Below are 72,089 nucleotides of genomic sequence, written 5' to 3'. Positions count from 1 at the left end.
GAAAGGTGCTGAGAGAAAGTAAGCAGGCGTGAGCTGTGGGAATGACATCAGTCCCCGCAGACTGATTATAACAGTTGAAGGACTTTTACCTTCAGACCTTTCTCTAAGAATATAAACCTTCTACCTCTAGTTCTGTTTTGCCATATACAGTCCAGGGGAACATGGATTGAATGAACAGCAACTGAAACCACTAGCAGAAAGCTTTAAGAATCATGTGATCTGGTTTGGATCCTTACCTCAGCTGAGGTATTTATATTTTTTCTCATTACACTTATACATTTAGGCTTCAATGTATCAGAAGAGAAAAATGTCTTATCTGTAAAAATAATATTTGACAGGCAGCCACATTCATTTATTTCTAAGTCCGTACGACTAAAAGTAAACACACCCATGCATTAAACATATAAAAAGGAAAAGCTACCAAAAAAAAAAAAAGAATCGTCATGAGTGATATTCATGGTTATGCTTACTGCCATTGTTTGTAATATTAACAGCTTTATAAAGCTTAGAGGGGAAGGATTGAAATAGTTCAGAGGACTGTAAAAACAATTTACTTACTTAGTCACAAAGTGTTACACTTAGATCACCCTGACTCCAGACTGAGATGAAATTAGAAATGGATGTACAGCTACCTTGAGGGAAAATTCATGTGTTTCTGAAGTCCTCATGATCAAGCAGGTAAGGAAGAATAACAAAAAAAAAGATCTCATTACTGACATTGTTGCAGCAGGATTTTCCCTGTGATTGTCTTACCTCAAAGTCTTCAGAATAGTGGGCAGATTAAGCTGAAGGAACCCTCGACCCCATTTCTCGGGGCACAGCAGTCACCTCTAGGTGTGACCACGTGTGTAACCATGGAGCAAAGAAGATAGCCACCTCAGTAATGCTGGGACAGCCAGCTCCTTCCCTGTGGAGAGACAAGGGCTCAAATCAATCAGGGAATAGCACACCCCGCCACCGACTATCTAGTGTTTGTTTCTGAGCAACAAGAGGGCATATGCTGCAAACATGATTAACATTATAGTGGAGCTCCAGGAGCTGTCAATACTTCTGAGAGAGGTGTCCCAGAGTTACCCAGGACTGCAAAATGTGGCAACTAACTTGTTACTTGCCCTCTATTTTTGGCATTTTCTTGTCTGAAAACACATTCACGTATTTCTGCATGAATTAATTGAACCATACATGCCTCTTTTATGTAAAAGCCTCTTAACAAGTGTTTGGTATTGCAAAGGGTCTATATAAGAGAACAGACTGCAAGGACCATGCAGGCCTGGACAGGGTATTTTGTAACACTTTTGTACAAGGGGCTTCTGCATGAGTTAGAATCAGAGGAAAGAGCCTTTGACACACAAATCCTGCATGATGATCTCTTATACGTGTAAGATTATAAAGGCAAAAGGTCTATATATAACAGAGAGGCAGCTCTATCCTTTCGATCTTGAGTGTGGCATGCACTTGTACTGATCATTTCAAGTTTCACTCACTTTTCATCACGATTCTCTTGCTAACATGTTGCTTTCAGAGCTATGGCTTTTACCCCAGCAATTTTATTTTTTTTTTTAAACAGTGTTTATCACTAGGTTATTTTCCAGCCTGGTGAACAATTGTTCACAACATCCTTTCTTAATCTAGAGCACAGTAATTGTGCTCTTGGCTGCTCTGAGGGCACCTTGATGTTTCTTAAATCATAACCCGATTTTTGCCTCATTTAAGATAGAAATTATTATAATTTCCCCTTTGCAGATGTTTTTGTTTTCCACCAGATAACTCATGAGTGATACAGATAGAGGAGCATTTTGATCCAGTGTTTTAGAAATATCACAAAACAGTGAGCAAGAACCTGTGTTAATCACAACATGCAGACTGCCAATCCTCCCTTCTCATCTTCCAGGCTTTTCTTTTTTTCTTTCAGACACTTGATACCTATGTGTTTAACTGACATCAAATCTGAAAGGAAGATGGTGGACATGGCTGTATCAGGCAGTGACATATTCCTTAGCTGGCAGATGCTGCAGGTTGCTGACTACCAGAATTAGGCTCGGGTACCTTAGCACATTTCAAAAGAGGCAGCTTTACTGAAAGTGACATATAGCTTATGGACCCAGACTTGTAAGTGTAATTGCCTTTGCTGTGTACTTGTATGTGTGAATTGCTAGGCATTCGACGCACAAAGCTGAGCAGGACTTGCAATGTCTTTAATATGAGCTAAATTAAGGTAGATATTAAATATAGTACATGGATAATTAGTCATGTCTTCTTGACTGCTTTCAGATGTTATAATGTTACTCACAGTCATGACTAATATAGAGTCTGAAACCTGTACAGCCTTTCTTGGAAGTCTTACACCTAAACTTCAAAGTATTCTGCCTATGAGACACAAGGCCCTAATATTACTTCTTAATCCATGCCTAAGCCTCCCATTCTTAGACAGTTCCATTCATATAAGTATTCTTCAGAAGTCATGGATTATTTATTTAACCTCAGCCTCACTTTGTGGCCCTCCTTCCTTTTTTTTTTTCCCCCAGGAAGGAGTAAATAGTAGGTGGAAAAGTGAAATTCAGAAGTTAAGCTGGTTTTCTGAAGCCAGAGAAAATCTGCACTTCTTTTTTTGTTTAGTATCACAGTTTGCATTCTATATCCATACCTATGTACAACTAACCAGAACATTTTTAAAACCTTCAAGTAACCTACTCATAGAAAAAACAATCTTCATGTGAATTCACGAACAAAATTCACCATTACTATTATGCATGCAAATGAATCTATTGTGTAGAATGAGAACTGTTTCAAGATGTTCAGTAAAAGTATGATATAGGAAAGAAATTAATTTACCTATAGGATTGCATAGCTGAGAAAATGTAAGAATTTTTTTCAATGTAATAAATTCAGTCTTCTTCTTTTGACTTGAGCAATTGTAGCAGAAGAATTAAGGTTCCATTAAGACTGTTTTTAATCATGGAAAGGATTTTTTGCATGTTTTATTTCAAAGATATAGGTCATTACTCATGGACAACAAATATTTGCCTTCTGGCAACTGCAGACCGGGAGTGTACTAATACTACCGTGTTTCTTCTTTAAAACATGTTTGGAAATGGGAATGACTGGGCATGTGCAAAAGGACATGAAACTGAAGTAAAGCTAAATGAATTAGAAAAGAGAAAAAAATTATTAGGAAGAGATAAACAAATATATAGTGTTTCAAACAACATATATAATCCTACAGACTTAGCTGTTCTGTAGAATGTAAAGACAGTACACCTAATCCCAGCTTTTATACATTTTCCCTTTGTAAGATACTGTGTAAGTTAACATGTTTTGGGAAAATACATGTAGTAAATTATATAATTTCTTCTCTCCATTTTACAGGCTCATGGCCCCTATTTTTTTTCCCCCCTCCTTCACCAAATATAACCTAAAATATTCTAGGAAATCATTAAATTAGTGAAACTATGGGTGTAAGATGAAATAGTTAGCAGAAGACAAATGACAGCTTTTTAAGTATGGACATGCAGACAGTTTGTATTAAAGCACTGTATTTGTCCCACTTTTCACTATAATGCTGATATAAACAGGGCTTTTTGTTTGTTTGTTTCTGTGTTTTCCATGGCAGCAAAAAAGAATTCTGTTACTACCAGGTGCATGTGAAAATATTAGAGTGGTCTAGTAAAAATTTTTTTCTCTTTTTTTTAAAACTGTATCATTGCCACCATAGGATGTCTTCCAAAATAAACATTTTGCACCTATATTTTGTGATATTAGCAGTCTGCTCTGAAACGTAACCATGCCCACCCTGTGAAACAGGGCCAAGCAAAACCTACCCCAGATGCTGATGCTTGGAGGCTCGGCAAAAGCAAAGATACCGTCTGTAGGTTGTATAACAGCTGGAGAACTGCTCCTTCCAAGTGATTTTCCAAAGCCTATGAAGACAAGAGAAAGTACGTAAAAGTTTCATTAGCTCACCCTATAGATAAGTTCTTGAACATTACTATTAAACAGTTTGAAGAAAAGGGATCTGTGGGATCTTTTCTCACCCACAGTGAGCAGCAGTGCATGAGCACACATGAGGTTTGTATTTTTATTTCACTGAGTGCCTTAAAACTGCAGTCTTGCTCATTCTTTTGGTTTTTCATTCAAAGCATTTAAGCAAAAGTAAAACTTTCTGTCACTTATCTGCCAACACCAGCTTTGCTTTTCAATGAAAAGATGTGCTTATTACTGCTGCTTTTGCACTCATACATGCTGTTGTCAACCATGCACTGCCTGGGTAATAGTGCTGCCTAATCGCTACTACTAGAGCTGAATCTTTGCTGTAGAAAGCAAGTCCTTCCTCAGATGGCAGGAAAAGCAGCTGATTATTTACATTTGTCCACAAGGCATTTATTATGTGCAAGTCTTGGACACAGAAGCCTGGGCGAAATCAGTTTTATTTAATAATATAAACAGCAGTTTCATGCAATTTAGGAAGAATTTGTCTAGGCTTTTGGGTAGATATCAGATTGTGAATTCTCATCCGTACTCCTGTCTTCTTCCATGGCCTCTTACCTTGGATTATTTTTCTCCCAAAATAAACTGAGTGTTCTGTAAATTGTATTTGTTACGTATAGAAATATATAGAATATATATTAGAAATTTTCACACACCACAAGCTGAGTTTTCCCTTGCAAATAGAACATATTTGTTTGATGTGATGCATAATAGTAAGCATCTGGAATATGGAGACTAAAAATACTGCAGGAATTATATTGTGCTTGTGAAATGAAGGACAAACAACAATGCAAAAAAAGGTCTTTCTAATCTTTTAAATATCAAGGAGTCCCAGTTTTCTACATTAAAGGGACAGAATTTTTCAACTTTCATTGAAAGATGAGTGCACTCATTTGTGTATGTCCAATTTGCTTAGGTGTATTAAGATCTGCAGCTCTATGCAGATGCAAAGCATATGCACTTTTGTTCAGTCTGAAAAACCTGAGAACCTGTTAATTAATTTTTATGGATGGAAGACTTGTAGCAAACAAGCAATTATTGCACCAAATCTTGGTATCTAAACTCACCCTTTCTTGCAGTAACTTTCATCCGAGAAAAGCCCAAAAGAAACTTCAGCAAAGATTTAAAGATCTAACTCAGTGAATTGACAAGTATATGAAAAAAAAGTTTAAAAATAAAGGATTTGTCCTTCGGCAGCTTTTAAATATTTACTTGCTGAAATATTCGTCACAGAAACAAATTCAAAGTTTGTTCAATTTTCGAACTTAATTGTAGCTGTTAATGACTTAAGAAAAGATATTTTAGTAGAATTCTGTTATCAATTTTCCTGAAGTGTTGTAAGACCGGGAATACAAATATAGTTTTGTACTCATTATTACAATTATTACGACAGTAAATTATCTCAGCTGTGGTAAAATGGCTCTGCAGATCTTGTAGTTTAGACCCATATACTTCCAAACCTGAATAGTTTTCCTAGTACCTTTAAATCCAGTTAATTGTCTATGTTTCATGAACACAAGACCGTTACTATTTGGGGAGATATTTGTTACTAGGATCTCCCTGAGAAGTGCTCGATCTTTTTTGTTTCATTTTCTGAAATGTTGTTACAAAATACTTACATTGAGGTGAATTCAGAAACTACCAGTGGTTAGCACCGTTGGACTTGGAAACATTTGGAGCTCATGGCCGCAGCTATCTAAGAGACAAAAATTCATCAAGCTACTGCATGTTTGTGTCCCACCATCTTGGAAAATGTCCTGACTGGAAAGACAGGCTTAAGGCTTTCTGATTACTGTATTGCTGCTCCTGGTCTTACAAGCCCTCTTTACCAGCCAAGTGCTACAGCAGAGGTCAGACATTAGTCAGACAGAGATCTGGCTGCAACTTTTGTGGCGGGATCATGCAAAGACTTCCACAGTTGCTCAGCACTAAGGAGGCAACTAATCTAACAATGACGTATCACATCAAGTAATGTCTGCCTCGAGTCACTGAAAAGAGATTTAAGGGACCCAAAAAATCTCCTAATACTCCATGTCTGGATATTTATAGCCACATGAGTGACTTCTTTCCTCTCCCTGAAAGACTCAAAGACCCTTGGAGCTCAGTTATGGTCAGTACTTCATTACAGTTAATCTCATCCTGAGCAGGGAATAAATAAAACAGCATTTGATTAAGGAAACTGGTAATACAATATTAATAACAGCAAATCCCCACCACAAATAGAGTGCTTAGGGAGAGAATAAGATGCAATCTGAACGTAAAAAGTTGTTGTTTAAGGACGGACAGGAAACAAAGTTAAGAACTAAAACAATGATAGAGGATAGTTGTTTAATACAAATACCACTGCCAAATGTTTGCTTTTCTAAATCAATATTTAGACACTTCAGGATATTTCTGACTCTTTGTTTTTCAACAGTATTGAATTTCTAGCATTTTCCAAGGCCAAGTACAGGCCGTTTTATTGAGGGGGTTTTTTGCTTACCTGAGGTAAGACTTGGCCCTATGGTTACGCAAAACATTTACATTGATGCGGTCTTAGGAAAGGAGGGGACAGAAAGAGACTGACGCATGGTGCTCACATTCACTGAAACGAATATCATTAGCAGCAGCATACACAGGAGGGTGTTTCACTGCTGAAGTCTAGTGTTTCTCTGGCATACTTCAGATCCTTAATGTTTCTTTAAAGAAACACTCCACTGAGGTGTGGAGCATTGACATTTCATGGGCTGATCAACGATCACATATTAATAAAAGCAGGCCATATGCAGATTAAGAAGTAATGAAATTTAGTATTCAAGATGCACAGAGGGGATCTGATACTTCATAAGGTGAACTTAATCAGCAGGAGATTTACCTCACATATCAGCATTTTCGCACAGAAATTACAGACCCAGGAGGTAAAATTACTTTGTGCCTCCTGGCTGGTCTTCCTCAGCTGTGTGAGTTCATGTCAAAAGACAGAAGGTGAGTTTCAGTGCACAAGTACATCTAAGGAGCACTGCTGGGCATTACCTACTGTAATAGTGCTGGATACTGCTGAGGAGCAGAGGGGCTGTACATCCCTTAGCTGCAGATGTAATTTTGGCTTTCGCTGCGCAGCATCTCGCCTCTTCTCCTGCCACCTTGGATTTCTGGGTGAATGCTACGGGGCTGGCAATCAGATGCTGCATAGTAGTTTGATGAAGTTCATCTGTTCATTTTCTTGTCAGACACATCCTGGCACACAAGACAAATTGTGTAACAGTGTGTGTCTGTCAGGTGGAGGCTTGAACTTGACAGGCAGAGTGTCCAAGCAAAGCTATTGTTAGAAGCGCTTTCATGTGAATAAAAAGGCAAGCCTAAGATGGGTCATGAACTGTGACTCAGATAAACTGGTCTTGAACATCTGTCCCTACGAGGAAGGATGGGTAAATGTGTGTCTGGCATAGCAAAGGCTGCCTTTTCTATACTTTATAACAAGGGCAGGATGCTGTGTTCCTGTGAAGAGACCCTGAAGACTCTTAGCTAGGCAAATGGAGAAGCTTGAGCAGAAATCCTCTACTGAATAAACCAGTGCAAGTTATGCTTTTCAGTGCTAGCACTGCCACCAACTCAATGAAAGACCAACAGTTTTTTTAAAGACAAACTGCTGCAGTTGATGATGTTATGGGTCTTCACTGACTATTTAGTTCACAGAAAAATATTGTCCTTTTTTTAAAAAAAAACCACCCAACCTAAAAGTCAGCTCTTTCTTTGTCGAGTATGCTAGATGAAAAGAAAGTACTTGCCAAAGAGTAGATGTATGCTGGCCATTTGTGTTAGAATAGATCTACTAGTTACTGTGACTCCATTTAGAGTAACGCCTTGCTTAGCAAAATTGGTCTTCTGTCTCTTTTGGCATTCATAATATTCTTGAATTTTTCTTGGCTTCAGTTTGAAAATTGTTTGTAGATTCTTAATTGCAAACCCTACCAGAGGGAGAGATCAGAGGAACACAGGATTTGCCAAACATGATGAATGTCCTGCCTCAGGGAATGGCCAATACCTGATTCGTTAGAGGAAGGCCAAAATGCCTCAAAATACATTCAGCCAGTCATGTAGGAGATCCCAGCAGACGAATGCCTGGAAGCTTATTTCTAAGTACATGACCTTACTTGAGTACAATTCTACAAATGTTATCACATCCCTGCGCTCTCCTGTCATTCTTTTCCCACCAGTTAAATGTATTCTTTTCTGTGTAGCTGAGTGGGAAGTGTGAAGCTCAGACTTCATCCTACCTTAGGACCTGATCCAAATGTCACAGCAGAAGGGTAGGATTTCTCTTGCAGCAAATGAAGACGGATGTGCTCTGCTTTTGTTACTGAGCTGAGCAGAACTCCACTGAGGCATGAAGATCAGTCTGCTGTTGTGACTGTGCCCTCAGTCAAGGTGAGACAGCATTCTTTCCTTCAGCTCCTCACCTGAATCATTATTTATATTCACACAGTTGTACACAATTGCACAACCCACAGTGTACCATATTTCATACCAACCCCCCAAATATCTTGGCTGCTTACTATCAAATACCTCTACCTTTGCTATTGCTACAGACTGATGTCTTGCTGATGTATTAAAGGGCTGTCTGTTCCGTGACATGACTCAGTTCTTGATATTTTTCCTCCATCTGTAAAATGGAGCTAATAATACCTTCATCAACAGCTTGTTGTGCATTTTAATTGCTTAATGTCTAAGAAATGTACAACATTTCTGGAGTGCAAAATATAGGATAAATGTTATTTTATTTTTATGTTTTTGATGTGGATGTTTTCTTCAGTGACATCCCCCTGACTGGCTCAGTATTCTTAGTTTGGAAGCCAAACAACTAGAGTGCAAACCTGGAAAATCCCCTTTCCTAGTTGGTACACTGTTTATATAATGAGTAATAACTTCTGTGGCTTGGCTGGAAGAAATTAAGAAGGCAATAAAAATGTCAAACAAAATCGTAATGAATTTAGAAATAATTACTCATAATTTAGAGTTCATCATCCCAAAACATTATTTCATTTGATATGTTTAGGTCATTATAAAGAATGTGCCCCTTCTTGCATCTGAAACTACATAGAAAGGGACAGTAGTTTATGACAGCTATATACTTGATGGGATATTAAAATTTTGCAGTACAGCAGAAGATAAGCAGGGGGTGTGGGGGAGGGGCAACATTCATTTGAAGGTTGTATTTCCCCTGGGCTTTTGTGGTTTCTGTTCTAAGTAGGCATGAGTCTCCTGTTTCTTTTTTTTTTTTTTTTTTCCCTCTTTTTTTTTTTTTTTTATATAGCTTGTTTTATGTGTCTGTGTATACTTTGTACGTAATGAACTTGGACAATATTATGGAAGATGCAGTTAATTGTTTTTTAAACTTCAGTTCACATAGACCTCTGTGTAAAATGTTAAGGAAAGCGTTGCACTATGTATCTTTTCACAGTCATCTCTTGCCTATGTTTTCTTTTCCAAACAGCTAACAGACCAGTATCCAGTCTGCTAAACATACCTCCTTAGAAAATTCTTCACAATCTACTAAGATAATATTTACTACAAGAATAAAGCCTCCCAAAGTCAGACCTTCCCTTCTTTATCTTTCCCCTTTTCCCCTTCTTTTTCCTGTCTCCTCCCTGCCAAAGCAAAAGTGGAATAACCCTTTCCATTTTTCCCCTTCCCTTCCATGATTTTTTATCTTTGCTAATTCTGAACAGGCTGTGGACTTGTTTCAGCAGTTACAGGTTTTAAATATTGCAGTCAAACAGAACAAACCAAACTCTTCCGTCCCAGCAGGAAGCATGCTTTTCAGCTAATCATTCATTGTGAATGTCATTCAGGTGCTTCCATTAATGTGTAACTGCCGAGTGTGCTGCTTCGGTCACAATTACATAGGATAATAGTGTCAGAAAAGATCATTAAGTTTCTCTTAGTTTAAAATTTTCAGGGTTATGTTTTCTAAGTATTTTGTAACTTTAGAATTGAAGTATATATTTGAAATTAATTGGATTTTCCCTGCTGGAAAATAATGACGTACTCTTTATTTTTCAGTCACTGTATATCTGTGAGCTTTCTTTTCTTTTTCCCCTCAATGGTTCTTCCCCATTAGCTCTCTGTCACTGTCTCTTTAGGAAGCCTGTGAATTGATGCAAACTGTTGTTTTATGAAGACTTCACTAAGAAATTGAATTAAAGTCTTCAAAAATCTTCCTTTTAAACCACATGCAGAATCCTAGGACCAGGTTATGATTATGTTACGTTCTCTAGGACGAACGTCCAGAGACTCTTGGAAAAGCATTTTCCTTATTAAGGGTTTTGCATCAGTTCCCATGGGCAATCAGGTTCACTCCTTGAGCTTACATCAAGGGCTAATTATGAACTTGGGAAAGATTTATTTAAGTTTTGCTTTTGCAGACAAACTTCTGATTGTCCAGCATAATAAAATACAGGTGGACCTGTCAAAAAGTGTTCTCTTGCACCATTATCAGGTGCTGAAAAGACATCTGGTTCTTTTTTCATAAGGAAAAAAATAGCCCACAACTGATTTTCACAGTAGCCACAGATGGTCTTGGGTAAGCCCAGGGCTTGTGCTTCTACCAATCACATAGTTGCAGGGTTTTCATGACAGGGATCCCAGGAAATATTTTCTACAGATTGGGTGCCTGACTGTAATATCACTGCTTAAATCTGTAATTTATTTAATTTGTCCTCAGCCCAGTTATGAAGCACATTTTCTTTCAGAAGCTGGTCCAACATTTTCGTGTGGTTTACTGAAGCTTAACTGCTGTCAACATTAAAAAATGTAATTATTTTTCCCCTGTCAATGACAGCAATTTTACTTTTATGATCTTCCTAAATCCTGTCTCTAAACTTTAAGGAAGTCCAGGATGATGTTCTGCAATATGGGGAAAGCAAACTATGTCATTCTCACCTGTGGTTTTCCGTCAGCATCCTCTGCTTATCTGAACCTGTTTTTAAATCACTTACCACATCTTATCCTTACCCCATGCAAGCCACTACCACTACCTGATGATTTTCTTCTTGAAGGTTAGTCACTTTTTTTTTCCTACCCAGCAATGAGTCTCTGCTAGTAGGGACATTTTTGGCATAAGTCTACCAGGCTAAAAAAGCTCAGTGAAATACAGACTAGGCTTAACTCAGCTGGTTTCAGATGCCATCACAAATGTCTTCTCAGAGCATCTTCCCTGACATTCTGAAAAGGGTTTTTGTTCTGACACATCATCATCTTTGTGTTCAGCTGCATAGACGTTTTTGCTAAGTGTAGGCTGATGTGCTCATCATCAGTTTTCAACTTTTTTTATGTCAGCGCATCTTCTGGGGCTTCTTGGCACCTTCCTCTTCCTTCTTACTTCCCTTCACACACCTGTGTCTCAATCTCTGCTCAGCCTGTAAATAAAAAAAAAAATTGCTGTAAATTTTGCCTGCTTCCAATTGAGAATCCTTTCTCTACTGCCCAGATGGGCTCCAAACTTGATATGTCCCAAATTCCAACAAATACTGCAAATAAATGTTGGGGAGCCATTAACTTGAAAACCAAAGACAACAACAGAAAAGTCAATCAATTTTATTGAAGAAACTTTCCTTGGAGTTTGTGTTGTGCCCACAACAAAATTTTCAAACTTTGGGGACCAAAAAGTCCCATATCAGCTACTGCTGGTATGTAGAAATGGAAGATAGCCTTCTAGAAGTTTGCTTCCTGTAGGAGGAAGATGGACGATTATTAGAGGGAACAAGGGCATATAGAAAATTTGGAGTTTTATTATAAAAAGATCAAGTAAACTTGAGTTCCAGGCTCCAGTTTTATGCAGTATTGAGACTTAAATTTAATCTGAAAAGCTACGAGCTACTGCAAATTTTGTCTGTTTGTTAGATTACAAATCCCACAAGAACTGAGGAAAACAGCCTTTGCAGAGTACTGTTATGCTATCGAGAATCTTTTCTAAACATATCTTTTAAATTTATTTTCTTTTTTTATCTTATGACTGACTAAGTAGTGTTCCTCATTCAGCAGGGACATTACCTGTTAAAGTGACATCATTTGTTAGGAAGCTGATGAATCAACTCCAGAGATTCACACTTAGGTAAGTACTCACTGAACTCAGTAAAAAATGTAAGACATGAGGGCCTCTAAATGCTTTCTATTTTTTAGCGAATATACGTATCATTTCAATTCACTCTGAATGAATTTCAGGAAACTGTATAAAGTGTACATGGGTGCAAGTTAAAAAGAAATTTCATCACTGGGTAGTGTAAGTTAACATTGTCTGTATAGCAAAGTAATGAAATACTTGGGAAAAAATGTTTGGCAAAAATTATTATTTTTTCCTAATATTTCCTAATTAAATTTTTCTAATATTCCAAAAAAAATTGGGGCTCCAGTCACCCTCAGCACAATTAAGGATAAATTTTGGTAGTAAACTCTAGTTAAATGGAACTAACTAGAGAAATTAGTAATGCTTAAAATGCCTCCAAGAGGGTTTTAACTCACATTTAAGAGACATTTATTGTGAGTAATTATAAGTTAATTAAATATTGATTATTACAAGACTCTCTTTGATTTAAAAGGTAAAGCTGTAAGACAAACCTTGTTATTTTATTATTTAAAATTACAGTGGTAATAAATGTGCAGTTATAGTTTATTGTTATTAAGTAGGATTTGTCTCATTATTCAGCTCTAATTGGTATTAAACATCAAACAAGTTAGATATTGTTGTTAAGCACAGGAAAAAGTGTCCTAAATATATAATATAGTTAGCAATAGCAATCATCCTGAACATTCAGCACATTTCTTTCAAGTTTGATGATGGTGGGATGTTTGTTACCAACAGACTAATTACATCATATTAATAACCCTAACTTATTTTAGTTTTACACGCACCACAACTTGATTTTTCTTCAAAATTCCCACTGGGTCTTGAAGTCAGAGATTTTTTTCCCTAGAGATCAATCAATAGTAAATTATTATGTAGCAAGTAGAAATAGTTACTTTTCCATGCTATGAGTCAGTTTTTAGAGCCAGGGAGTGAATGGTAAATGTCCTACCATTCCTTCACCTTCCAGACAGGAGGAACATTTTTTAATATATAGATTAATCTACTGGGTAGTTTTGACAGTCTTTGTTTTGGTCAAGAGTCTAACATATATTTACAGTGAAAGATGATGAGAAATATCTGGTTTCCTTAAGTTTCTCTTGAAGCAATGTTCCACATCTTTGATTGTGCTATATACCTGTACGACTTCTTTCCCTATCTGGATCCATTTACCATCAATAAGTTCTAAAGTTAGTTTAAGGTAGTAAACTACATTTTTACACTGGTAAAATGGGCAAATCAATGCACAGGGAAATATGCAATCTCAAGTTATTAATAATTTTAGGAAGAGAATAAGAACTTACAGCTACAGACTCTGGATAAATTATATTGCCCTTTGTTTCTTTCTTAAAAAACAAGTGCAAAAGAAGCAAGAGACAGACAGAAGAAACTTAATCAAATGCAGCTTCCATAAGCAAGAAACTGCATGTAAGGACATAGTTGTATTTGCTTATAAATCACCTGATTGAAAGCTGTGTGAGAGCAGAGTTGGCTAGTTTGCTGTGAAATCTGAAGATAATTAGCCTTACATGTTACCAGTTATTTCTACTGTCAAGGGTATGAGAAGCACAAAGAAGACATTGAGAGGGGCATGAAAAGAGAGACAAATGTTTGCTTCACTCAAAACCAGGATGGATGTTTCTCAAGAATAACATTAGTTTTTTTTAAGTTTCAGGTACGGAAATGACTAATGTCAGATTCAGTGCAATATTCCAATACCTGTTTCAGACTCACCATAATCAAAAAAGGCCAAACAAAATAATGTAGGAAAGGTGTGATGGAAAGGATGATTTTCAGTATCTGGAAGACGTTCAGAATTTTTTTCTTTTTTCTAAGGGAGGAAAGATGAGATCAGAGTTTATTTTAGACAGAATTACTTTGACCTAATCAGAGCTGAGAGACAAGGCCTGGTTTTGAAAGGCCAGTTCATGAAGAACTTGCAGGGAGTAGTTATCAGTAGCTGGGTAAACTATATGATATGAGTGATGAAGAAATTAGCGTGAAGTGCCCCTTCTTCTCAGAGAGTAAGCAGAAATGTCAAGGAAAAGCCCACAAACCCCGCATCAGAACAGGAGTGGAACCACCTTTGCATCTTGCTGGAGAAAGGACACTGCGGTATTGCCTGTGGGGTGTCCCTGCATGCAGAACAGACAGTGTGCCCAGTTTGCTCCTCCAGGCTGGCTCAGCAGGATTAATGGGGTTTGGTCACTTTCACAAAAGGAAAGTGAAACAAAACAAGATCATAGACAAGCCTTCTTCATGGTTTGCCTCCTCCAGGTGTTGTCACGAAGGGCCACCTATGTCGCAGCCCTACAGCTCTCACTGCAGACGTCTGCTGCGCATGCAACGCAGGAACACTCCTGGCCACCCTCCCCTGCTCCAGCAAAGTACAGCCCAGCTGTTGAGAGCACAGCTGGATTTCCTTTCAGCAGTGCTGTTGTTGCTGCTGTTGTTGCTGCCATCGTTCGTGAAGGCTGGAATCCTGTTAAACAAATGCGGCTGTAGGTTGCTCTTACACAGCTGCTTTCACATCCTGGGGCTGGCTGGCAGCCTGCGGGGCATTGCTGTCCTCTCAGTGGTGTCTAACTGTGGAAAAAAAAAGTGCAGGTCAGAAAAGGGGTTCTGTCCTTGTCCAGTCAAACTTATGAACACACATATGCTGGCAGATGTCCATGTATTATTCTTTTGTGTAGGAGCATGTCTGAGCCCATGGCTCTGCTAGAGAAAGTGGTACATAAACATATGGACATGTGTACATGTACACATAAAAAGCAGATTCGTAGCCCTGAGGGGTGTGATCAGGCACTGGGTTTATCAAGAAGAGCTTGTACCTTAGTTTCTGCATCAGCAAAACAACTTTCAAGTACAGACTTTTCATGTTGGCATTTTAAACATTTCTTTTCAAAGCACATTAATCTCTGTAAGCTTTTCCTTTATCAATATGGCTGTAAGCTTCAAAGTATTTTTCCCCCAACATAGTCTCAAATCCTAAGGAGGCACTTGCCCTTGCCTAATCACATCTCCAAGTGTCCAAAAATAGGCAAAAAAATCATAAACCTGATTGTTCCCTACAATCAAATTATGTTGAATTTGGTGGCCATTCTTGCCATTTATAAACGTGAATCACAAGTATGTTGCGTTGAGGCATCATAAACTGAATTTCTTGTAAAAAAAAAATAATTCAAAAGCTCTAATTCAGCTCTCAGATGGAGAGCTGTTAAAATTAACACCTGAGAAAGATGATCTTTGGAAGGTTTCTTATGTCATGAAAGTTGCCATGAAAAGCTTGCGTAAGAAGAGAGGGCAGAGACTTTCTTTACTAGTTCGTGTATACAGCTGCAAGTGGAATTACCTACACACGTCCAGTGTTCATCAGGAAAAGTATGAACAAACTTCAAGGCTATGAGCGACAAAGCGGGGGAAATAGTACTGCACAAAGAAAACAAACAGCACTTTCTGATGCAGATGGAACTTTAACAATCGGGGAAGTTAATAGCTGCAGTTTGGTATCATTCCAGGCAGGATTTTCTTAGACTTGTCCCAACTGGAGTTCTCTGCAGCTTGCATCACCAAGCGAAAATTGCACAGCTCATTGTTCCCAGCTTCCCATTTTCCAGTTTCAGAAATTCAAAGGCTTTGTGTTTGAATTCACAATAGCAACCCATAAACAGCATTGCCAAGCAAGAAACCAGTTAACCAACCGATAATATGTCGATTTCAAGACTCCACCAGTTTTTCACCATTGTAAATCAATGCCTTTGATATTATTAATTCTTGTATACTCCAAGGTTACTAAGATGTGCTAAAAACTTACTGAGACATGCACCATAAATACCAATGAATAACATGTGCTGTACAGTGGACATTTACAGAATTCAACCACACCTATTATTTTCCTTACTAATGATGATATTCACTGACCAGCCCTGGTGTTTACAGGGACAGCACTTTGTACTGTCCTGCATGACCCTGAACACAGCTCTCATTGTGGCTGGGACTTTACTGTTCATCCTTCGTTTAGTAAGGTCATGTGTAAGACTACAACACTTACATTTATATGACTCATTGTATGCATCTCTGAATGTATCCTTGAAAGCTGTTTTTCTTTTTTGGGAGTTCATATGTGTTTGTTTTTAACACACACTTTTTGTTTTACAGCCTATCATTATGTTTTTTCTTCTCCAGATAAAATTCCGAAAAGAAGGGATGAGTTCAGCAAGCAAAAGTGCTCATTCTGATGACAGAGTGGAGAGCATCCTGCTCCAACTAACAGTACAGGACTTAATCCAGGAAGGTGCTGAATGTCTTCAGACAGAACCAATAAAATACATCAAACACCATGCAACTTGCAGCATATAAACACCCAGTATGATTTCAAACTACCTACCTAAAGTACCACGACTTGAACATACCAGGGTTTTGCAGTACCTAGGCCGAACAGGTCAGATTCTTTAACAACTAAAGTTATAATGTCAAGACAGAATTGGAAACCACACCTAGGCTCTCGGGGTGATCTTTTTGTTCTGATTTTTTTTTCACAGAGAGATGAAGTACTTATTACTTTTAAGGATTAGGTTCTGGCAAGAGAAATAGCTATTGGCTATTGGAAATATGCTGTTGCAATACCTACACTTTCACTGGGATAAAAAGTGAGACAGATGACAGAAATGGTAAATTAGGCAAAACCTGAAGACTAAGGGTGTCAGAATGAAAGAATTCCCCTTAGAACACAGTTTGGAATAAATTGCAGTTAGATACAGATATGATTTCCAAATAAAATTCAAGGAATTTTCTAAGTATATACCTGAGTTAAAAAGTTGGCCTTTGTAAAGCCAGGTTTGGGAACATGTAAAAAGATTCTCCTGAAAAATGAAAATATCTCTTTTCTGGAAAATATGGTAGCTTTGTGGGAGTTTAGAAGCAAATTGTCTATTGCAATTCTACTTTCCCTTGTTGCAAAACTTTTAAAAGACAGCAGTCTGGGAGACAGTTTAGGGCAGAAAATAGGTTTTTAAGAAAATGTGCAAATCATGTAAAGATGTAAAAAATAAGTTCAACAATTTTAATTGCCAAATTTAGAAAATAATCCTATGAGGTTCTAGCAAAATATAGATATTTAAAAAATCAAAATTATAATCTGTAGCAATACTGAACTGCTTTCACATCTAAAATGAATTAAAGAATATAGTCGTATTTCAAATATAAAAATGCAGATCAGTGCAAAATTGCTCAGTGTCACTTGGAATCAAATTAAAATGCTGATTACTTAGAGTTACATTGCTAGCTCAACTTTCTTTGTATCTGATACCCGAAAGTTGTTTTTGCTTTCAACCGGCATAATATTTGAGGTTGGCAATGATTGCAGTGTGATTCGCAGACATACTGCTGTGTCAAATATGTGGAAGCTGGTCCATTACACGTCACTCAGTTTAAACGCATCAGGCTTGGATGCATCTCTATGGTAGTTATTAATAGAATAACATTACTAAGTGTAACTTGTATTCTGAAGGTTTTCCTGGAGACCTCAACTTTAACTTGCTAACATCTATTGATGCAGCCTGCTCTTCACTTATTAGACAAATACTGTGCTGCTGCACTCAAGTACTTTTGAAATCAGCGGCTTGCCTTTTCTGTGACTCTGAAGACAATATTAGTGGCTTGGTAGGAGCTTGAGGATCCTAGCTAATGTACATATTAACCTTATGAACTATGCATGAAAAAGAATAAATTTGTAGCAACCTCACCTATGAGCAGTCCACTGTTTTTTTAATGCTTTCAAACACATTTCCTCCCTTTGGTCTTGTCCTTGCTATGTTGTTTTTTTTTTATAAATAGGTTCTAACATATTGAATTTTCTTTTTGTTTTCTCCTTTTTTTTTTTTTTTTTTTTTTTTTTTTTTTTTTTTTTTAAATTTTTAAGCTAGGTTCATCACCAAGTTGCTTTGGGACTATGAAACCTTGCATTTGTGACTGTCCAAAACATCATGAAACCATCTCTTCCCTTTTTCTATTTATAAATTTAGCAACTATCCACCTTACTATTTTCCTTCTTTTCCCACTATATTGCAAGAAACTGAAAAGCTGCCTCATTTGTAATTCCACAAAGTGTGCAGTCAGCTAATGCTTCAAATAGTGGTTAATGACTTGACAAAAGATTCGCAGTGTGTCTGAGGCCACACCAGGGAAGAGCTCCATGCTTTTTAGGCTGTCTTGCCCTCCTTCTGTCTCTCTAGTCCTAAATTTAAGTGCAAGAAAACTTTCCTCCTCACTCCTTGGCCCATTATTTTTAGGTCTCCTCTAGTGATTTCTGATTGAAACTATTTCAGCTTGTTCCTGTTGGCCAGCAGATACCTCCAGGGACTCTCCCCCTCAGGGTAGCTTCAGGGATCAGAAGGGTTCTCTCACTGCTCAGCGCTGTGACTAAATCTCATCCCACATTCGCTGACTTCAGACTAGCAAGAATAGCAGTCCTGGGGTTAACTTGCCCTCACCTCCCTGTATTTTTAGAGATGTATTCATTAGGCTGTAAATAGATGTAACATTTATGCTCTCAGTTTTTTACGAGCAAATACAGTGAGGGGTCTTGTCTTTAGAATTCACAGAAAAAGACAGGCAAACAGGTCTCCAGTTTCTAATTCTTATCCAGCTATTTTAGGGATATTTTTTTGTTCTTCCTAAGCTTGTACTTGTCAGGCTGTATAATTACCAAAGAGACTGGAGTTTCATATATTCAGAGATGGGGCAGAGGCAGTTTGCTCTCCCTGTGTCTTTAGTAGGTCTCACGAAGAGCAGCAGGCCATTGGTCTGACAACCAGCCTGCAAGACACAATATGGCAGCCTCTCTTTGTCCAAAAGCAGTATTAAAAAGATGTCTCACTGGACCTTTTCTCCCTCTGCCCCATAGAATTAGTAGCTTCCGATTCCTCATTGGAGCAATAACATTTCCCCAAAGGTAACATGCTGCACTTCCTTCCATGGAAGTGCAACAACTAAGAGGACTAAATAGAGATGGTGACCTGAGAAAGAACAAACCCTACAGTCAGTTAAAATGTCATATGCAGATATAAAGCCACAACACATCCAGCATGATAGCTGTGGACTTAACAGCCACGTCCTGTGCTCCCTGTGTCAGAACTGTCAAGCATTCCTGAAAGCAGTCAGCAGGTCTTCTTCATCCTGGCAAAGGGAATGTCTGCAGACAAAGGAGGAGCAGTCAGAGCACAGCTGCATGTGCTTGGCTCTTTTATTTGTGGTGTGCTCCGTTGCCCATGATCGAAGTGCAGATACATCCCAAGGGCCAGTTTTGCCTGCCCTCTTTCCTGAGCCAAGCACAGTTCAGTCATGGCCCACAGCCACAGTACGATTTTTTTAAAAAGCCTAAGATGCCCAGACACACTTATTGATAATCTTAGAAACATATATGAAAAAGCCACAGAAATTTAAAGGAGTGGTATGTGCTCACTGAAGGGCAGAATTTGCCCTCATGTAGTGTTTGGGAGCCCTGGGAGGAGAGTCTTTTGCATTGCATTAGCACATGAAGATGGTCAGCCAGTGCTCTGGCAGGCTTACCTCAAAATTTCCCTGCTTTTGTGGGTTTATGTCCAACCATAATGTTATTTGAACACATTTAATTAACTACCATACTGTTTAAAGTCTCTGAGATTATTATTTTTATACCACTATAGCCTCATACTACTGCTTGCTGGTCATTATAGCAGCTTCCAAGATCAGTGCAATTCATTCCGGACTCAAAAGTTAATCTCATGGAAAATCAGATCAGTAAATTGATTAAGTTTTAAATTACATTCTTTTTAATGTTCTCTATTCCTTCCCTCACAACCACAAAACCCCCCATTTTTTTCATCCTTCTTTTTCTCCCTTCCCTCACCCCCATTTCTGTTAATATTACTCTGCTATCAAATTCACTAGTATGGCAGAGGTTACCTATAGATTATGTGTTACCACTTTCTTAAAAAAAGAAAAGAGAGTAATTCGCTAAGTAAAGCTGGAAATCAAAAACATGTGAAAACATGTGTGATCCCAGGATGCCTTAGAAGTGTTCTTTTGACAATTTTTCAGTGATGGCTATCCAAAATGTGCTTCTGACACTAACATCTGTAGAAAATATTGCTGGCATTAAAGTTTACTGTAGCAGTAAGCCACTCTGAGTTGATTGTCACTGTACTTTGTAGACCTTTTTTTACCATAGGCTGTTCCTAGCGGTTAACTTTGGATAACAAATGATTTTTTTGAGGGTGTTTGATTTTTTTTTAATGAAAACTCATTTTGAAAAAAAATAAACAACTACACTGAATGCAGAAATCAGTGGGAGCTGTGCTCCTTTCAGGATGAAATGTTGAACAGGAATACTGGAAGTCTTATTAAAGAGACTGAGCTAACATCAGGTTGTTGCTGCCTGCCTTTGCCAGATAGGCTACAGAAATACGCCTGTGATCATGGTGAGGCAGGAGATTAGCTGTGATTCCTGTGATTGCTAATAGCTCTTGCATACTGTGTTCATCAATAAGAAGTCTGCCACTACATTCAATATGGCCAGGATTTCATCCTTGTAATTTTGTAGCCTGAACTCTATTTGGCCCAATGCAGAAACAGAAGAAGTTTTAAAATAGCCACATATAAACACATCAGGTAGCAGTTGTTATTTCTTCATAGATTTCCCACAACTGTTTTGTAAAACAGTGGTTTCATTTTGCTTTTGATTAGTGCTTCTTTGGTGTTGCTCAATGTACTTTTGCAAGTTTTAGTTTAAGTATCTTAAAATCTCTGCAAAATTCATCCATTATTTCTAAATGCATTTTGACACACTAGCTGAACTCACGCTTACAACATTAAACTGGGAATGAGTCCCTCCCTATTCTATCAAAACTAGGTCTCACTTCAGCTGCTTGGCTGGCAATTTCATTGTTCCTGGTTTTTGATCCAGTTACTCTCAACTTCCCCTCTCCTTCCCTGAATATGATGCAGGCCCCCAGTTCTTCTTGTCTTGATGAACACATGATTTTAAATTGCTTGCTGACATCTCAAAATCAGAGTGGTTGAAACTCAGCTTCTCTTGTTTTCTTCTGAATGCTCACTTCTCTGTTCTGATGTCAACAACTTCACTATCTGTTGTGCAGCCTTGCAGCCTAGGAGAGATTTCCAAGTCGGTCCTTTCTCGTTGTCCTAAATCACAGCAATGGTCTCCTGCTGCAGTTCTCCCCGTCACCGGGTGGGAGGGTGCCTGTCTTTCTATAGGAAGCGTTTCCTTGGTTTGCCCTGACAACTGCAACCTCCCTTCACTGGGTTCTTCACACATACTTCACTCCTTCCAGCAGATTCAGGCCCCTCAGTTAAAAACAGCCTGTTTTATTTATCAGAATAAGAATTCTTCTCTGTTCTCATTTAGAGACAATTTCTGCAGAATTTAAGTTCAAATTTTTGGCCATGCTGCCGGGCTCTTCAATGCTTAACAATTCTGCCGTTTCTTTCCTCTCTCCCTTTTGATCACACAGACACCCTAGTCACCCCCTTATATAGTTCTCCTGTTGTCTTTTTTTCTCTGCTTTTAATTCCTTGAACTGTGTCCCCAAACCAATTTGCCAAGGCCTCACATTAATCTCAGTCAAATTCATCCTGAGAAGTCTCAACCTGTGGTCTGCCCTGAAGACTACAAAAAACATAACTTTTAAATAAGCTTTGCCATTTTGGTTTTTTGCCTTGTCGCAGAATATTATGTGTTGCTCTGTCCCATTGCTTGTCTATTCTTTCCTTTATTTCTTTTGCTCTGTCTGGGTTCTAAATTTTAAGCTTACTGAAGGTAAAATCTGTATATTTATTTTATGAGGCACTTAATGAATCTGTGGGTAGGCTACAAATATCAAGTAATAATTATTGTTCCAAGGTTGGATTTAGGAAGACAAATTTAGAAAGAGACATTAAATGATGTCTTCCCTTGCTTACTGAGAAGATGGCTGCCTAGGAAGTTCCCAGGAGACTACAGGACCAATGTCTGCACATGAGAATTTAAACATACTTATGAGTAAGAGCTGTCATTGAAATGAAATTGATAAGTTCCTAATGCAACACTATTTACATCTCCAAATATCTGCTGGATCAAGACCCTAGATTGCAATGTGATAAGCTAAATCTTCCTTGCCAGAGCCCTTTACAGAATACCTGACACAACACAAACACCATTTACTGTCAGTCATTAGGCAAGGCTGTCAAAACTGGTGGGAGGGATAAAAAAAATAAATCAATCTAGCAGCAGTGACTGGATTCTAACAATAATCTCCTACATGTCACTGATTGCTTTCTCAGAGACGCAAGAGATTACTGATTACTTTTAAATTACTAAAGCATGGATCTGTGAACATGGAGACACATTTCTTCACGGAGACGTAGTTCAGTGAGTCCCCACATTTAAAACCAAAAAGAAAACTAATCCAGTATCTAATTCATTCCTACAAAGAGAACAAATTGGCAATTCAGGCCTTAATTATTTATTTAATGTTTCCTTACCCGATAGCAAAAATAGTTGCTGTAGCTCTTGCTAGCCATTAACTGGGAGAAAGGAAAAAATTAGCAGTATATTGATTGAGTACAGCCTGGATGCCACGATAACATTATAACCAATTGTTTCTTTCTTTGATCTTGGTTGCTTAGATAAAATTTTTAATTTGAAAATGTAATAATTAATTATTTCATAAAGCAAGTATGATAACGTAACAATAAAAACAATAGCTCACCTTATCATCCCAGACAACATATAATGAGATTTCACCACCACTCATACAATCCTCCCAGATTTAACTCAAATACCGGGATTAATGTTATACTAGTCTCAATGACTAATTCAAAATGTCTAATTTATTGGGGCCATTAATTGGCATCTGTTGATGTGAACGTAATACTCTGAGATTAAACTTGATTTTCAGACAATGCGAAGTTAAAAAAAAATAAAAATTTCCGGGTTCAAGAGAATAAGAAATGTTATTTTTTTTTTGTTGTGCTATACACAAAAAACCTACTCTATGTTGTTTGCAATCCTCAATATAAAGTCAGGTTTTTTAGAGTTCAGACCTTAGAATCTTCTGGTGCTTGTGCCTGTAGCAAAGTCAGAGATTTCTCAAATAATATGCCTCATAGTTGTGCACATTACTGTATCTGGGCAATTCTCAGCTGGTTATTGCAGAGGAAGGCTGAAAAGAGCTAGTCAAAGGACATCTCTACAGAATGTGGCATTTATTTGCAATTCCGGAAAACATTCCTTGCACAAAATCATCCTTTTTTCTTCCACCACATGCTTGTAGCATAAATCCCAACATAATCATAAGTTAGCACATAGCAAAGCCTGTTAGTTTCAGATTCAAATCTCTACCTTTTCTGCCATTCTGGGATAGATTTAAGGATACTACAGCCAAAACAGATTCATAGTTCTGTCGCAATTCCTCAGGTTCAGGCATTTATCTGAACCTTTCCTTCTCTATCTGTCCTGACTATTTGCAAAGGTTTTCAAACTCTACTGAATATGTTTTGTCCCTTTCCTGACATGCTTTCACACTCAGATCTGTGTACCAAGCAGATTGATAGCATGGGGGGGAAAGGAAATTTACATCACATCCCACCACCCTTTTTTTTTTTTCACTGCAACGTGAAGTTTATTTTGCTCACTAAACTCTAGGCTAAATGGGACCTTTGAGATACATTTTACATTAGTTTATCTCTGCAGTCAAATATTACATGATTCTGTATTTAATGTCACAGGGTTAGCTGTTACCCAAGCATCTGCCAAGATATTTCCACCACCTTGGTGTCAAAATTCAAAATCAGTGATGAATAAAGTGAAGTGAGTGAAAGGGGAGCTGCAAGTTACTGAAAATGATGGGCATGATATATGAATATCATTAGCTTTTCCTTAAAGAAATTTATATGATTATAAAAATGCAGAAAGGCATCGCAGTATTTTAGTCTTTCTCTAGTCACTAGAACACTCTGAAGCAGATGGACTGTGTGACTGATGATTCAATAATTGCACTCATTAAAAATGTTCACGCTTTTAATTTTTCCCTCCTCACATTCTGTGAAGAGCTGAGGAATGAAATGGTTTTGTCATTGTCAGCAGATATATAATTGAGTTTGCTTTGATTTCCTGGGGTGCCCCTTCCCAACCCCCATGCTGTTGGATTGACATCTCCAGAAGCGTAGCAGAACATTTGAATCAGACCCAACTGTCTTAAAGGAGAAAAACACTATGGAAAGACTCATGTCTACCTCTCAGTGTTCACTCGTGTGCACTCAGCCAGCAACTCACCTTGGTAGAAGGCAGCATGCATTTGCTTTTCTGCCAGATTACCTCCCCCCATGATACAGTCACCTACCTGTGGGGCTCAATGAAAAGAAAGATAATTCTGCCTTGAACGTATGTGTGGAATGCTTCTCCTGTTTCTTGTTGCCAGCTAGAACCGACCTAAAGGTGATAGAGGGGAGAGGGTGTCCAGCTGTGCAAGTGCCTGATGCTTGGCATGGCAAGAACTTGAAATCAAAATAATCTCACAAAGACCCAAGGAAAAATGGTAGCAGGAAGAGCAGTGAAAAAAAGATCCACCCTGTTTTCTCTGAAGACAAGGATAAAAGTATCTCCCCAGTCTGTGGAAGAGGTGCTTCTTTTTGTTTCTGCCATTAAGATTTAAGTTTAGAGTTTGCATTTAAATTTAAACCACATAACAGCAAAAGCATTTTCCAAATGAAGCATTACATTCACTCATTCTACCTAGCCTATTGTTTAGGCACCCATTTTCGAGATGCTAATGTGGGAGTAAATATAGTAGAAGTTGTGTAATCCATGGCTTACTGGCAGCCTCCAACTGCTCCAGGAGACTCTCACTCTATCCATCATTCGTGTTTTGCAAACATCTAGCCGAGATCAGAGCATCACAATGTTCAGCCTTGTTCAAACACAACATGACAGAGCCCTTTGCAACTCTGGTTAAGGTCTCTGAGGTGGACCTTCACTGCTTCCATGCTTAGGTTTTATTATTCTATACCTGTGAGCAAAAAAATATTTTTTTTCTGCAAGGATGTTCTCTTGCTTTGACTTCTTGAGTATACTTCCTAGGCTCCGATGCTCCATAACACAATTTTAACCTGCTGTTAGAGCACTTAAGAGCCCTGGGCAGACTATGTAAATGCTTAGACACTCCTACAGCTCTGCCTTTGTGAACAACCTCTCTTGGATCCCTGCCAGCTGAAGCATGCAATACACAGACTTTGACACAAAATACACAGATTTAAAAAAAACTTGTTAGGTCCTCATATCATTCACTGCACCCTGTTATTCTTTATGTCTGTCAGGTATGAAGATTTTTACACAAAGTTGTGTTGTGGGCATTCTGTTCTTGATATATAGTTTCAACAGACGAAAAGGATGTGCCTGCCAGAAAAGCAGGCCCTCTCATTCCTTGTTCACCAATTGCCTTTTTTCTTTGTGAACTCCCTGGACTGTACACCTTGTCTTGATGCTTGGAAGAAGGCTGCATCTTCAGACTGGTTCCTTCATCTGCATCTAAAACATATTTATTCCTTTTTATCCCTATGTAGATGAAAATATTCCATGCTCTAAAGCTGCTTAGCCAACAATCTGTTCACAGTCATAACTGTGAATGCTACTTCACCTTCTCCTCCTAAGATGAAATACAGAGTGAAGGCTATGTATACGACACTGTGGTATGTGTAGTTCATAAAAACAAACTGTAACGTACAAAGTGCACGCACATCTGCTAAATCATCACACCATTGCGACTTTAAATGGTTTTGCCACTTCGCCAGCAAAAACAAACAGGAGAAATAGAGTGAACACTTGCATGTGACATGATTTGCATACAATATAGTAGCACTGTACCTTAACCATGCCATTTCAATTAACAGTCACAGGAGTTCTTTTAAGGCTCATGCTCGATATTACGACCACAAGCGCTTGGGGAAATGGATCCCTCAACAGCCTTTTCTTTTGAGGAACAATAGCAGTCCATGGAAGTTTCTAAGTGGATGTCATAGTAGAGAGTGGAGCAGCATGAAACCCTCAGCAAGAAAGTTTGAGATTCAGGAAGATATCAAAAACTGTCTTGAAATAAACTTTTCACATAATTAGCTACATTCTGATGGCGTTAGGAGATGACCATCAGTCAAGAATGCACAGCTCTGCTTGAAAGGAAAGGCCTGGCTAGAAATGACGTTCAGTGGAGGTCACACATCATACAGAGCAAACCAAAGCTTTCTAGGCAAATAGCCACAATACACAGCTTCAGACTTTTTATCTGGAGCTAAGCGATGTGGCTAGACATTTTTTTTTTTTTTCCCACTAAGATGGATTGCCCCAAGTTCATGCACTCTACTACCCACAAACATTGGAAAACTTTGGGTACGGTCAGAGCAATTCAGGGTTACCTCTTATTCAAACAAGGTCATAGACACATTTCAAGCAAAATATTTCTCTGTCAAAATAAGATGTTGCCTTTTAGGAGCCAAACACAACAAATGGCAGGTCTGTATTTCATTTTGAATGCATGCCTGAGCCCACACTCTAACCCAAATATGTCTCATATGTGTGCTAACTGGCTCCATCCTGCAGAATGGGCTCAGGAGCACATCTCACTGACATGTGTCATGTAGGGTCATTACACAGCCAAAGATAAGTTAAATGTCCTAAAAGTAAGCTGGCACTGTAGGTAACCAGCTCAGTGGTTGCTCTTAGACCAATATGGTTGTGATTACTCACTCAGTAGCCTCCTGCATCTAAGAATCAGAGTGCACAGCTTCTGGTCAGTGAGGTGGACATGTTTTCATCTACTTCCAGCCTGCAGACGATCTCCCCACCTCTCGAGCCCTACCAAGTCTGGCACTTCATGTTTACATACTTTTCCTATCTCCCTTACTTTCAGAATCAATAGCAAGGCACTGCCCTGCTCACAGCAAGCTATCAAACACACCACTGGGAATGCAGTAACTTCATTGCACGGCACGAAGGGAAGCAGCAGATGGGTAAGATAGAAATTGGGCCCTTTTCACTTTAAGGGAAAATGCTGAGACGTTGCAAAAGATAAAAAATAAACATTGATGGAGTTGTCAGGTATCAAGTATTTAAAGACTCTTCTTTATGAATTCAAGCACTGGAACCATTTTCTTCTCAAACTGCTGGTGACTCATTGTTCATAATTGGTATCTATTTATCATTGAGATTATTTTTGTGCATCATTGCCCCACATGAAAAAGGTGATTGCATTTTACAGCCAGATGTGACTATTCTGTTGTGTAAATTGGATAGAGGTAAAAAAAAAATCCAAACCAATAAACAAACCTGCAAACAAAATGAGAAACATTGTCAAACTAAGAAAATGCAAAGAAAATTATGAAAGCAGTTCCACTAACAGCTAGCTCTAGATTTAGTATGTGCCAGATCAATGCTTATTGCATATTTCAGTGCCCACGTACACTGTTAGTATTGCGGTTAGCTTTCATGGGGTTCTCACGTTGATTTCCGCATTTCAGTTGTAACATGGAAATCAAAGCATGTTTATCCTCCTAGAAACTAGTTACCTTTTCTGGGGCAACTGAGGAGGGCACACCTTTCAAAGGTCTGTGCTTTACTCTCAGAGCCCTACAATACAGCTTACCTGCTCAGCCTTCAAGGGTCACCAGTCAATTAAGTTCTGCTTTGCTTGGGTGTCCTTCCATGGGATTCAGCTCCAGGAATGCACATCAACAGAAAGATTGTTTAGGATAGCCTTTAAAACAGAGGGTACATGCTGAATGTTAGAGTCCCATACCTAAGAAATTTTATAAGAACATTCTTTGTTCTCAGGATTCCTCCTACCCATGTCTGATAACAAAAGTCTTTCAATATCACTTCCTTTCAATGCTGACGAAGGGACATCAGTGTTCCCTCTTATTTCTCCAGAAATATTATGAAACTGTAATGTAACCCTGCTTTAGGGTAGCATGCCTGTTAAAAAAAAGCCCTAAAACCAATATAGTTTCTCTAACTTTTGCAGTCAGTGAGAGCAGACTATTTTCTTTAGGGCTTGTCACTATTTTAGATAGCTAAAGAAAAAAAAATTGTCTTGCCTGGGTGGAAAATTTCTGTTGCAACTGATAGTAAATACGGAAAGTCTAATTTGCATATAGATGTTGAAGCTTGCAACAATATACTCCCCTGAGAGAGCTCTTGTTGTTTAACTGTGTACACAGTCTGGCAGTATGTTGCCCAGCACCTAATAAAAGCTAAATTAAAACTTTTTTAAAACTCTGAGGCTGCGAATATCCTTAAACTATCAATTTGCATTTGCAAAGAAAGGGCAGAACCATAACAAGCTAAGCCTCATTTAAGAGGAAAAGCAGAGGGTATGCGGCAAGGGCAAGAGGGAGAAATAACTTTGTTTGAGAATAAACATCAGTCAGATGTACTAATGCTTTAATTCTTCAGCCTAGATGAGCTTTATTACAATGTTGGGATCAAGCAATACCAAGGAGATAAAAAGCAGCGCTGTGTAAAGGAGAGAGAGACTAACTGAACATTATTAACTGGGCTGAAAGAAAACCAGAGCCAGAATGGCTGAATAGTGAGGAGAAGATGAAATGGAACGTGGAGAGAGCAGAAGAGGAACGCAAATGGAAGACTGAAGCACAATCTTTTTTTTTCTCTCTGTCAATCCTGTTTTTATTTTAATTTTCAGTGTTGATCACAGACTATGCAGTGAAGCAATCATATGACACTGTGCCAAGGGAAAAGTAAAGCCTGGCAGGGGAAAAAAATGATGATAAGTTTGCTTTCATAATTTCATTAAAAGCAACTATTTTAACATTTTAAATGAAAGTGTATATGATAAATATAAAGGGTAAATAACATAATCTCAGAACTAGAATTTGCACAGATTTTAAGTGAGGTAAAAGAAAATTCATGATTGATAACAAAAGGTTTTGAATTCTAGGAGAAGCAGAAGCAGAACATAAAAAGCACAAAACTGGCAATGTTGTCTGATAGCTCTAGAGCCAGATTCTGCCAGCAGGATACGTATGGCTCCCACTGACCCACACTGCAGCAAATTACACGCCTTCCCATGAATGTTTCCACTCTGAATTTCAATTCAGTTCTCCCAAAACCTGTTCAAATGAATAATGTCCTGTGGACTTCTATTTGAACAGCACTGTACCCTTTAGTAGGACTTTGAGACTGAATATAAAGAGACGTGATCGAGAGCCTGAAGTATGGACAGGGAAAGAAGACCACTGAGGGATATTTCTACAGTTTTGTCCCAGCAAATGAGGAATGGAGCCTTTCTAAATGTGTAATTCTCCTTTACCTCATGAATTAACAATACAGCTAAGGGAAGCATGTCACCTCTTCCTGTTATTGCTTTTTAGAGGGTATTCTTCCTCTAGTCTTGTCTTTTACACTGTTTCTCCTCCTTACTACCCCTTCTACTCCTTACTACTACTACATCCCAAATAGGGACCATTTTAATGAAAGGAAACTAATGTTTATCACTTATCACTTGATATAATTTTTATTCACACAAGTGCTGTGATTGGAATTTCGTTTACATAACTATCTAAAACTGAAATTCTCTTCCTACTAGTCCTTTCTCTTATCTACCCCTGTGTTTGACAAGAAGCATTTTCCCCTTAATCTTTTCACTCAGGTTTCCAGCTCTGGTAGCATAATACTGTCTCTCATGGGTCTGCTTATCTCTGGAGAGTCTGAATATCTTCCAAAATTAGTGTTTCCTGGCTAGTGTCTAGAAAGTTCACTTAATCATTTTGTCAAGCATGTGCAGAGATGGTGAAATTAGCATTTTTAATAAATTCTAAAGGAACAAGGAGATCTGCTTACAGTTTATGCCTAGAGGCTGTTTGATAGCGGGGCTGTGATGCTGTGCAGATTTTCCAAGCTGTAGGAGCTGTAAGGAGAAAACAGAGTTTCCATTAGGGAGTGAGGGCCAGATCCACCCCAGTGAATCTGTGTGGCGCGTGCATTACTTTGGTTCAGATCATGGGTGTATTTTTGAATCAGATCTCTGGATCACTCACTGTGTTCAGGTTCACATCACCAAGCAGTCATAAAGTGTACGAACTGGTTTTCTTTCAGGCACTGCTAAACAAGAAGTGGTGGTTCAGGAACACATTCAATGTATTTGAGCTGCTGGTGGACATTAGATCCATGGGGCCAGGCAACAGGGAGCCTGAAATAAAAACTCTCCTGATACACTTACTACATGTGCATTGAACCCTCTGCGGCTACTGTTCTGTGCTTTAGATCCACTCGTATAGGGCTGCACTACACAGAAATGCAGCCGTCATCTATAGCCATTGAAACAAGTTGAGCTCTGAACATGATAGGTGCCAAAAGCATTGATGGTCCTTGCAGGAAAATCCAAAGTCGTTATCTCTCTGGCTTTTTGACAAATATCAAACACAGAGAAATGAATCATTTATTTACTCCTTTAAAGCATTTTTGTTTTGACTTTATTTAAATATGTAAAAACTAAATCTCTTTTTCCCTCCACTGCATTAAATGCACAGTCTTTTATAGATTGCATATTGTGCTAATTTGGGGTGATATCAGCCAAGGAAGTCTGTGTGTTATTCTATTTGCAGAATGTGTTGACCTTGAGGAAATTTATTTTAACCCTGGTGAATTTGTTGGTTTCGGGATAATTCATGGGCATCAGAAGGTTCACAGATAAAAATGCTGCTTTGACCTTCAAAGTGCTCATCACTAACGTGTCATTATGCAAGTTGGGAACTTTTCAATCCCTTCAAAATTCATCACCTAAGAGCATCCTCTTTGCTTGTCACTCTGTATTATTCCTATCTGAATGTCTTTATTACCTCCTCATTTTCCATAGCATCGTATGCAAATGCCTCATGCCCACCTTCAATGCCCTTCACAAGTATAACCTTTCTATTTAATCAATTTTATTTGCTTTTCCCTTTAGGTCTGTAGTGTTAAACCCACAAGTGACTGAACATTCAGTGGTACCACAACTCTCTCCATGCTTCTGTACACAACAATCTCTTTTTCTCTTCCCTGCTATTAGTTCCTGTGGCAAACCATACCATACCACAACTTCCTGTCAATCCCTGTACAACCATGCATCACAGTTTCATGGCATGCAAGGAATCAGCCACTAATCTTACTAGGTGAGCTGCCGTGTGACAGAGATCATATTTATTTATTTAAGGAAAAGAAACTGATTCAGATTGTATTGATAGTGCACAGAACTGTTCAGATTTGCTCTTGCCACACTTCCTCCTTCATGCCTGCTGTTTGCAATAATCACTTATGGTCTCTCTGTTTCCTGTTAGATTGCATGTTCTTTGGGATCAAGATTTTGTTTATAACAGTGCTCATCAAACAGTACAGATGGCATCTCTGGGTAGTGCTATCAATCCAACAATAAACCATGTATTGACACTACATGAATTCCAATCTTTGGTTTGTCCAAATAGGTTAATCATACTATATTGTTGACACATCGCTTCTGAATACAGCATGTAAACATTTATCTCCAAGTTTAATGCTCCAAAAAGTCACAGAACAGTGTATTTATTTACATCCACTGTCTTCCATCCTGAAAGAAAATGACGTGTTGTTAGGAAGCCTGGCCCCTAACCAGTGGCATTGGCACAAAACGTGGGCAGTTATGACACTAGCATGGCAGAAGTTTAATTATTTAAAAAAGAATGAGGATGTCTGAGAACAAAACAAGTGCATGTAGGCACATATCTTCCACGCCAACAGTCCAAAGAGCCTTTCTTATTGCCCTTACACAGAAAACTGATGAGTTTCAGGGTGGATGGAAAGAGTCTTCAAACAGTATCTATTTTGCCAACCTTTTTTGATACGTTTCTTAAAACCTCTTTTCTTCTGCTAAAGAAAGATTGTTAAAACCAAGGACTGAATTAAAAAAACAAAAAACAAAAAACAAAAAAAGACAAAGAAATGTCATTTATGGTATTATTGTAGCTATTTTACTGACGGGAAAGTAAATAAGAGTCAGAGTTTTGTCCCTATGTTGAACTGGGCTTGTTTTCTCCAAACATTATGATAAATTCACTAAGCATATCCAAGAAGCTGGAATGTGAAAAAAAAAAAGGTACTGGCTGATAATAGAAACAGACCAAATTTTCCCTGTCTTTTGGTATTATTTTTGTTTATTGAAAGAATTTCCAGGCTGATGAATTTTGTCAAAAAAGCAGAGGCCAGTTTACACATTTGGATACTAAGATTTTGCTGGATTCCATGCGTGTATAAATGCATGTATATATTTTTTAGATGAAAGACTTTGATCTAAATTAAAATACTTTTTTCTGAATTGCTATGAAAATCAATATGATTTTCATGAAATGAATACTAAGCATCCACACATTTGTCCTTGTAGCTTCTTGTATTGCAATTATTCATGTTTTAGGTGGTTTCCAATGTGTTAGTTCTCAATACACAGCCTAGCATCTGCCAGTCAAAAACCAGAAAACAAAGAAAACAAGGTACAGAGCCATAGCTTGGTTTCCATTAACATTAAGGAAAGCACCTTCATTTGGATTTAGTTGCACAGTTTTCATTCAAATTGATGTGAATTCATTCATGAGAATGAAATGGACTGGAGCCATGTGTGAATACCTCCACATAGAAAAACTATGTAAGAATCCTTTTATATTAAAATAAAAATTATATAAATGGACAGCATATGAACCTCTTTTGCGCAGGTACTTTAGCATGTACCCCTTTTCCAGTCAGTGTAGTGAAGTAAATGTAACACCTTCTGCAAAAGAGCTTTAGGAACAGGGAGTTAAGGTAAAGTAAAGAAAACATTTGGCTGGGTCTAGAGAACAAGCGTTGTCAGTTCTCCTAAAAAGAGCAGTCCAGTCTAGAAAGATCCATGAAAGTCCTAATCAGATTATGCACATCTTTAATAGTGCTAACATAGGTATGAGTAACATAGATGAAAGTTCTCTAAAAATCAGGGGTCTTTCGTACGGAAAGTGTTAGTGCAAAAGGAATTGCTGATTTTTTTTGCTTGGATAAAACTTGGGATAAACCTTGCCTGTTAATTAAACATAACATGAAATGAAAAAGTTAAGATGCCAGAAACAGTGAGTTAGCTGCATGTTACAGCAAAGGGATTAGGCACAGTTCATTTCGGATTAGCATGATGGTGTTATATCTGGCCTAAGTTTTATGAAAACCTGTTTAACTTTTTTTTTTACTTACAAAATTGGTAGCCTAGGAAAAGGCTAATTACATTGGTGATTTGCTTCCTTTTCCTGTCTTGTATCATTCATGTTGCACCTGTATATGATTGCTCATCAGAAAGCTGATAAATAGAATAAATAGAAGATGTTGTCAAATGTGTAATCATACCTCTTCTCATAATTTCTAGCATCCCAAATTCTGCCATAAAGCCATTGTCCTCTAAATCTTTTCTCTTGTAAAATCTCCCCATTTTTTGACCAATAATTTATGAAGAGTTTTGCAGCTTCTCTGAGGAAATCTCTGTGCACTGGAAGATGGTTGAAGAAAAGAAAAAAAAAAAAAAAATTACTGTGCCAGGTGGAAACATAGTTGCCCAGATTTACAGCTAGAATTAGCTTGCCTCTGAAAATTGGTATGAAGACAATTCCTCCACAGCTTCTTTGGAAGACTTGGAGGAAAACTGCCTCTCACTCAAAAAATGAGTAAAAAATCATAACATCGTGGACTCTCAAGTTGGAAAGGGCCCATAAAGATCATTAAGTCCAAATCCCTGTTCCTTGCAGGACTACCTAAAACTAAACCATATGACTTAGAGTGCCATCCAGATGCTCCTTGAACTCTAACAGGCTTGGTGTCATGACCACTTCCCTGCGGAGACCATTTCAGTGACTGACCATCCTCTTAGTGAAGAACCTTTCCCTGATGTCCACTCTGAGTTTCCCCTGATGCAGCTTCATTCCATTTCCTTGTGTCCTATCAGTGATCACCAGAAAGAGGAGATCAGCACCTCCCCCTCTGCTGTCCCACATGCAGAAGTGGTAGACTAATGATGTCACCCCCTTAGCCTTCTCTTCTCTAAGCTAAACAGACCAAGTAACCTCAGCCACTCCTCATAAGTCTTGCCCTCGAGACCTTTTACCATCTTCATTTCCCTCCTCTGGACACACTCTAATAGTTTGATGTCCTTACACTGAGGCACCCAAAACTGCACACAGTACTAGAGGTGGGGCTGCACCAATGCAGTGCAGAGTGGGACAGTCACCTCCCTCAGCTGGCTAGTGATGCTGTGCTTGATGCCCCCCAAGACACAGTTGGCTTTTTTGGCTGCTAGGGCACACTGTTGACTCATAATTAGCTTGCCACCAACCCAAACCCCCAGATCTCTTTCAATGGGACTGCTCTCCAGCCTCTCGTCCCCAAATTTGTATATAAAACCAGGATTACCCCATCCCAGGTGGAGAATCTGGCACTTGCTCTTGTTATATTTCATATGATTGGTGATTGTCAAGCTCTCTAGACTATCCAGATCTCTCTGTAAGGCCCATTTACCCTCAAGGGAGTCTGCAGCTCCTCCTACTTTAGTATCCTTAGCAAACTTACTTAATGTACATTCAATCCCTGTATCCAGATCATTTATAAAAACATTAAAGAGCATTTGTCCTAAAATCGAGCCCTGGGGAACCTGACTGGTGACTCATTTCTCATACACCTTCATTATATCAGGCTTAGTGGAGAGTCAAGTTTCATTTTTATTTCTATTTAAAGGAAAATTCTGAGCTAGTCTTCCCATTGTCATCCCAGCATCATGTACTACATCTTTTGGATGATCTAAATCATTGTCCAAGTAATGTTTTGAAAGTCTGTAGTTAGATATAAATAGGAAAAAACAAAGGGGACCAAGAGTTGGTAGAAAAAGAAAAAAAAAAAAAAAATCAGAGTAATTACACCAGCTGGTGCTAGTTCCAACTTGTATGTTATACGCTGAAACTTCTATGTCTTAGAAAATTCAAGTTTGCTTTATTTAATTGCCTCCAAAAAGACTGTTATTCTTAGTTCATTTTTAGAAAGTCTGGCTGGATGTTTTTGGAAACATTCAGTCTGAAGTCTATGAACCTGAAAATATTCTATATGATCTGATACAGATAATAGAAAATTATCAGTAGACAGCATCACTAATTCTTGCACATGTGAGGAGAAAATAGAAACATTGCTTAAAAATTAGCAGAGGCCTCAGTGAAAGGAATTCCCTGAGTTTTGTTCACAGTAGTTTTCTCTTGACTGCACTAGAAACTAGAAATTCATGCAAAATACTCTAAACTGATCCTCTTTACAGAGAAGCAGAAAAAGGAAGAGAGAGGAGAAGGAGACAGATATGGAGAGGAAAAGAGAGAGAAGGAAGGGGGGAGGTGAAGGGAGGAAGGAGGAAGGTGGGGATGTAAAGTTGTATTTTTCAGAACTCTTCTGTGTATAGGGTTTGCATGGCAAGGTTTTAGTAGCAGACGGTCTACAGAGGTGGATTCTGTGAGAAGATGCCCCCATGTCTGATTGAGCCAGTGCCAGCCAGCTCCAAGATGGACCAACCGTTGGCCAAGACCAAGGCTGAGCCAATCAGCAATGATGGTAGTGCCTCTGTGATAATGTATATAAGAAGAAGGAAATAATGCTCTACAACAGCAGCCAGAAGATAATATGTGAGAGAAACAACACTGCAGACATCAAGGTCAGTGAGGAAGGAGGGGGTGAAGGTGCTCCAGGTGACAGAGCAGAGATTCCCCTGCAGCCTATGGTGAAGACCATGGTGAGGCAGGCTGTTCTCCTGCAGCCCATGCAGGGTAACGGTAGAGCAGATATCCACCTGCAGTCCGTGAAGGATACCATGTTGGAGCAGGTGGATGTGCCTTAAGGAGGCTGTGACCCTGTGGAGAGCCCACACTGGAGCAGGATTTCCAGCAGGACTTGCGACATCTCAGGCGACCCACACTGGAGCAGTCTGTTCCTGAAGGACTGCACCCCATGGAGGGGACTCACACTCTAGCTGCTTGTGAATGACAGCCCATGGGAAGGACCCACGTTGGAGAAGTTCATGGAGGACTGTCTCCCATTATTGGGACCCCATGCTGGTGCAGGAGAAGGGTGTAAGGAGGAAGGAGTGACAAAGACAGTGTGTGATGAACTGACTGCAACCATTCTCCATCCCCCTGTGTTGCTCACTGGGAGGGCTTAGAGAATTTGGGATTGAAGCTGAGCCTGGGGGGAAGGTGTTTTAAGATTTGTTTCCATTTCTTGTTACTCTACACTGACTTTTGATTAGCAACAAATTAAATTAATTTTCCCAAGTCAGGTCTGTTTTGCCTGTGATGGTAATTGCTGAGTGATGTCCCTATCTTTATCTCAACCTGTGAGCCTTTCATTTTATTTTCTTTCCCGTGTTCATTTGAGGAGGGGGAATGATAGAGTAGCTTGGAGGATACGTGGTGTCCAGCCAAGGTCAGCCCACCACTCTTTGAAACCACAGAAAATAGAAGCGAGCCCAAGAGGTTAAATTAGAGCATCACTCTGTATAAGGTTTTACACAAAACACCGTAGCACTTTCAAGTAGATGAATACTAGATTCCCACATCACAACTCAGAAAACTGAGATTGCCACTTATTAAGTGGCATAATCAAGACGACACAATGATTCAGTGATGGATCCAAGATTCAGACCTTCTCACTCTGCCTGGCAAGTCAGACTTGGCCACCTTCTATGTTAGTCACCAAGGCACTCCATTGTTCTCTCCCAGAGTAGTTGTGAACTGGCACTGTTACAGAGACTGGCGGGGAAACAAGTGTGGGCGAAGGGTTCAGCTGCAAACTAATTGACAGAAAAACACAAAGTATTATCACAGAATCTTTTACATGTGAATGATCTTTCTGACAGAAGGAGAACACGGCAAAATGGAAAAGGAGCAGGAATTGTTTGTCCTCTATCTCAGGCTCTCCACAGATCTCGGAAGACTTAGTCAAAACTAATCCTGGCTTTTCTGGCCTAGAACTGAACTTGGAGATACTTCTCCCATTGAAGGCTGGGGGCTTAATCACTGACCTACACTAACATTCCAGCCATAGTCTAGAGAATATGACACTTCCCAGACACAGATGTTTTTTTCACAAGTTTTCCACAAGGAGTTAGGATCCACTGGCACGAAAAATTTCAGTTTTTCAGTTCCACGGTTGAAGCATCTCCAGAACATATGCAGGTTGCTTTTGGCTATCATGGACAATAAAGAATGACTCCCTGTGGTGGTTTGACCCTGGCTGGATACCAAAGCCACTCTATCACTCTCCCCCTCCTCAGCTGGACAGGGGAGAGAAAAAACATGACAGCAGGCTTGTGGAGTCAAGATAAGGACAGGGAGATCACTCAGCATTTTACTGTCATGGGCAAAACAGATTTGACTTGGGAAAAATGTAATTTATTACCAATGAACTGAGAGGAGTACTGAGAAATAAAACCAAATCTTAAAACACCTTCCCCCCACCCCTCCCTTCTTTCCTGGGCTTGACTTTGTTTCCAATTTCTCTCCCTTCTCCTCCCAAAAGGCACAGGGGGACAGGGAATGGGTGTTGGGGCCAGTTCATCACACTGTTGTTTTCTGCCACTGCTTCCTCCTCAGGGGGAGGACTCCTCACAAACTTCCCCTGCTCCAGTGTGGAGTCCCTCTCAGGGAGACAGTCCTCCATGACTTCTCTGGTGTGAGTCCTCCCACGGACTACAGTTTTTCATGAACTGCTCCAACGTGGGTCTCCTTCATGGGGTGCAGTCTTTCAGGAACCGACTGCTCCAGCATGGGCCTCCGCTCCCGCCATGGGGTCTCTGGCAGCAAACCTGCTCCAGCGTGGGCTTCTCTCTCTCCACGGGCCACAGGTCCCGCCAGGAGCCTGCTCCAGTGCAGGCTTCCCACAGGGTCACAGCTTCCTTCAGGTATCCACCTACTCTGACGTGGGGTCCTCCACGGGGTGTAGGCAGTCATCTGCTCCACCGCCCATGGGCTGCAGGGGGACAGCCTGCCTCACCGTGGTCTTCACCACAGGCCACAGGGGAATCGCTCCCCCTGCATCTGGAGCACCTCCTCCCCCTCCTTCTGCACTGGCCCTGGTGTCTGCAGAAATGTTTCTCTCGCATATTCTCACTCTTCTCTCCCTGCAATTACTTTTTTTCCTCTCTTAAATATGTTATCACAGAGGCGCGACAGCCATCTCACTGATTGGTTTGGCCTTTTCCAGCAGCAGGTCCACCTTAAAGCCAACTGGCATTGGGTGTATCAGACACAGGGAAAACTTCAAGCAGCTTCTCACAGAAGCCACCCCTGTAACCCCCTTGCTACCGAAACCTTGTCACACAAACCTATTACATTCCTAATTGCAAGAACACAGTGTATTAAAAGCCAGTTTCCATAACATTATTATGGCTGAGATAATCACACTTTCTATGTTTTTTAATAATACAAATTAGCTTTATTAGCTCATTTTGAAGAAGCTTATTCCAGGACTTTTAAACAAATTAATCAATGGTATTTTAAACAAAAGTGTGCACTTCTACAGTCATCTGTGAAAGGTAGCATGTCATTGGTGGAAAGAAATAAAAAATATTCTAGCAATTTCCAATTACTCCAGTGTTATGATCTGAAGAACTGATGTGAATAGATGTTATTAATCAATTCTGTTTGGTCTCCCAATATGTAGTAATCTCAGATCACGAGTTCTGTTTAATTTCAGAGATCATCTGTCTTGTCTTATAACCACCTGTCCTAGGTTACAGTGTAAGATGTGCCCCAAAAAAGTATTCTATTACCATCTTCAGGAGCTGTTGAGACCAGGTGGGGCGGTGCTCCCTGCCTCCCCCCTCTGGACTATCTTCTGTTAATGGGCACAACAAGGCCTTATCGCCTGACCCATAGATAACTCCCTCCTGGACTATCTCCTGTTAATGGCCCATCAAGGAACTGCCTCACGACTCCCCATCCTAATGTGAGATGCTCTGCCCGGGGGGGGAAGGAGCCAAGCAGTCCATGCTAAGTATAAACTGAGATCTTGAACACCCTAGCAGCCTTCTTCCACTGGATTCCCAGAGGAGTTTTTCCCCCCGCATTGGAGTTCCAGAGGACAAGAGCCACCTACCTACCACTGGACCTTCAGAGGAAGACCAGACCCTTTTACAAGATGGCTGCTTCAACAGAACTACATCCATTGCTTCAGGAGGACTGCAGCCAGCATCTTATCGGACTGCTACTGCCACCCTAACAGGGTGTCAGGTTGTGTTTCTGACTCTGTCAGTGTAAACCAGTGGGTTGTTTTGTTTTGTTTTGTTTTTTTTTCCTGCCTTGTGTTATACATACATATATATATATATATATATATATATTAGTAAAGAACTGTTATTCCTATTCCCGGTATCTTTGCCTGAAGGCCCCTTAATTTCAAAATTATAATAATTTGGAGGGAAGGGGGTTGCATTTTCCATTTCAAGGAAGGCTCCTGCCTTCCTCCGCAGACACCTGTCTTTCAAACCAAGACACCACCATAATTGTGAGGACTCAAAAAATGAGAATAGTCAGGAATGATTCTGTCTTGTGGGAGCAGAAAGATAGCTGCATTGACATGGCTTTACTCACACAGAAACACCCTTAAACTAGAAGCCAATTATCCTCTAGTAAACAAGTATATTAACCTGATGCCAAAGTTGTGATTGAACTGCACTAATACAAAAGAGAATACTGATTTCTACCATATCTTATTGACCATTCTGGACAGTGACTTACAACAGACTTTCTCCGTTGCTTCTGTTTTATACTACGTCTCTTCCAGCATGCCTTTATTCCACAACCATGAAAAAAAAAAAACAAGTGTATCAAAACATGCTCTTTTCAAGGCTGCATTATGTCCCCAGATCTTCATATCCCACTCGGAGTGTTTGCATGGATCATCAGGATCATCTGCCTCATGCAATGAAGTGCAGTGAAAAAATCTTAAAACTAACACCAACTCCAAACTATCAAGTTGATAAGGAGTAACCACCAATTATTGTTTATTTGTAAAATTTTAAGGTGTACTCCACAGAGATGAAGAATTATTAAATAATTTATAGCTCCCGATTCATGGATGATCTGACAGAAAATTAGTATTTCTGCCTCATAAATTTCTCAAAAATAATTTTGGACCAATGAGCAGTGATTTTTCATGGAGAAGAAACTCAACAAGAAAACAGATACTCACAGATTCCAGGGAGAAGTATCAGAAATAACAGGACTTGCAGAAATGGAAGACAGGACTGTCACAGAGCCACAGGCACTGGAAAACATACACAATACTTGGTGCATACATGTTAAAGCTGCCAGGAACTTGGGAACATGGGTGTCTGAGGTTTCTTTCTTCCTGACAATACTAAGGAAAGACACCTGAAAACTTAACTGCTAGCAAATCACCTAAAGAGCTGGGTCAATGAAAGGAAAACTTGAAAGTTTGTCAGAAGTTGTATTGTTCTGAAAGCCTTTTGTTTTCCACAAGACAGTGTTCCCTACCCTCAAAAAATGTGTTTTAAAATCAGAAAAGTTCCAACAAGCTCCATTTGTGAGAATTTAGTTAGTAGGGTCATTGAGATCCTCTGACTGAACATGCAAACCACTCTGTTACTATATTATTTCTAAGAACAAGCAAGGTGAGATCTCAGATGTATAGAGGAGAGAACTAAGCACACGAGATAATTACAAAGCGGGATTTTCCTGCAATTTCTAACAGAGTAGTATATTAACAATACTTTAGATATGATGATATGATGTTACACAATGAGCAAGTCCTAGTGTTTATATAATTAAAGGAACATTTTAAAAATGCATTCTGGCTAGCAAGGAGGGATTATACATGGATTGGTTTTAATCTTCAAAAGATCAGATATAAAAAAAAATAATCTTGCTGTTGCTTGTATTTAACCTGATATAAAATTCAAACTGACATTTTTTCATCTAAAAATATACAAATACCTTATATATCAAACAATTAGTTTGCAAATTCCGATCAAAAAATCTTCACAGTACTAAGATGGCAAAGCAGGAAAATGTCTTATTTACTCAAAGAATCAGCAGTTTTCTGCAGGCTTGGTTAGATTCCTCTCTGCAGGAACTATGTCTAACTCAGATTAAAATGTCATTGATTTCCCTGTAGGATCTCAGAGAATCTGCAAAGGCCCTTTCCTGCAGGGAATTTCACTTGTCGCTGGTCACCACAGCACATCAAAGTGGTGTGTACATTCTGTGTGATTGAATTAAACATAGTTATGTAAGTTAAGAAACACACTTAAAGGACTGTAATTCCACCAACGCTTTGTTCTGCCTTTTAACAGTTATCCACACCACTTCAGACTATGTTTATATGATAAATAGCAGATATGGTACAACTACACACAGAAAAGACATGTACAAAATGGAAAGACAGGGAGGAAGACATCAATATCAGGCTTGATGGGGCTCTGGGCAACCTATTCTAGCTAAAGACATCCCTGCTAACTGCAGGGGGGTTGGACTAGATGACCTTTGGGGGTCCCTTCCAGCCCAATGCATTGTATGATTCTATGATACCTAGTCCTTAAAAAAATTCAAAACATACGGGAACAGTTAGGTAAGAATTTTAGTGTAATAGCAAAGCAAAACCTAGTTTTAGATTAAAAAGCCTTTTGCACCCATAATCTCCCAATTTTTCTCTGCTTTTCTTTTTCTGCAACAATACTTCTTGTTTGCAATTATCCGCACCATTACCATCAGCCTCTGGATTTTGACAGCTAAAGAAAACCCTGCCCAGAAATACTAAACCGGTCCTCTTTGGGAGTCTAGGTGAAATGAAGAATGTTTTTACAAAGTTCTAATGTACTCACTCACTCAAAAAAAAAAAAAATCAAACCCCATGGACATCCACAACCGTCGGCATTATAGGGCCCCTGCGAGGCAGCCTTGAAAGCAACCTTGGCATCTGCTCCTCCAATTTGCATAAGTAATTGGTAACTGATTAGGAGCACACGCTGACAAAAACAAGCTCAGCATGTGATGGAGTGGGCTGATTCTCTTGCTTCAAATTGCACAGAATTTCAGAAAGATTTTGAAAGAATGATTATTTATTTAAAGAGTTTACGACCTTCAGGTTAATAGACATCCATGACCTGTCTCAAGAGTTATGTTTCTGAGGGTGATAAAACTGCCAGTGACGAACACAGAGCAAGGGACAGTGCTTTCATTACAACCAGGGCAGGTTTTTGGGACTTATTTCTGCAGAAGACCATTGTGACCTCCAGCTCACCCTACAAAATGCACAGGTTTGCTTTCTGAATTCATTCTTACCAAGAAACATGATGAGATGAGAAGAAACAACACAAAAAAAGGAAGCCTACCAGACTGTCGTTCACTCCAGGAAAGAGAAAGGACTATGTCAAGACTGTTGTGCTAATACACAACCACAGGTTTGGGTGTGAAATCTTCAGTCAATGCTGGCAAGTTCACCAGTAAAAAAAAGGATTTTATCTTATTTTTGAGCTTCCTCCTTTCTCGGTGCTGTCTAGTCAAGGTGTACCTTCACTTCAGAGTTACCCATGTCACTGGCACTTCCTCTTTGCACAAGTCAGCCTCACCAGGGTGCAACCACAACACAGCAATGTCAGAACCACCCTGGAGTCCTCAGCTGGAGCTGCTCACATGATACTGAGCTGACTGGGCTGTGACCCCAACTCTGCGAGAACATAAAAAAACCTTACTTTCTCATTGTGCCTCTCAGCAACTGCCTTTTCCTCTCACAAGGGTAGGCTTTGAGGAGTCACACACTTAGCCATGCCATTCAGACAAAGCAGATCCTTCTCCATGTGCAGAGGATCTATGGCCTGGTGAGACCACTGGCTTCAGTGCCTTCGCTGACTTTGTCTCTTAAAAATTGGGCAACAGATACATATGCCCTGATCTTAGTATGGCTTGAGATCATGCTGGCAGGTGATACCTTTGTCAAACTGCAGCAGGGCTCCAAGAAGCTGAGTCCAACCCTCCTGCACTGTCCTGCATGGTGTTGTGGGGAGGCAGGGCCTGCAGGTCAGTGGGAGATATGTCACTACTCCTTTTCCTCACTTCCCATTGTGACTGGTTGCAAATACAGAAGACAACAGAAAAGCTGGGTGCTCCTGCGACAGGACAGGTGCCTTTCAGGTCCAATTCTCCCCTCAGCTGCAAAAATTTGTGTGGAGCAATGTTTCACTTGCCTGAGGATGCAACAAAAGTGCATGACAGGCCCTTTAAACCAGCTCTGCTTCTGTTAAAAGACAAATAGCAAATAAACCTTGAGCTGGGGATGGAGGAGGAGAGAGGAGAGAAGAGGGAGAGATAATTCAACTGAAGGATGAAACGATCTGTAATTAAAATAGCATGATTTTCAGAAATCTTCTTTTGCAGTAGAAAATCATAATAAGAAAACAAATTTGAAGACATTATCTACATAAACACAAACTGGAATGATCATTTTACTTTTCCGTCTGACAGTGCTTCTTCTCACAATCTTCAAAGTCAAGACAGAATTCCTGAGAGTACTACTAACCTGCTGTAATTACCAGATTAGTCACATTAAAATGATTTCGTCACCTCAGTGGGAACTGACTGAACATTTATTTAGTTTAATTTGGGCAGATTCTTATCCCAAGGATTTGCCCTTGAATTTCACTGAAAAATATAGATTAGAAATATGCAAATAAAATTTCTCACAATGACAATAAGCTGCATCATTTAGGCAGAAGCATGGAGTTTCATAAATTATCAGAAATCTAAAAGCAGAATCCCTTTTTTCTTAATTTGCCACACACAACCACCTCTTCTCTTCTCTGTCCTGCAGCAGAAGTTCTTGTCTACAAGTATTCCTTCCACTCATTACATCACAGACTACAGTGTATCAAAACATATAGTAAACCCACCTTCTTCTGGTCCTTCCATTTCCCTTATTATTGACAACCTGATATTTGTGTGAGAGGGGGAAAGCTGAGCAGGGCATAGGATGCAAAATAATTGCTGTTGTCCGTTGCCCTGTCTTTGGACTGTGTTTACAATTGTCTTCAGAAACTGTGTTATTCCTGTGTTTGTGTGCACGCTGCTTTCAAAAATATAAAATTACACAGAAGAAATGTAGTAGGTCCACATATTCTGTTTCATTTGCATGAGGGAGAGCCTGTCATTATTCAAAGGGTGGGCAAAATTTGCTACCTTTTAGTTGCAGACCAAGGCATCTGGGATGCAAAAACAGTTGCAGGCACAATGGAGGCTGCTTTTTAGTGGTTAAGTCGATTTCTTCTGTGTCCAGAATACAGCCATCCCTATATATCAGGCACTGAAAAAAGAGAAGGGTTATATGTCAGCATGAAATGGCTTCAGAGAACATCTGCTCTAAGCTGTCTGTGTGGCAGTAGATGAATGCGAACTCTTGGAATTAATCAAGCAGGGCATGACCTTACTGAAACATTTATGAAAAAGCAGTTGCACACCATGGCAACAGTCTCTCTTCTCTCTCTCTTTCAGATGCAGAGGGTGGCTCTTCACTGGCCCCTGCTTCCATACTTCTCTGGGGAACAAAAGGGACAAGGAGTGTTATTGATGTAATTGTTTTTGTGAACTGCACAGGTCACTCTCAAGCATTTGGGCTGGTGAATACCTGGTCTTCCTGATGGTTTATAAGCAGCTGTGTAGAGCTCTGCCAGTGTACTGTATAATTTTGCTGATAGTCACAATCAGGCAGACTTCATAATAGTCACAGCAAAAAAGGGAAAACATTGTACTTTATTAATTTGGTGTTAAACAGGACCACTTCAGAAGATCAGACTATGTGTTGTGATGTTCTTTTCCATTTCAGTTCATGATCATGGTATAATTTTCAGTGCTTTCTAGAGGCCAGCAGATCGCAATGAAGGGCAGGGTTGTGTTGATGTTTGTGCTGAGCAGGCACCTCTTGGGCTGTGCTAGAGGGAGGTTGTAACGTTCTTAATCTCAGGCCTGCATTTTCACGCATGGTAAACTCACACCCTCAACAGAGAGCTTGTCATAGGTTAAGCTTGTTCACACAGCTGCTGATTTTGTTTTCACTGCAGCTTGTGATACTGTTGATAGTCACACTTCATTACAAAACCAAGGCTGTCAGTACTGTCTCTGCCATGGTGCACAAAATGTTTCTCTTAGCTTGTCCATGTATTTTCCAACTTCCCGTAATAACTTTTCTACTGTTCTTCACGATATATGTGTTCATTTTATACTATGTCCCTATCTTCATCAATAAATTCAAAGAGGAATAATGGGTCAATAGGCACTTGCCTCAAACTTCTAAGTATCATCGACTAAAAATTAACATTAAATTGTTGCTGAGTGAATAGCGGAGAAAATCAAGAGACTTCATTTTTCACTGGAAAAAACCATACTAAAAGGTTATGTACATTTCTAGAACAATCAATACAGGTTTAAAAGTAAACGTCTTCCTAAAATTACAAGGTACAGATCTTCTTGTTTATGACAGTGTTTAAATGCATGTTTTCATGCATAATCAGGTTAACCACTGTCCCATTTTCTGTTATATTTTGTGACTATTAGTCACTGTGAAGTAATACTTTGTCTGTCCTCCTCCAAAACATCACTCTTTCTTTCAGAAGACCAGGTAAAGCGAGAATATAATTATATGTTTGTACTTCTATCTCAGTGTTTTGTACACCTTCTGAAAAACGTAGGCAAAGTGTTTCAACAGAAAATAGTCCCATGCATTTTCTCCATTACCCCTCCCTTCCAACCCCTATATTTTCACCTACTGAAAATGAAAGGTACCAAAGTAAGCCGTTATTCTGAAGAAATGGCTAGTTTGACTTTGAAGGAGTTAAGTTGCCATGTACCCACTATTTCCTGTTGCAATAAGAAATCCTACTTGAACTATAAAATAAACATGTATTAACAGAAAGATTGGTGAATCTTGCTTAGTTAAATTATCCTATTTCCCCTAAAATAACTAAACTTGGCCTTTCCCTTAGTAAGGACACTAATAACATTTCTCACCTTTAGCCAACCTCTACTTTTCATACAATGCAAAAAGCTAGCTATCAGGACTGCCTGTGTGCATACCTGTTGCAGTTAATCACCAAGACCAGGCTGGATGGAGACTTGAGCACCCTGGTCTAATGGGAGGTGTCCTGCCATGGCAGGGGGGTTGAAACTAGATGATCTTTGAGGTCCCTTCCAACTCAAACCATTCTGTGATTCTATGATTCTATGATTAATTCCCTGCTAGTTTCTGCATAAGTAAGACAAAGGACTGACTTGTGGCAATGGACTGGCATGAGACCCAGTGATTGACTGAACTCCTAATCACCTTCATAGAAATATTTGACTTTTTGGTGCAGGACACCTCCAGGAATAACATTATGGACAATCCTAGACATAACTCTAAGCAGTCTTGGCTATCTATAGACCAGCTGATCAGCACTGTTCGATTAATTAAATTGTGATGACAAACAACACAAGGGAATTTGGCCAACCCAGCAAGTAGATCTGGCTGCAGAATTAACCAAATTATATAGACAATTTTAAATAACTGGTAGAAGCTTTTCCTACAGATGCACGAGTTGACAGACACCTTCTACATAATTTGAAATAATTGATAGAAATGGATCATGTATGTACTGGAGTGGCCACATAAAATTGCAGGTGATTTGAACTGTAAGTGTCTGGCTGAATGTCAGACTGAAAGTCTCTTCTGAACCAGCTGAGGATGTTGTTGTAAGAACCCTTGCATTGGAGGCTCCCATCACCATCCACACAGTGACGAACCGCTTTGTTTGAGAGATTCAGTTGTCCATGTGAACCTTATCCTCTGCAAAATACTTCAATAAATTAATGATTTTCTTTCTGTCCCTCTATTTGTTAATGTCTGTACAGCAAAGAACAGGTGAAGACAAACAGCAGTTCCAGAAGTTCTTAGGGTGTTCGACACAGAACACACTAAGTACAAATATACCATATGATTATGTTGTCATTTCCTTAAGGAAACAGATAAAACAGAAAGTATTGTCAATTTATGCTTATACTGCATCCTCAATATAAGAATTAAATCTACATGGGGCTGTCTATCATGCTTAAAATGGTATACTTTGTATAATCATTCATCTTTGCTGCAAAAATATGAAAGTAATAACTTTCTGCTGAATATAAAAATACTAACAATAAAAATACTATATGGTTTAATATTATTGTCTCATCTCATTTTTATTTTTATATTAGCATAGGATCATTGAATTTCAAAATCTTTGTTGCACATTTGAATGGATAAACAAATGTAAAATATTTTCTTGGTTTGAAATGGCATTAAAAATGTTTGGTTTTTTTTTACAAAGTTTTTTCCTTTTTTTCTTTTTTTTTTGTAATCTGCAAGTCTTTTCTTTCTCTATCTTATTCAGTCTTTCAATTTATTTTTGTCATGTTATTGTCAACATGAATGAGCAAAGTCAGTTGAAAATGTCACACTTATCTAAAAATGTCATAGAAATCACTATGTTTTCTTTGTCTTCAGTGAAGCATCACATCTTTCTGTGAACGATCTGCCTTGTTTTAGCCATAACATAAAGTTAGTGTTACCTTTAGACATATATAGTATTTACTGCAATGTTCCCTACTGGACATGATTAACTGAAGTAAAACGCTTCGACAGAGTTGAGGAAAAATAAGGCAAAATATTTCTATAATTTCAAAATCATTGATGGAAAAATTTAAAAATTTTATTCTATAAAAGATTTCAAAAAAATCTTTTTCTGCATGAGAAGAAATGGCAAAATGGCACAATTTCCTAAGCAGAGAAATTACATTTTATTAGCAGATTTGGGAAGTATCACTGACAGACACTAGTGTAAGGGATTTTCACACAACATTACACAGGAACAAGAGATTTCTCATTCTCTTGGAAGAATACAAGTGGCAAGTAAAGTTTCATTTAGCTGTGATACGGGCCTAAAGAAGAGTCAAACAGGGAAGAAAGTTTCCATTCATTCCACACTATCAGTAAGTGACACAAGGAACTAGAGGAAGGCTTTGGACACCAGCATCCCTCTCATTTCTTGTGGTTTTTTACCTGATTCTTGTGAGACCTTAATTTCACCAATTGAGCAAAGCGGTAAATCATGGCCATTTCATATTTCATGCCACAAGAGTACACAAAATAACACCTTTCACACCCTTTTAAATGTCCATTTAAACCAGTAGTGAATCAATATTTTATGATCCCATACACTGAGACTAAAAAGGCTTTCTCTCCAGCATGCTTGACCTAAAAGGAGGAAATGAAAAATGGTCACTAGTTTATCTTTAACTGCCTGACTAGTATATTAATGCTGAATCTGGAAAAATGGTAAAACTTAAAATATGCATGAAAGTCAGCCCTCGGGTTGAATCAGGGAGAGCAATTCAATACTCCACAACCAGCAGTTGCGATTCTGCAAAGGACAATCATCAGTAGTAATTGTTGCAACAGGAAATGGGTCCTTGAACTGACAGCTTGATAGGTTAAAAGCTTCTCAGCTCTTTCTGAAATGTTAAAGCCCGAAGAAGAGAACATTATCCTCTGTTTTACTTTCTGTTTTACTTTCTGACAAATCTTCTTCTTCACTAGGGTAAACTGTTGGTCCTCAGACTCACTACTTATTCATCCATGTCGTTGCTCATTGTCTTAGAAACTCTTCAAAGATCATTTAAACAGATGAGCAAAATGTGTATGTATGTGTGCACATTATTCAACTTATATTTAATTTATATTCTACCAAAGCTTAAGAAGCAGCCATGATCAGAAAACACAAAATGTGTCAATATATATACATACACATATGCATATACATACATGTATACATATAAAAGTGAAAACATTTAACTAAGGGATGGTTAGAAATGCACTGTAACAAAGGCAAAAATAAAAAGAAACAAGCCCAGCCTCAAAACATCTCTCAGCATACCTGAAAGATAGCACAGAACCGGTAGATGTGCAACTTCTGTTCGGGAATTCTCCCTAGCTCCTATTCAGATTACTAAGTTTTCTAATGAAGCCGTTACACTGACTTTGGAAAAAAGATGGATTGGCATATGCAACATTCGACTGCAAACAAGTATCATATTACTTTCCTTGATATGGCTAAGAAGGATTACAATGCCAAAACAGATGCATGTCAAGCCAAGGAGATTTACACAAAAAGTTTGAATGCTACCGCTCCAAAAAAGGTAAAAAGGTCATCTTTTGGTTAAAGTGAAGGTTAACAATAAAAGTGTACTTGATTCCAAGAGCTATGACTTACAAGCTACTTCCAGGATTGTCACTGTTCCCTTACATTCTCTAAATGTATGAAGAAAGTTTTCCCTCTTCATTTCTTCCAAACTGAGAAACTCTGCCTCTCACAGTCTTGGTGATGAAGGAGCCTGAGGCAGAAGCAGCAGATAAGGGGTTTCTGTCTAACTACATCATCCTGCCAACAAAGTGCCTTTGCAGGGAGAAGAAAAGTAGTGTGCCTCTAAAATACCTTACCCTTTCCTGCAGGAATATGTCAGACTCCTGTGACCTGAACACAGCATAAATATTTCCTGACTAGTCCAGGATTTTGGTGCTGAGATCACCTGAGAAGCAGCCTGGATACTTGAGGGTAACCCACATACTTACTTATGATTTGAAGCAGCTTCTTTTGCAAGTACACAGGTTTATATCAATGTAATAAGTTCAGCACTAAAATATCAAGGAAATATAAAGTAATCCACAGGTATATTTTAGATCACTGAAGTAGTTATTTTGAGCTTTGATTCCCATAGACAGGAATAAATACTTTAGTGAATGCAGACTGGGAAGGAAAACAGACTTACCCATCAGATTTTAGGAACAGAAAAATTAGTAAGTTAATGCCCACCAAAAATGTAAAAAAAAAAAAAATAATCAAGGTTGGTTGTTTTTTGTGGGGGGTTTTGGTTTTTTCTGTTTTGTTTTGTTTTGTTTTTTGTTTTTAAATCTATACAAAGTTAATTTTTCATCAGTGGAAAAACTTTCACTTCTTGTTCCTTTTTTATACCAGATGTGAGTGGACATTCCTGAGAATAGCATCTCAAAGCAACATGCAGTTCAGTCATTTGAATCTGAAACCAGCTGACAGAGTGAAAGGTTTGCCTCATGAGTATAAACTAGATTTTTTGAAGAAGGCGAAGCATGAAGCACCTTCTCAGGCTCACCACTGGGTTGATTAATGGACATATTCAGCTTCAATTTTAACAGTGGAATTTTCCTTCAAATACTGTTGAGATCCTCTTCTCTCTAAAGAGCATAGAAACTCATATAAATTCTCCATCTGAGTGAAATGGACTTCAGGGATTTTTTTTTTTTTTTAAGGCTCTTTTCATAGTCACTCTATCTTATCATTTGTTTTGAGGTATTACTTAAACCTCTTTTTTCTCAGGTCCCTTTCCTCATGTTTGCATTAGAGCACACGAAGAAATGATAGTCCCCACCTTTTGGCTCATTTGATCACTTCCAGTGCAATAGGCAGTAATGACAGAAAAAATCCTACATGATTCTGAAGGGCAAGCCAAAAGGAGAAAAGAAACCTGACTGTAAGGTGTAATGTTTGTGTCTTAAGTATTGATGATGTACTGAGAAACTACAAAATAAACAGTTCTTTACAAGGTGTAGATGTGACTGAAAATTTAATAGGACCACTCGTTTATTAAGATCTTATCTGAAACCTATTAGAAGTAATAGGTAGACTGCTTATGCTTTGCAATGAACCCCAAACAGTACTCATTATCTAAATATCCTTTGAATTTAGATGGTACAATAATTCTAACTACCTTATCAGCTCTTAAAATACTCTTACTTGCTTGCAGCATATTATGGGAAAAACAACATGTGTTTTAAAAAATGAAATTCGTATAAAGGCAGAAGGCCCTCTGCTGCACATGAAAGCCACTTATGGCATTATAAGCTAATGCTCAGCCTAGTCCAGATTCAGGATTTTTAAAATTTCTTTCTTTCTACACTATATTTACCAAGTCATGAGCTTGTCTTGCAGTCATTTTGCCTTGGGGTTCCTTGTATACATGAAAGCTCACCAAAGGGAGTCAAGGTTACAACATTATCAAACCAAGTGAATAAAGGCTAACTTGGTTAAGACCTGGAAAAAATCACATCCTAAAAAAGCAGAAATAAGTGTACCTATTCAGCAAGATAAATTTTAGAGAAATAAACAAAAAGACTAGTAGGAGAAATTTTTAAAAAAATAAAAATCCCAAATGTCAAACAGCAATTCTGAAAACAAGCAAAAATAAAAATAAGCCTGTAGCCCCCCCAGCCCTTGCCTATTTATTTCTCATTCAGTTTTAGGGGTATCAATTTTACCAATACTAGCAATAACTTCTGTCAATAAACAGAAAGGAAAAATAAATAAAAAAACTCTTGTCATGTTCAGATACAGTCCCTAGGCAGACATGCTTTAAGTGAAAAAAAACCCCATAAGCTATGGGAGGCTTTGGCTCTGCAGTTCAGATTTCCATGCAAGCTCACCACATTCCAGACACTTCTCCCTAAGCATATTGCAATTCCTTGATTCTCCTTCCACTTCATAAATAATGTCATTTACATTTCAGTGGGATAAATCCAAGAGTAGGCATGTGCTAACAGTTTTCTGGTGGCACAAACTGAGCAGGCATTTAAATAAAGCATAAATAACAAAATATCTTATGGAAAAACTGAATGCTCCTGAGAACTGAAGTATCAGGCACAGAACAAAATGCAATGGTGCAACAAATAAAACTGTGTATTTAGTCCTTAGTTTGCTTTTTCTCTAAAGGAAATAAATAGATTCATTAGCTGGAACCAGACGACAGAGGAGAGATCAGAGTGAAACATTTGATCCTATAACAAACAGTGTAGATGAAGTGAATATATAGCAGATGAGGTATTTCCATTACAAATAGGAAGGTATTAATGAAATCATGTTTGCCATTACCAGGACCTCATGTGGGATATAATTTTGTTCAACCCTATTTGAGAAAGACATATTTAGACTTCAAAAGCTGCCAACAACAGAAATTAGGCAGACCCAGAGAAGGATTTTCTCTATTATTGGTGGAAACTGAAGGGATTTAGCTGTTTCAAACAGCAGAATGAAGACAGAGAGGATGTAAACCCATCTTATATGTGCATGTAGGAGCTGAAAACACATGGAAGGAGAATCTCTACTTAGGGCAGAGAATAAGTGAGTGTGAGGGAAGCAATTTCCCATGGGAGAGGAACTGTCTAACTCCACCCTCCTTCCTGTGTCGTTCCCTTGGACACTTACTATATAACAGAGTTTGTTCACTTCTGTTGTGCAAGGGACACTATATATAACACTTTTTATATTTGCCCTGCTTTGTGACTTGGTTCTTCTTAGACTTTATCAGCTTATGTGACAAAGTAGACTAGACAAGCAGACCCCCATTATTAGAAATCACTCTCAGGGGTACTGAATAGCAGTCCAGCAACTTAGTCTGCTGCTTCTCCTGGCTTGAAAGACGAGGGTGAGCCCTGTTAGTGGTTGTCATCCTCTTGGAAAGACCTACTACGGTGGTTTATGTGGCAGTCTGCACAGTCAGGGAAAGTGGAGAAGGCACAGAAGCCCCGACATCAGCTAGTTTGGCTCTACCAAAACAGTAGTACTCATCTCAGGACCAAAACCATTGCTTCTTCAGAGAAAGCCCCAGTGATGTCTGATGTATCTACCCAGACAGAACTGGTAACAGAGGAAACTTCAGTACAGGTAGTAGGCTGTAGAGACTGCCCAAAGTCCTCATCTGGAGAAAGTTAAGTACCTGCACAAGGTGTGCACAGGTGGACAACCTGTTTCATCAGGTGGAAGAGTTACAGGAAACAGTAACTAAACTGTGCAGAATTAGAGGAGCAGAGGCAGAGATTAATAGGTGGCTTCAGAACCAAGTTCCAGGAACAAGCACTGCTGAGAATGAAGCACCCTGGACTCTGGTGTCCCACAAACTCAGAGCTCCACCACAGGCTTCACCTTCCAGCATCTCAACTGAAAACAGTTTTTAAGTTTTAACAACAGTAGACACCCACAAGGCACAACTGAATCAGCAGCGCACAGCAGATATCGCAGAAAAAACGATGTGTTCTCGTAGTGGAGGACTCCCTGTTAAAGGGCGCAGAAACACTCATCTGCCAACCAGACAGGGAGTCACGTGAGGTATGCTGCCTTCCTGGAGCTCAGATATGTGATGTTGCAGAGAGAGCGTCACAACTTGTCAAAAGTACTGATTACTATACAGTATTACTCTTTCACGTAGGCATGAATGACACCGTTAAGTCCAAACTTAGGTAGAATCAAGAAAGACTATAAAGCCCTGGTGGAGAAAGTGAAGAATTTTGGTGCTCAAGTTATCTTTTCTTCCATATAACCATTTCAAGGATCAGGGGCAGACAGGAACAGACACATAATGCAGATCAACTTCTAACTATGTGGTTGGTGTCGCCATGAGGGTTTTGGCTTTTAAGATAATGTGACCTTCTATGAGGACTACAACACACTCAGAAGGGATGGAATCCACCTGTCTAAAAGAGGCAGGGCAATCTTTGGCAGCAGGCTGGCCAGCTTGGTGAGGCGGGCTTTAAACTCAAGGACTTGGGGGGAGGGATTCAAAATGGCAATGCCCACGCCACCATCACCACCACAACCAATTGGGGAATACATCAGGCCAAACAGAGTAGTGTAAAATGTGCCTCAGCTGTCTTCCTAAAAGAAAACCAAAAGACCAGCCACCTAAAGTGTATGTATACTAATGCATACAGTCTGGGAAAAAAAACAGGAGGAACTAGAGCTCCGTGCCCAGTCAGAAAGTTATGATATGATAGGAATAACCAAAGCATGGTGGGGCAACTCACATGACTGGGGCGTTGTGATTGACGGCTATATGTTATACCGTAAAGACAGGCAGGGTAGAAGAGGAGGAGGAGTATACTAAGGAGAACCTTGAATGTACAGAACTCAAATATAGTAATTGTGGAAGTCCTATCGAATGCCTCTCAGTCAAAATCAGAGGTGTCACCTCCAAGGGAGACCTTACAGTAGGCATCTGTTACTGACCCTGAAACCAATGAGACCAATGAAGCAATACTTGGGTCATTTCAGCAAGCTTTAAGTCAACAAAACCTGGTTCTTATGGGAGACTTTAACTACCCAGACACTTGCTGGAAGAACCACACAGCAGTTCACCTGCTATCCATCAAGTTCCTGGAGTGCTTAGAGGACTCCTTTCTCATACAAATGTTAGATGTGCCAACTAGGAATGGAGTGCTGCTGGACTTGCTGCTCACCAACCAAGAAAACATGCTTTGTAGTATCTTGGTTAGTGACAGCCTTGGCTGTGGTGATGTAAGAGTCAGTCTGGAAAACAGCATTGTCTCAACCTTGTCATCAGGGATATGGACAGTAAGGTACCCCGAAAGTTAGGCTAACATCTTGACATGACTCTGCAGCGGCCTGCCTGAGATGCAGCTGCTGATTCTGAGAACGGAATGCAGTATGAACACCCTGGGAGGGAGAGATGCATGGTACGAAGAGTGCTGTGCCATTCTCTGGTACGGGACAAGCCTGAGCTGATAAGGTGGACTGCATAACTTCCGTCACGAAAAGCTGATCAGCATCAATGGAGCCAAGAAGAGGCGGAGATACAGAGGAGGAGCAAGGTATGTTACTTGGCATAAAAGATGACTCCTCAGCAACTGAACTTTGGAAGCTTTCCCCACCAAGGATCATGAAGATCGTTAGGGCCAGCAGGATGCTGCCTGGACCTGGGACCATAGGGATGCCTTGGACCCACGGTAGTAGCTAACTATCTCTTCCTTCTTTTCACTTTTACTTTTTCCCTTTCACCCTCTTCACCTATCGCACGACGCTTTACAGGTGAACAATAAAGTTTCACTGTTTGATTAAAGCAAACCCCTTTGGTGTGGTCGCCTTAATTTTGTACTTCGAGATCATAGCAAACAAGAAATCTCCCGTCTCTCATTATTAGGACACCAATGAGACAGGAGGTCTTTATGTATGGCTATTCTTGTTGGAGCTGCTCTAGCCAGGCACACAGTGAGGTTCTGTTTGAATCTAGGTGACATTTAGGTCTACATGGCAAAGGTGTTTTATTCTGTCTCAACTGTATTTTTGTGTGATTGAGCTCTGGTTGAAGTTAACAGTAATTCGCCTCTTCCCTGGCCAAACTTTGTGAGGACAAGACGTGCCTGTGAAATGATACTTGTAGTCACACTTTTCTGTGTTCCCCAATATTCTATCCTCAGCCACGAGCACACACACAGAGCCTAAAAACAAAGGGGGCGTGTTTAGCTTCTGCCTGAAGCTGGATTTTGAATTGGGCTTTTAGGACACAGTGCTTTGTACTACCTGATAGTACTGAGTCACCTTCTTTGGTTCCTCACCTTGGGCCAGAGCAGGAGTAATTGTTCATTTGAACAAGACAGGCTGGAGGAGTGGGCTAGCAGGAACCTTATGAAGGTCAAGAGGAACAAATGTAAGGTCTTGCACCTGGGAGTACATAACCCAGGAATGAAGCTCAGACTGGGATCCACCTGGCTGGAAGGCAGCCCTGTGGAAAGGGACCTGGGGGTCTTGGTGGACGACAAGCTCAATATGAGTGAACAGTGTGCTGCAGCAGCAAAAAAAAGCCAACAGGATGCTGGGTTGCATTAACAAGGGCATCACCAGCAGAGATAAAGAAGTCATTACCTCACTTTACTCAGTGCTGTTCAGACCACACCTTGAGTACCGCATTCGGTTTTGGTCCCCACTATACAAAAAAGATGTGGACAAGCTGGAAAGAGTCCAGAGAAAGGCCATGAAGATGATCATAGGACTGGAAGACCTGCTGTATGAAGAAAGGCTGAGAAAACTGGGTTTGTTAGGTCTTGAGAAGAGAAGGCTTAGGGGAGACCTTACTACCATGTAACAGTACATAAAGGGTGGCTACCAAGAGATTGGAGACTCCCTTTTTCAAGGAGTCACATGGAAAAGACATGGGGTAATGGATACAAGTTACTCCTGTGGATAATCCTGTTGGACTCCAGAAGAAACTTTTTCACCATGAGGACAATTAGACATTGGAATAATCTCCCAAGGGAAGCAGTGGATTTCCCTACATTGAACAGTTTTAAGACTCAGGTCCTGTCCCATATCATTTAAACTATATTTTTATCTTGAAAGGTTTGAGTAGATAATCCTTGGGGTCCCTTCCAACCTGGTATTCTATGATTCTATGATTCTTTTCTGTGCACCCTTAGACGTAAATATCTCTGAAAATATTACTCCTACACTTTCACTGTAAAGTTTCACCTCTTATGCAAAATTGTCTCTGTAGTCAACATCTTCTACTGGCTGTTGATGTGAAGACATATTGTGTTCTACTAGTGGTTTAGCACAAGTTAAACCAAAGTATTAATGGAGCATTGATAGAGTTGTGTTAAATATTGTGCATTTATTAAGCTCCTGTGTAACACTACCTAAGGTAATGCTGGATTTGGATTATGTAATTGTTAAGCCTACCTATTAACTTCATATCTTCCCAGCTCCTGAATGAAAATCAGTATATGAGTTTAAGGGTCGTTTGATTCTGAAGTGTGACACAAAATTAAGCATGTTGATATTTTCTGCAGACTATGGCATCCATATCAAACAGACACTCAAGGACAAATTATGAAGGCCTTTCTCATGAAGGTTGTCCCTTTCATTGACATTTCAAATGGTAGTCACCATATTTCAGCATAACACAGATTATCTATATGGGATTCATGCTATCAGGTTTGCCTTTGAGGCTGAAACTGAAACATCTTCCAGTGTTACTAAAATAATTAGCAAGAAAGCACTCAAGAACTAACCTTAATAGACTAGAAAGGAAAACAGCCACACGGTTTCTGTAGCCTGTCTCTTGTGCCTTGTTCAAAATTTTGTGTCCAGAGCTCTAACAAAGAGAATAAAAGGGGAAGTTTAGCACAATATGTGGGAAATAAAAGGTTGCAATCCCTCATAATCTACTTTTTCTTTTAATCAAATCCTGAGACTGAGGAGTACTTAATTCACATGTTTTGTTAATGGCATTCAAAAGTAGCATACATTTCTGATCATAAAAATGTAAGAAGATCAAGAACCTTAATGCTAGTCTATGTGAAAATAGCATGTGAGTGACTAGACAAATTCTCTTTGAAATCATATCCTTCAGTGCTGCTGGAACACACAGGGCTTGTTTTTCTTCTGCAAACACATCCTTTCAACAATCAGACACAGGGAAACAGGAAATGAGAAATGTAGCCCGTTAGCCTAGGTGAAATTGGAATTTTGCAATGAGAAACACAAACTCAAACTTCATATTTAAAGGCAAAGTGGGACTAAATGGAGTACTACTGATAAATCCTGCTCTTATTTGCTTTTATGTAAATCCACCAGCATCTTTTTAGTCCACATAACTTTACATGTACGTATTGGTTTTGAAGTTTGATACAAAGACAGTAGAAAGCCCTATTTTGGTGCCTGCACTAAGGTCTCTCAACATACAAATTTGCATGGTTTTTAGAACTGTTGAATAATTGTCATTTCCTTTTTTTTAAAACTGTTTAAAACTCATGAACATTGGGCCAATTAATTACGTATCTTCACATGGGTTTGGATGGACAATTTAGAAAAGCTATTTTGACCAAAGGTGGTGCTTGTTGTAAAAATAACGCTCTCAAACTTAAAAACACTCCAACTATCACTGCACCTTTTGTTCACCAGTCACTGAAGCACGACCATGGTCAGTAAGTGATGCTAAGTTAATACCGCCATGATTATTTATAAATGGAGTGCAGTTAAATTGTTTCTTATTGTTTTGGCACCATGGTGTGATGGAAACAAATACAAGAATAGAAATCACTTATTCACTTTGTAGCTGCCCACATGACTCCAGTATTTCATTTCAGACTTGAAAGGGTTTGCTTTAAAGCGGACTGAGAAAATATTTTGGTTTATTGGGGAAAGGAGGAGAAGCAGTTTAGCTGTTGTGTGGTGAGAGTATTTTTAATGCTAGGATTCGAGGAATGTAAGCGTTTACTACCTCTGTAGGTGGCCTGTTTTCAAGGGAGAGGAGGTTATCTCAGATGTATGGAGACACAGGTTGCTGGGGAGACTGTTCTTCTGGTGACGATGTGTACCTTCTCTTGTGGTGCCACTCCTTTCACCTCAAGAGTGGGGAGAGGAGGCACACTACTGGAGAAGAATGACAGGATCACGAAACATAGATTTTGAGCTCTGTCACGTAGAAGTGCACAGCAACAGTGCAATTTTGTCTATGAAATCTTGGCATGAAAATAATAACTGTACTTCCTCTTCTAAGATTATCCAGATACCTAGAAGGTCAAAACTGGGTTACCACAGGAACAGGAATGAGTGACAACAGGAGACACCAGCCTACAGTCCTGAGTTATACTGTATCATACACAAGTGGTAAATTACAGTTATATGTCTACCTTATCTTTTCTTTTTGTGCAATACAAAGTCCTCACAGAAGCAGCTACTTAGAAGTTTTTTAGTAAGAAACACTATTTAAACTGCCTGGGAATCTAATTTCTATTGTTCCACATTTTTATGTGAGTTGTAATGCTCAAGCAAAAGTATTAAGACACACAGTAAGAGCAGTAGCATAATGGAATTTATGGTCTTGAGACAATGAATCTTTTGTCTCTGTGTGCTGAGTATCTTCCTCAGCCCTCTGCAACCTTAAAATGGAGATAGTATCTAAAAGTTTATTTAATGCACAGAAGGATAGACATGCTTTCTTACTCCAAAAAATTGTAAAATGCTCTAAATAGAGAACAAAAACACCTCCACAGCTGGGTTAACTGTCTGCTAATGTATCCGATAGGTTCTTACTTTGTCCCTCTTAGGTGTACTTGAATATCTATCTAACGACATTTCATTTAAGCTTTGCAAAATCTCAGGAAAAAATCTTTAATTGCAGAGCTACAAGGGCAAAATTTGCTATGCTATGAGAACAGAAACAACTTTACAGATTTGTTGGCTTTAACTGGTTATATTTTTGTTGGTTTTTGGTTTTTTTTTGTAGAATAAGCCAAACAACCCAGAGTGATAAAGAATGTTCTGACTTCATCTCAGTGTAATGTAATAAATTAGTGGTAAATGAGTGTGGGCTTGTTTTGGTTTTGTGGGTTTTGTTTGGTTTTTTTTTTAAGTCAATATCACCTCCTATACTGTAAACATTGTGACAAATTCAAACTAGGAGTGAGCATCACTTGTGCACACACATCTCATGGATGGTTCCTTATAAATAATGGCAAACCATGTTGATGAGAACATTAACTAGGCATTCAGGGAAGCTGAGTAGTGGAGGAGAGCACTGTGTTTGTAGAGCCAGACAGGGCTTTTTCCTCAGTGTATCGTACCACTTACGCAGCAGAAAGGAAGAACAGGAGTGAAGAAACTATGACATGGGGGGTTTATTTCTATGAATTCACCACTAATGTATTTTTACAGTAGTACAATGACAACTACTTCTGATTCACAGAGATGAGAACTATCTCTGTGTTTTTCTATTAGAAATGTATTTCTTACAGCAGAAGCTTCTCTAGTGCCTCTAAAATGTAAGATCAGCTGCAATCCTGTATTCCACAGTTAAATCACAAGTGACACATTCCACTGCAGGTATCTTTTTGCAGTTACCAGAGGGCCTTACATCAAACCCATTTGCTATGGTCCGAGATGTAGGAACACTGACAAATAAAAAGACAGAAATATTTACCCATGTGCATTGGCTTTGGTTATATTTCTAATAGGCTCAATCGCTTAAGGAACCTTCTCTTTCCCTCTAAATCTTCACAGTCAAATCTAATTTTGATGCTCTTTTACTCAGCTAAGAGGCAGAGTGATTGATCTGGGATTCAGAGCAAAGGACTGCTGAAAATGTTTTCCCTCTTGTTCTGTGTTACCTTATAGCCTTGGTGTTTTCCCTTCACAAAGTGAAGGGAGTGAAAAGGAAAAGACAATGGTCTCAGCCATATTTTCAAGCTGTAACCCCTCTTGTCTCATCTGGGCTCTCCAGCTATGTTGATGGGATCTACCATTTCTGTGTGAGGTCCGAAAAATCAGCTGTTCATGGCTTCTCATGTATCGGCTGTAGCAGTGCAGATGGGCTAGTAGAGGCTCTTGGTTTTGGAGCAGAACCAAGTCACTCTGCTTTTGCTTTGCAGTGGCTAAACTAGCATCACTCAGAGGGCTCTTTCCTCAGCCCTGCAACCTTTACCCTGAATGAGTCCCCTGAAACACAGAGGCTGTTTTCACCAGAACCTCTTTGTTCCTTCAACTCATTCTTATTTCCTTACTTTTAGAAGAGCCTATGCAGTGAGAAATGTCTCAAAACCCTTCCTATGAACCTAATTCCCTTTTGTTTCAGTTTTACCCTCAAATTTTATTTCTTCAATGAAAATGACAGGAGTATTAGTAAGTACCATGTTACTTCCCCAGAATATAAAAATAGGCAGGTGTTCTTCACACAGCCAAATAAAATTATTTTGCCTGAATGAGTTGCAGTTTTGATATGGAAATATGACTGATATTTCTTCTATATATCAATAAAACAATGTTGTTTCCCACCCAGGTAGAAGAATTGAAAATGCAATGTAGCTTGGTACTGTTATTATTTCTTTTCTTTGCCTTTGTATACATGATCCTTGCCTATATTGTGATAAATACAGAATTATAAGCCCTTTGAAGCAATCACTGCATCTCTTTGTCTCTGTAAGGAACTTGGCAGCCCAGGCAGTACTTATACAATAAGTCATCCATACAAAGCAGAATCAGGATTTTATGATCTAAGGATTCTGACATGAAAAAAAAGAAAAAAAAAAGACCTATAAATTGTGCCTTGGCTTATCCAATGAGCTGAAGAAGAGTGAACCCTGTTATACCAGTTGGGCTGGAAATGACTAAGTATTGGGCCTGAAGAGACTGCATTCTGAAGAGACAAATATGGAGAAGATATTATTTATCTTCCTTTTGTCTTTGTTCAAATACTTACTTAATCATTATTTTGTTTTTGTGGGGTTTTTTTTTTGTATTATTGGATAATGCATTTTTAAAAGAATGTGAAAGGGAAATGTGTGAATAATAAAAAAGCTTCCTCACATTTCTGTGTTTGAGCTGCAAACCAATCAGGAAACACATCCTCTTCATAGGCATGGAAAACACCTGTCCATGTCTTTTTTTTTTTTTTTTAAAAATATTTAAAAATGGCATTTTGATGTTATACTTGCTGGAATAAACCAGTCCAGTTTTCATTTTTGTAATAATGTCAGTGGGTAAACATTCCATCATAGATGTACACAGATATGTGTAAACCTGTTCAATCCATCTTTAATTGAAACTCTGAAATAAGCCACTTGGCACTAAAAGGCTTTGCTAAGCTCCCAAACTGATTCTCAAATTAGCACAGCTGACCCTGCTGTATTTAGCTACTTGCATACTAACTAGGTGATCAATTTTCTTTTATTGTAATGTGTTGCCCTGCTGCAGTGTACTCTTGTTCTTAGTATCTCATGAATAATTAGCAATCAAAAAGGAACAGTATTTGTTTTTTTAAAGTAACTTCCCCAACTCCCATTAATCATCTGCGATTAGCTGCAAAATCTCCATGGCTACCAGCATTCTTTGAAGCTCTACTTAGTGTCATCTGGTTAGTTGTTACCTGCTGAGTATGTCAGTGATAGGATTGACATGGCCATTTAAAAAAAAAAATTGAGCTACTTTTTGCACTGAACTTTCATTCACAGAGTGCACGTAAACAGGTGAATGGACATAGACAAAGAATCTCACTATGTTACAGAAATTTAAGATACAAGAACTGACACAGAAGATGCTAATACAGTAATAATTATCTCATGGCACTTTACACATTAAAATTGTTGTACCAACATTAACTATATGATCTACACAACATCCTTGCAAGACAGGTAATTATGAGTTATTATTCCAATTTCACACCCAGGGAAAGTCAGACATGCAAATCCCTGATCCTGCAGCATTCTGAGCACTAGCAGCTGAATTGCAGTTGGGATTAAGGGAGTATATCACTTTTGGGGAGCTCTTAATATCTCACCAGATCTTCACCCATGTGTTTATTAAATGGCTGTATTTAATAAAGAAATATTCACCACCCTGAATCTCCTGTTAACAGCAATAAGGTGTCTGTAATTGCTCAGCATGGGTGGCTGTTTCTATTAGACCCTTAAATATAAACAAACTCTTTTGAACATTCTAAAATGTCAGGAATTAATTTCATGTCGAAATAAGAACTGATATGTTCCTGTCACTGTCTTGGTTTGCTTACGGAGCTGTGCCACCCACTCCTTCCTTGGCACTTCCTCAAACCTCCTCTGTTCTCTGCACTCTTCAGTACCAAAAACAGACCTGAGAAGCAAAAATTACCCTAGATTTGAGACTCTTTTGAGGGAAATTCATTCTTGTTCTTAGCACTGGCAATAATTCTAACTATACTGTTTATAGCAAGCTTAGAGATTACTTAAGATTTAATCAGTTGAGAAGTGTGAGAATCATAGAATAGAATCATGGAATCATTTAAGTTGGAAAAGACCTTTAAGATCATTGAGTGTACCTGCAAATCTAAGACTGCCAAGTCCACCACTAAACCGTGTCCCTAAGTGCTACCTCCAAAGAATCACATTTCAGTGACCATGACATTTATGCATTTGTTTATTATCTAGTCATGTCCAGGCTAATTAATTCTACACTCAAAAGTAGCTTAAATGTAAATAATAATGGATTAAATGTGGTATAATGACATAGTTATCCACGTAGAGTGACATGATATACGCCCTGTACATGCACATAGCTGTCTTGCTAGATTTTTACAGCTTGGATGGAATCTTCACTGCTAAAAGATTACAGTTAGTTCACATACGCTTCCCTGTGCTAAAGTCATATCTTTCCAGAAGTGTGTAGATAGCCTTGGGGTAAACTGATGAAGAGTGAGCGTATATTTGTGTTTCAGTTACCTCTGAAACTACAAGCAGGTTTGTGCCCTCCATTTAAAGAGTTTCTACAGAGACCCTTACACTCTGCAGGAAGAATTCTGAAACTCCAACTTAGAAAAAATAATACCTCTCATACTTAAAAAGTATGGAAAATCTAAGCAGTGAAGTTAGCAAACAACAGTGAGATACAGAGCTTTCAGTCAAGTTAGATCTTCATATCTACTCTTTCTGATATAAGAAAACACATTACTTCTGTTCCCCAACCTTGTTTTACCAGATCAAAGGTGGCTTTAGCATATTTTTAACCACTCACTTTTCAATAAAATAATTCTTTTGAAAGTCTAACTTTTCATAATTGTTATTTTTTATGAAAAGTACACTATTTTTATACTTACATTGTGATAGGGACACAAAAGAATCCTAAAATATTTGAATGGCATACACAAATGAATGATCTCTCCAGGAATGGTTTCTTGCACCAACACAGATACACATCCTCTACAAAGACTAAAGAATCTGTCAGCTAGAAAAAGAAAACAAGGAATGAAAGAGCCAGAATGTAATTCCTCCAGTTTGAATTTGGGCTGAATACAGAAGTAGCCTTACTTTTTACTAAAAATAGGTTAGGTTTTTGTTGTTTCAAGTTTGATCTATTCCAGGCATTCCTTTTGCAAAGGCAGCCAGGCCACAGACTAACCCAGTACAGAGCTATTGGCAGATAGATGAAGTTCACACAAAGGGCATGTTTTGATTTTATAGACTCTAATTTTAAGAGGGCATTTTGGGGAGCAGCAACCTGCATTTTTAGTAACCTAAACATGAAATAAAATGGTAATAGTGTCCATTTGCCTAAATTTTATTTTCAAGGTGCATGCATTGTCCGTACTAAGTATAAAGGTAGAGAAACTTAGGGAAGTCCTTTAAACAAAACAAAATACGGAAAGTATGGTATACACCTTGCTGATAAATAGCACATTTTGATAAAGGCATTCGTTGTCTTTCATATAAACATAAATCTTGCAAACTAATACTAGTGCTAGAAATTTGGGGTCTTGATTGGGTTTTTTAAATTTTGTATTTATAGAGGGACAATATTTTTTTTTTTTTTTGATGCACGGTAAAGTGCAATCAGCTGCTCAGTACTGATGCCAAATGCAGAGGTTCAGAGGCTAAGTTTTAGTCATTTTTCTTTCCAGGGAGTGTTTAATGAGAATACTTGAACCTAAGAAAATAGTTGTTTGCAAACTTTCTGTGTCTGTTAAGGAACACAACACCTGCACTGTAACTGAGATACAAGCCATGCTTCTATTAACCCTGCAAAAGAAGGTTAAAACATGAAGCCTATAAAGGACTTTTGTACTCACATTTCAGTTACCTGTCCCTACCAAGGGGGAACTGTAGGAGACTATCTAGCAGAGAGAGAGCATACCTAATATGGACATAGAGGAAATAAGGGGTGAATAGTAGGTACTAACAGACACTGTCGCATAGAACTTGTAACCAATCACATAAGTAAGGTAACTGCATGCTGGGCGGGTGGACAAAGCGAGATAGCCAATCTGAAAATGCATGATCACATGTACGGAAATAAAACAGTATATAAGACGCAGCCAAACATTCAATAAATGGCTTTTGCTTGAAACCATATTGGTTGGTATGCAGAGTCCGTCCTTGTGCGACCACAGGGAACTTAAATGATACCTTGGCTCCACAGCCAGCCAGTGCAGACAGTTGGGCATCTGAGATCCCAATAGCGTCTCTGAGAACCGGATCTATTGAAATTTCATTTCCTACGGAGCTGATCATAGCTTCTTATTAACAGATTCTCTTCTACCTAAAAGTGTGGAAACACCCAACAGAGCTAAAGCATTCATAAATTCTCTCGTGTAGTCTTCCTGGTCCCTAGAATACTTAGGATGGATGCTGCAGCTTCTCTAGAGATGGTAACAGGATATCTCTCATGTTACTTTCTGTGTATGATGTGAAAATTGCAGTGCTTAAGACTTTCAAGACCTCTACTCTGCCCAATGATAAAAAGGACTGAGTGGGCAGGTTCCAGTGTTACTGCAGAAACATCATGGTGGAAAGGTGCAAGGACATATCTTGGTCACATAAACTTGTTTTTTCAATAAACTAGGCCAAAGAATGGACATCGAAACCATGACATTTATTATGAAGGGACATTCATTACATCCATTACTAAGGGACATTCTCAGGGGTAGTGAAGGGAAGGCGTCCTGCCCTCTTTATTGTTTCTTCACATTATTCATTGTTGCTTTGAGCACAGAGAGTGGTGATGAAAGGAGTTAAATCCAGCTGGTGGCTGGTCACAAGCAGTGTCCTCCAGGGCTCATTATTGGGATCAGCCTTGTTTAATATCTTTATCGATGATCTGGATGAGTGGATTGAATGCTCCCTCAGTAAGTTTGCAGATGACACTAAATTGGGAGGGCGTGTTGATCTGCTCAAGGATAGGAAGGCTCTGCAGAGGGACCTGGATAGGCTGAATTGATGGGCTGAGGCCAAATGTATGAGGTTCAACAAGGCCAACTGCTGGGTCCTGCACTTGTGAGACAACCCCATGCAGCGCTACAGGCTTGGGGATGAGTGGCTGGAAAGATGCCTGGCAAAAAAGGAAGAGGGGGTGCTGGTTGACAGCCGGCTGAACATGAGCCAGCAGTGTGCCCAGGTGGCCAAGAAGGCCAACAGCATCCTGGATTGTATCGGGAACAGTGTGGCCAGCAGGAGTAAGGAAGTGATTTTGCCTCTCTACTCAGCACTAGTGAGGCCACACCTCAAATACTGTGTGCAGTTTTAGGCCACTCACTACAAGAAAGACATTGAGGTACCGGAGTGCGTCCAGGGAAGGGCAACGAAGCTGGTGAAGGGCTTGGAGAACAGGTCTTATGAGGAGCAGCTGAGGGAACTGGGGTTGTTTAGCCTGGAGAAGAGCAGGCTGAGGGGAGACCTTACCACTCTCTCTAACTACCTGAAAGGAGGTTGTAGTGAGGTGGGTGTCAGTCCCTTCTTCCAAGTGATAAGACAGGAGGAGACGGCCTCAAGTTGCACCAGGGGAAGTTTAGATTGGACATTAGGAAAAATTTCTTTACCAAAAGAGTAGTCAAACATTGGAGCAGCTGCTCAGGGGAGTGGTGGAGTCACCGTCCCTGGAGGTGTTTAAAAAACATGTAGATATGTATGGCACTTCGGGACATGGTTTAGTGGGCGTGGTGGTGTTAGGTCAACGGTTGGACTTGATGATCTTAAAGGTCTCTTCCAACCTAATGATTCTATGATTCTATGATTATCACAGGCTGGCTGTGAAGGCACTTTTCAGACCATCCTTCTGTCCTTCTCAAGAAGGAAAGCAATGTGATGACCAAGCAGACAGTCTTCTCTTTTGCCTCTCTCACTGCATGTGAGTGAGTCATGTTGCTCATGTTCACCAAATGTCTCTCCTCTCATCTACTAATACACATGCACTGCAGTTGAAATGGATCACTTGGGATGCAGGTATAATTCTCTGACTGTGAACAAGTAGTAAGGCCAGGCAGTAGGAGATTTGGCCCTATTAATTTCTTGGACACAACCACAAAGAGAGCAGGCCTTGAACTTTTTAGAAGTTCCTGATGTCTTTTCTTCCAACCTATATTGCAAAAACTCACAATGCGGGGGATTAGGGTTAGGCAAAATTCTCTCTTGTGTCTGATAAGATTCAAACTCACATTTCCCTGGAGGAATAGATCTGACTACCTGCCAGCAAATCTGGCATTTCTGCTGGTGAAAAACCTGGCCACGTCTTACCTATTTACTAAAATATCAGGACTACATTCAGAAAAGTCATTGTCTCAATAGTCAAATGTTAAGCCTTGGAGCGGACTTCAGTATAGAACAAAACTTCAGGGGCAACTCCTACATTTGGGTATTTTCAGGAATGAGTTTATTTTATTCTGCAGCAACATATTGTACTTACATACTAACAGAACAAAAATAGAATGAAAGAAAAATAGAGCAGCCACCCTTTAAACACACTAGAATGAAATGTATGATCTCTGATGACCCAAATCCATAAAATCTCCATCTTATTTAAACTAAAATTAGATAAATGTAATTTATGCATGGTTTCCCTCATAGCATGCCTGCTTTCAACTCATATGACCAAGAACTAAGCTAGTGGGGTTTGAAAACTTATTTAGAAATATTTATTTGTAACAAATTTCTTTGATATATGAATGCTATCCAGTGCTGATACAGGTGAAACAAGCATTGTGCTTGTAGTCAACGGCAGTACCAATGACACACACACTCCAGCCCCAAGTCTTACAAGAAAGAGAAAGTTCTATTATTAGACATAAGACATGAAAAGTATCATCACCTTCTGGATCTCACCAAAATGCAGAGTATTTCTGGACTACCTGCATTTCACCCAGCATCTCAGGAAACTGTCAATTGAATAAAACTACTGTTTACTAAGACTTAGCTTGGCTTTTCCTTGTCTTCAGAGGAGCATTCTAGTGGGAAAGCTTGAAGGAGGAGAAAATCAGACTATGGTTAAGAGCTACAGTCCTTACTGTCAAGAAATATTCATACCTTTACAAAGTGGTGATGATTGTACTTAAAGGAAAATGAGGAAAATGTGAGAAACGGTTAATTAATATTGTAAGAAGGTATTTTATCATGTGGGAAATTGAAAGAATGGTGAATTCAGGTTTACCTGCCAGGCATGTTTTCATTGACTCTCTGGATGAATGTACAAAGAACAGAACATCAGTGAATAGGGAACTACCATTTCATTAAGCTACCTAAATGAATTTATACTATTTAATATGACTGACTATTACTGTACACAGATGCTTCATGACACTTGCTGAATACTTAATGCAGGATCTTGGGACCTGCATAGAACCCTGTGTTACTGTGGAGCTCTTTTATGAGCCAAAGAAACCCAAGCCAGATAAATTAATGCAACCTAGTTATAGGTACTCTCACGTTTTTTTTTTGACAGAAGTCATAGTTCACAGGATTCAAGGTAAGTATTACAGGATAAAACCTCAGAATACCCCCTGAAACAAATTTAATTATTTTAAAACATTTGTTTCTAATAGTTACGTAGTACTTGGTTAAAAAGGAATATATGTTATAAACCAGAAATAATATCATATCTCTAATCTTTATTTGTCTCTGCCTTTTAATGTACCTTATCTGATACTCGATAGGTATGCATAAAGATCTGCATCTCACAACTTTTTTTGAATGCTTATTCAAATTTTCTTTTCTTTTTGGCTTCAGATTTGTATTCTGTTGCCATAAGCCATACAACATGTCTCCTAGAGGTGAAGTTTACAAAAAAATTAAAGAGAAAGAGGCAATTATGCAAATATTTTTTTTTTTAAATACAGTGCAGCCATTAAATAAAACAATGAAGAAATTAAAAAAAAAGTGACAAAAATAAGAAAGACTAGAGAGATAGGTAAAATGAACAATCTCTGAATATGAAAAATACTGAATTCAAATCTCTGATTCTTGTTATTCCCTCAGAATTTTCTTTATTTGCTTCTGCAGTATAAGTGCTAAAATAGTGCTAACAGCTGCATGGTTTCTCTGTATGCTGTTAACAATGGTTTGTTAATCTGGAATCACACAAAGGCATTCATTAACTGAACTAAGTAATCAATTTGTTTTTTAACTCCAAAAAAACTTGAACAATTCATTTCTATTTAATGACCATGCAGAGTTCTTTTAGAGTTTTCTAATAATTAATACCTATTCCCACTGAAGTGGCATTGATCACAAATTTACCTGTTGCCCAACTTATGTGACATGACAAATATCACAGACCAGACTCTCAAAGCCATTGCTTTTGCATGCGTACAGTGAAATCAATTTATAAGGTAATCCACAGTACATGTATAGAGAACTAGTTATTAACACAGTATTATAAAAAAGTCAGTCCCTTCAAGAAGACTTACTCTTGCTGAGCAGAAATATGCAACATATTTCATCAATGTAAAAGAGGTGCACTGACTTCTTTCCCTTCTTCCTCCCATATTACCTCCCTCCTAATCCTACATCTCCACAATGAATGTCATGAAAACTAATCAATCTATTTCAGTTTAGGAGAAAATGCCCCCAATTGATGTTTTAGCTGTCTTTTTAACAATGTTAAATGGTTGGAAACTGTTGAAGTGAAAGACTTTTACTGCTTGCTGTAAGTGAATAGTGTAAACAGTATTGATCTACTATGAGGGCTTTACTGTAGAGAAACATTCAGCACATAATTTAAAGTGTAAATACCTGTTTGATTTATTTTTGGCTTTTATCCAGACATTTATAAGGTGGCTTTTTACTCTTTCGCAAAGCTTTCTTTAAAAATACAAATGGCATTCAGGCCTTTCTCACAGATGGAGTTGCTCCCGTTTTCCTCAGTAAAAGCTGAAATCGTCTCAGGGAGAAAAAGAAATAAAGCGGAGGAGGGAGGTTTTACGCTCCTGTAAGTGATGAAACTGGGAATTGAGCATCAAGAAGAGGAAGTGAGAAAAGATACACAGCTTCAAAGTTGGAGCCAGATGCCAGAAAGCAAAGCTAGAGACAGTAGAAGGCAAACCCTTGTATCTTCAAGACTGCTACATCTTTGCTTTTGATAATATTAATCCAGAAACACGTAAAGGGTGAGTGTCAGGAGGATGGAGCCGGGCTCTTCTCGATGATGGCCAATGACAGGACAAGGGGCAATGGGTGCAAGCTGGAGCATAGGAGGTTCCATATTAACATAAGGAAAAAGTTTTTCACTGTGAGGGTGGCAGAGCACTGGAACAGGGAGGCCGTGGAGTTTCCTTCTCTGGAGACATTCAAAACCTGCCTGGACATGTTCCTGTATGACCTGCTGTAGGTGGTCCTGCTCTGACAGGGGGGTTGGACTAGACGATCTTTTGAGGCCCCTTCCAACCCCTAAAATTCTGCGATTTGTTCTGTGATTCTGTGAAACTCTTAAAAGGACATCCCAGTTTCCTGGGTTCAGCTAGTATGGGTTAATTTTCACAAGAAGCTGGAAGGGGTCACAGCCAGGACAGACCAACAAAACTAGTCAAGGGGATATTCAATATCATATGACATCATGCTCACTATTGAAGGGGGGAGCAGGCCTGGGGAGCTGTGCTGCTAGGGAAGGTGGGCAGCGCGTCAGGGTCCGGGTGATGAGCAGTTGTGTTGTGCATTGCAAGTCACTCACTTTACAGATTATTTCATTAGTATTATTGTTCCTACTGTTGTTTCTTCTCTCTTTGTGTTGTTCTATCAAACTGATTTTACCTCAACACATGAGGTTTCACGTTTTTCTTCCATTCTCCTCCCCATCCCACCATGGGGAGGGGGTAGGAGTGAGCGAGCAGCTGCATGGTGTTTTCATGCTTGCTGGGCTTAAACAACAACACTCAGAGATCACAAACCTGGAACAATGAGAGCTAAAGGATACCCCAGGGACTGTGATTGTGACATGGGGAAAAAAATCAGTGCCTGATTTTTCGCATATGAAGAGATATTATCAATATACTGCATCTAATTTCTTAGTAATAAATCTGTACAAACAAAAAGGCAGGAAGTGCTGTTAGTGATTGTATCATTCGTTTATATTATTTTATGCTTTTATTTGTATTACCTGGTTATGCAGTGATTCACCGGCCTCAACCAAGAAGGCATCAAAGATATTTTTTTCTTAACTGTTTGCAATCGTGGATGGTGGACTGCAAAGCAAAATGCTTTGAAATCCTTCACAGAGGCACACAGTGATCAGATCTAGCTTCAGCTGGTGTGACAGAAAAAAGACAAAGGCTTTTTCTTCTCTCAGAGCAAGCCAAAGTGTGCCTCAACGCCCCTAATGCAGAAGACCAGATTAGTGAAAGATTTCAATGTAAACTGACAATAAAAGAGATGAACTAGCATAACTGACTGTTTCACTTATGAAGATTAAATAGCCTTTTACTGCAGATGTTTGCCAAGGAAAATGCTCCCTAGTGGAAGACTATAAGCAGTTAAGATAGATTTGATGAGGATTTTAATTGCTGTTATGCAATTGGTAACGGAAAGTTTTTATTAAATGTCATGCAAAAGCAAATCAATATTTTGGAGGAAAAAAACCTCTTGGTTGCACAATGTTTGGACATTTTACTACAAGTATTTCAGGCAGCAAGTAGATACCTTCTTAACTTTTGTTCCCATTCCTGCTCTCCAACTTTTAAACCAATTTACTTAAGGCCATGTCACATTTCAATGAGGTAAGGGCAACTGCCTAAAAGCAAAAAAACCTGGCCCACATCACCTTTTTGTCCCGAATGCAGCTGAAAAGACTGTGATGTGGATAGTTGCCCATCTCTGTCTTCAGAAGGGACTAAGTAATTTGAGCACTCCTTTCAGGAAGGACACAAACAGATTAACCTATCTTGTTCGAATGAATGTAATTTGCTTTGCACAGGAAACACCTAAGAGCAGTTCTATAGGGTGTTACAGGATTTTTACAACCCCTCCTCTAGAAGCTGTTCCATTTTGCATGAAACTATTAAATATTCACCATCTTGCTCACCGGAATTGGAGAGGGAGGGAACATAGCTGCATAACATAATGGCTAGCTCAAAAAGACCTGGCTTTCTTGCTCCAATGGATACTTCAATTCCCTGCTCCAGTTAGTTCAGGAGCTGGGACCCATGTCTTCTCTCTCCCAAGTGAATGCAGTAACAGACAACATCATGGTTAGCTTCTCTTCTGGAATAATTATTTACTGGGCCTTGCAAGGTGCAATAACAACATTTGGTTAGTAGAGCAGTCACAGCAGAGGTGCATATTCAACTCTTC

Source organism: Leptosomus discolor, chromosome Z (genome assembly GCF_034619465.1).
Source record: "Leptosomus discolor isolate bLepDis1 chromosome Z, bLepDis1.hap2, whole genome shotgun sequence".
NCBI lineage: Eukaryota > Metazoa > Chordata > Aves > Leptosomiformes > Leptosomidae > Leptosomus > Leptosomus discolor.
The sequence above is the reverse complement of the archived record's forward strand: the minus strand, read 5'-3'. Positions refer to the sequence as shown.